The sequence below is a fragment of the Arachis ipaensis genome, chromosome B10 (genome assembly GCF_059453495.1).
Source record: "Arachis ipaensis isolate K30076 ecotype BB chromosome B10, ASM5945349v1, whole genome shotgun sequence".
In the NCBI taxonomy this organism is placed as follows: Eukaryota; Viridiplantae; Streptophyta; class Magnoliopsida; order Fabales; family Fabaceae; genus Arachis; species Arachis ipaensis.
The window spans coordinates 36,354,320-36,426,408 of record NC_142435.1 but is presented as its reverse complement, the minus strand read 5'-3'; the positions used below and the strand labels follow the sequence as shown (position 1 = coordinate 36,426,408).

The 72,089-nt window shown below is 36.1% G+C and overlaps 1 long non-coding RNA gene and 2 other non-coding genes across 4 annotated transcripts; all 3 read right to left on the bottom strand.

Annotated features, from left to right (window-relative positions):
* Window positions 1-16,630: 16,630 nt before the first annotated feature.
* LOC148579694 (small nucleolar RNA R71) lies at window positions 16,631-16,738 on the bottom strand. The gene has a single exon (XR_015896379.1). It is a non-coding gene; the product is annotated as a small nucleolar RNA R71 (small nucleolar RNA).
* Window positions 16,739-28,400: 11,662 nt separating this feature from the next.
* On the bottom strand, window positions 28,401-64,060 carry LOC148579692 (uncharacterized). Of its 2 annotated transcripts, none has more exons than XR_015880995.1 (4): window positions 63,882-64,060; window positions 36,037-36,157; window positions 28,743-28,987; window positions 28,401-28,659 (listed from the first exon to the last, which is right to left on the bottom strand). It is a non-coding gene; the product is annotated as an uncharacterized LOC148579692 (long non-coding RNA). The 2 variants fall into 2 exon arrangements; XR_015880997.1 differs by having other exon boundaries at window positions 36,037-36,120.
* LOC148579693 (small nucleolar RNA R71) lies at window positions 47,429-47,532 on the bottom strand. Its single transcript, XR_015899046.1, has one exon. It is a non-coding gene; the product is annotated as a small nucleolar RNA R71 (small nucleolar RNA).
* Window positions 64,061-72,089: the final 8,029 nt, after the last annotated feature.

Sequence of the window (72,089 nt, the reverse complement as noted above, 5' to 3'; positions counted from 1 at the left end):
ACTGGCCAAGATGCCCTGGCATCAACGGCATGAGTCTCTAAACTCCATTGTTGGGGGTGAGGAGCTCTGTTGTGTCTCGATGAATTAATGCAATTACTTCTGTTTTCTATTCAAACACGCTTGTTTCTATCTAAGATGTTCATTCGCACTTCAATATGATGGATGTGATGATCTGTGACATTCATCACCATTCCCAACCTATGAACGCGTGCCTGACAACCACCTCCGTTCTACCTTCGATTGAATGAGTATCTCATGGATTCCTTAATCAGAATCTTCGTGGTATAAGCTAGAATCCATTGGTAGCATTCTTAAGAGTCCAGAAAGTTTAAACCTTGTCTGTGGTATTCCGAGTAGGATTCAGGGATTGAATGACTGTGACGAGCTTCCAACTCACAAGGGTTGGGCGTAGTGACAGACGCAAAAGGATCAATGGATCCTATTCCAGCATGAGTGAGAACCGACAGATGATTAGCCGTGCAGTGACAGCGCACCTGGACCATTTTCACTGAGAGGACGGATGGTAGCCATTGACAACGGTGATCCACCAACACACAGCTTGCCATAGGAGGAACCTTGCGTGCGTGAAGAAGAAGACAGGGGGAAAGCAGAGATTCAGAAGACAAAGCATCTCCAAAACTCCAACATATTCTCCATTACTGCATAATAAGTATTATTTAATCCATGCTCTCTTGTTCATTTGCAAGTCAACTGATAATTATAATTGATATCCTGACTAAGCGTTACAAGATAACCATAGCTTGCTTCAAGCCAACAATCTCTGTGGGATCGACCCTTACTCACGTAAGGTATTACTTGGACGACCCAGTGCACTTGCTAGTTAGTGGTACGAATTGTGAAAAGTATGATTTACAATTTCGTGCACCAAGTTTTTGGCGTCGTTTTTGGGAATTGTTCGAGTTTGGACAACTGACGGTTCATCTTGTTGCTTAGATTAGGAAAATTTTGTCTTTTGGGTCAGAGTCTTTTATTTTCTTTTCAAAAAAATTTTTCAAAAATATTATTTTTCTTTATCAATTTTTAGTTTTTCTGTGAGTTTAGTGTCATGTTTTAAGTTTGGTGTCAATTGCATGCTATTCTTTGTCTTTCAATTTTTGAATTGCATGTTCTTTGTTCTTCCTTGATCTTCAAGTTGTTCTTGTCAATTTTTCTTGTTTGATCTTTAGTTTTCTTGTTCTGTGTCTTTTCTTGTTTTTCTTGTGCTTTTTCAAAATACCAGTTTTCAGAAAAAAAATTATTATTTATTAAATACCTTATTAAAACACGTTAAATTTATAGCTCAATTGGCTAGAGCGTTGTGCTTATGTTCTTGGTAATTGGCTATCTTCTTTTTAAAACTTTTTCAAAAATAATTTTTCTTTGAATAAATCTTGTGCCAAACTTTAAGTTTGGTGTTCTCCTGTTAACTTTTCTTTAGTTTTCAAAAATTTTATTTTGGTTTTCTAAAAATTTTAAGTTTGGTGTTCTTTCTTCATGTTCTTATTGTTCTTGTGAGTCTTCAAAGTGTTTCTTGAGTCTTCCTTGTGTTTTGATCTTAAAATTTTTAAGTTTGGTGTTCCTTGGTGTTTTCCGTCCAAGATTTTCGAAAACAAGGAGTATTAGATCTAAAAATTTTAAGTTGTGTGTCTTTTGTGTGTTTTTCTTTTTCATCATAAAATTCAAAAATAAAAAAATATATTCTCTAACTATTTTTGAGCAAATATTTCGAAATTTTTTCAAAAAAAAAATTCAGATTTTTATTTTAAAATTTCTATCTTATCTTATCTTAGTTTTAAAAATTTCAAAATTCAAATTTTTTTTTTAAAAAAATCATATCTTTTTCAAAATTTTATCTTATCTTATTTCAAATTTCAAATTTCAACTTCCAAAATTTCAAAATTCAAATTTCAAAATTTAAAATTCAAAATCTAATTTGCAAATTTAAAAATCAAATCTTTTCAAAATTTAAATCTTTTTCAAATCCTTATCCTATATTGTTGACTTTTTTTCGAAAATTCAAAATTCAATTTTCAAATTTCAACTTTCAAAATTTCAAATTTCAAATTTTAAATTTCAAAACTTTTTAATTTAAATTCCTTATCTTCTCTTACCTAGCTTATCTTATCTTTTCTAATCTCAAATCTTAAAATCAAATCTTTTTCATATATTTTATTTTATTTTATTTTATTTTATTTTATTTTCTTACAAGTATCTTTAATTTTAAGACATATCTTTTTCAAAATTTCCTAACCAATTTCTCTCTCCTCATTTTTTTCGAAAATCCTTACCCACATATTTTTCAAATCTTTTTAATTAATTAATTTAGTTTTCAATTTTCTTTTATTTCTTTTTCTTTTAATTTTCAAAATTATAGTCAATTTTTCATTTATTTTATTTTATTTTATTTTAATTTCGGTTTTCAAAAAAAAATATTTTATTTGCAATTCACAACATCTCCCTTTCTCCATCATGGACCTAAGTGGAAATGAACAGTCCAGAAGGACTCTGGGGTCATATGCTAACCCCACTACTGCTTCATATGGGAGTAGTATCTGTATACCCTCCTTCAGAGTCAGTAATTTTGATTTGAATCCTCAGCTCATTATCATGGTGCAGCAAAATTGCCAGTATTCTGGTCTTCCACAGGAAGAACCTACAGAGTTTCTGGTATAGTTTTTACAAATTGCTGACATAGTACATGATAAGGAAGTAGATCAGGATGTCTACAGATTATTAATGTTTCTATTTGCTGTAAAAGACCAAGCTAAGAGGTGGTTAAATAACCAACCTAAGGCTAGCATAAGAACATGGAAACAGCTGTCAGAAAAATTTCTGAACCAATATTTCCCTCCAAAATGGATGACACAGCTAAGGCTGAACATCCAAGGCTTTAAACAAGGAGATAATGAATCTCTTTATGATGCCTGGGAGAGATACAGAGAGATGCTAAGAAAATGCCCCTCTGAAATATTTTCAGAGTGGGTGCAGTTAGACATCTTCTATTATGGGCTTACAGAGAAAGCTCAGATGTCTTTGGACCACTCAGCTGGTGGATCTATACACATGAGAAAGACAATTGAAGAAGCTCAAGAGCTCATTGATACAGTTGCCAGAAATCAGCATCTGTACCTAAGTAGTGAGTCTTCCATGAAAGAAGAGGCTAAAACAGTAACGACTGAACTCAGTCCTGCAGAACAAGTTACTGAATTCAATCAGCAATTAGATTTTCTAACAAAACAGCTAGCCAAATTCAAGGAGATACTACAAGACACAAGAATGGCTAATATGAATATGGAAGTACAGTTGAAGCAAACAAAACAGCAGTTATAAAAACAAATAATAGAAGAGTGCCAAGCAGTTCAATTAAGAAGTGGGAAAATATTAAATACCTCACTTCAAAGCAGCAGGAAACCAAGAAATGAACAAACTGCTACCCAAAATCCCTCTGAGGACAGTAAGAGCCCAGAGAGGAATAATTCTAGCACTCAAATGCCAGAAAAGGGTGAAGAGCTGGCGTTAAACGCCCAACCCATGCTCAGTTCTGGCGTTCAAACGTCACAAACAGGCAAGGAGTTGGCGTTAAACGCCCAATGAAAGCTCAGTTTTGGCGTTCAAACGCCAGAAACAGGTAAGGAGTTAGCGTCCAACGCCAATCCAGCTTCCAACCCTGGCATTCAAACGCCAGTGAGGGATCAGACACACACACATGCTGATAACAATCCCTCTAAAAAGGCTTCTTCAACCACCTCTGTAGGAAATAAACTTGCAGCAACCAAGGTTGAGGAATACAAAGCCAAGATACCTTATCCTCAAAAACTCCGCCAAGAGGAGCAGGATAAGCAATTTGCTTGCTTTGCAGACTATCTGAGGACTCTTGAAATAAAGATTCTGTTTGCAGAGGCACTTGAGCAAATACCATCTTATGCCAAGTTCATGAAAGAGATCTTGAGTTATAAGAAAGATTGGAGAAAAACTGAAAGAGTTCTCCTCACTGAAGAATGTAGTGCAGTCATTCTGAAAAGCTTCCCAGAAAAGCTTAAAGATCCCGAGAGCTTTATGATACCATGCATATTAGAGGGTAATTGCACCAAGACAGCTTTATGTGATCTTGGGGCAAGCATCAACCTAATACCTGCATCCACTATCAGAAAGCTTGGTTTAACTGAAGAAGTTAAACCAACCCGGATATGTCTCTAACTTGCTGATGGCTCCATTAAATACCCATCAGGCGTGATTGAAGACATGATTGTCAGGGTTGGGCCATTCGCCTTCCCCACTGACTTTGTAGTGCTGGAAATGGAGGAGCACAAGAGTGCTACTCTCATTCTAGGAAGACCTTTCCTAGCAACTGGACGAACTCTCATTGATGTCCAAAAGGGGGAAGTAACCCTGAGAGTCAATGAGGATGAGTTTAAGTTGAATGCTGTCAAGACCATGCAGCATCCAGACACACCAAAGGACTACATGAAAGGTGATCTTATTGACTCTTTGGTAGAGGAGATCAACATGGCTGAGAGTCTCGAATCAGAGCTGGAAGACATCTTTAAAGATGTTCAGCCTGATCTGGAGGATTCAGAGGAATTGAAAGAGCCTCTGAAACTTCCTCAGGAAAAGGAAAAACCTCCTAAACCCGAGCTCAAACCATTACCACCATCCCTGAAATATGCATTTCTGGGAGAAGGTGACACTTTTTTGGTGATCATAAGCTCTGCTTTAAATCCCCTGGAAGAGGAAGCGCTAATTCAAGTGCTAAGGACACATAAGACAGCTCTTGGGTGGTCTGATGGGAAGCAGAAGCTGGTGAATTAAAAATTTATTAAAATGGTTACGTTGCAAGTATAGTTCTTAACTCACCGAAAATCTGCCTATCAATTTAGAAATATGTCACAGAGAGTTTAAATTAAAATTACTGGGAGTTTTAAGTCCCAGGTCGTCTCCCAACGAGTTGCAGAAAAGTGTGCTGTTTTATTAATCAGATGTTCCAAGAAGTTGAGCTAAGTAAATTAGAATTTAAATTGAGGAATTTTAAATAATATAAATAAAAGCCTTGACTGGGAATTGATTAGTTAGAATCTCTATCATTGATGGAGTGATTTTTAAGATTGATTTATAATTAATGGTTAGTCTGTTTGGTTATCCTTTACTAGGTAAGGGAAAGTCAAACAAGTTGGAATGCCAGATCTGTTCACGAGTTACAACCCACTTAGTTCAAAGGGATTGGCGTTGGTGACAGGATAGCAATCCAACATTTAACCCAACTACAAATTTCTCCTTCAATCCTTCCAACTCAAGAGTTCCTTTTAATCAACTCCCCATCAAGTAATGAAACTACTCACGCATTGTAAATAAAGAATCCATAGCACATGAAGGAGAATTAAAAGAAGACATGATTATTGGAATTGAAATTGAATTAAAAAGAAATAATCCTTGCATTAATTAATCATAAAAGTATCTGAATGACAAAATTGAACAAAGCAAAGGACATAGAAGAATGAATCCAAGTTAAGAAAATAAACTAGAATGATGAAGTCTTGATGAGGAAATAACTCTTCCCAATGTTCCAATGCTAAGACCAATTGAAAATTAAAATTCTAAAAACTATAGAAAAAAACCTAAGAGAGTGAAAAACTAGATCTAAAACTACTGAATGAATGTGTCTGTTGTTTCTGCATATTCTCTGACTCTAGTCTGCTGTTCTGGGCCAAAAACTGGGCCGAAATAGGGTCCAAAATCACCCCTATCGAATTCTGCTGATTATGCAGATCGCGCACGTCACGCGATCGCGTCATCCATGCGGACGCGTCGCTTGCGCTTTTTCCTTTCCACGCGTTCGCGTCATCCACGCTACCGCGTCGCTTGCACTTTCCAATCCGTGCGGCCGCGCAAGCCATGCGGCCGCGTCACTGCGATTTGCGCTCCTTCGCGCGGTCGCGTGAGCCATGCGACCGCGCCACTTCTCGCTGGTTATCTCCTCAAATTCTTGTGTTCCTTCTATTTTTGCTAGCTTCATCTCCAATCTCCATCTCATTCATGCCCTATACAGCCTGAAACACTTGACATACAGATCACAACATCGAATGGAATAAAGAAGAATTAAAATTGAATAATTAAAGTCTCTAGGAAGCAATTTTCAAACATGTACTGAATTTGGGAAGGAAATCTAAATGCATGCTAAATTGATGAATAAGTGGGTAAGGATCATGATAAAACCACACAATTAAATACAATATAAACTATAAAATAGTGGTTTATCAACCTCCCCACACTTAAACATTAGCATGTCCTCATGCTAAATTGAAGGAGACAAGGAAATAAGTATGAACATGCAGAAACTCATGTAATGCAATGCAATCCTACATATATAAATAAATGCAACTATATGATTATTGTCCACTTGATCAAAAGTAAATAAGCCCTTCAAGACAATTACAACTCAAATTCAACCAATTTTATCATTATACAATAAAACCGATAAAAGTGCAAGAAGATAGCTTATGAATGCAGGGAACATGAAAATTCAAGTATTGAACCCTCACTGATAATGTATGTACGCTCTAATCTCTAGTGTATAGGGTGATCACTCTATCCTTCTCTAATCATGCTTTCTAACTTTTGTTCTTCTCCTAACCAATCAACAACAGTTAATATATCAATGCAAACATCATGAGGTCTTTTCAAGGTTGTAATGGGACTAAGGTATAGGTAGGGATGTATATTTGGTCAAGTGAGCTAATAAATTGAATCTTTAATTAACCCAAGCTCTAACATAACTTGTGTACACTTAATGCAATCTTTAAAGTTCATACCTAGCTACCCAGAGTTCTCTTTTTCAATCCATACTCATGTATCAACTTATATTTTGGTTCTATCATATGTGCATTGATCTTTGAATTCTGAATTTAACATTGGGGTAATTTTGTGTCCCCTTATTTATTTGTTTATCATCTTTTTTTTTGAATTGAAATAAATAAAGCTTATCAATGCACATAGATTTTTTTTATTCTTATAGTTTCACATGAATAGGTATCCAAATTCCCTTTAAATTTTCATGACACATCCCCTTAACAACTTTTGTTCCCACAATTTCCCATACTTAACTAGCACACACAATTCCATCTTAAGCTAACCAAAGATTCAAATTGGGATATACAATTATTTTTCGGTTTAAGGTTAGTAATGTGGTAAAATATCGAATAAATGGGAATTAAAGGCTCAAAGTGGTTAACAAATGTGATTGAAAAGGGTAGACTTAATTTGGATGAGTGAGTTTAAACAAATAATGGCCTCAATCATGTGCAAGCATGCAAATATAGTAACTATTGGACATATAAGATAAAACAAAATATAGATTACAATCATAGAGAAGTAAACACACAAGAATAAAGTACTTATGGTTAAATAATGTAACCATACATAAAGGCTCAAATCTTTCACAGGTTGTATGTTCTTTAGCTCAAACATCATGTTCCAAATACAACTCAAGCAGATTTATCATAAAAATTTTGAAAAATTAGTGAAATTTTATTCCAAAGATAGATTTCTAAAAGAAACTTATTGTCTTTTCAATCAAGTAGAACATGCATGCAACTATTCTAACCTATGCAATTTATTCTATTCTATAAAAGAAAGAAAATATAACTAAATTATTCTAATTATTGGTGTATAGAGAAGAGCATTTTCCTCCGGAAGTCAGGTACTGACCGACCTCCCCACACTTAAGGCTTTGCACTGTCCTCGGTGCCATCTGTCAGAAACAGGGGTGGACTGGTGGCAGTATCTCCACAGTTGGGACCGTCATGGCTCCCTGTGCTAGTAAAGGAAGTGGAGTCCGGGGTGTCTGAGTCTCTGAAGCGTCCCTTGAGTAGCTCCTTGAGGTGTTTGAATCGGCGCTCGTTACGGCGCTCTCTCATCTTAGCTTTCAGTTCATGCCGATCCAATTTTTCAAGTATCTGCTGGAGCAATTTCGCAATTGTAGATGCTTGTGGTGTTGAAGAAGGAATATCTTCAACTGGCTCAGTAGGCTGGCTTGTAGTGGCTGCTGAAAGTCTAAGGTATTTCTCGTTAGGGACATATTGATCATCCCGTGGAAGCATGGCTTTAGTGTCCCCAGCTCTGTAGGAGACTCCGGCTGCTGAGACAAGATCTGAGACCAGGGCGGGAAAAGGTAGGTTGCCCGCGATTTGTACATGCTCCATAGCATTCCGGATGTGTCTTGAGAGATTCAGAGGTTGGTCTGTAAGGATGCACCATAGTAGAACGGCCATGTCTGCAGTGAAGGAGGACTCATGAGTGCTCGGAAAGACGTAATGGGACATGATCTGTGCCCATACGCGAGCCTCCAAGGTAAGTGCTGAAGACAAGATTCCCTTAGGGCGGGTACGGTGGTATCCGTAGATCCAACGGCTGCCAGGTAATGCGATGACTCCGAGAACAGAGTCCCATTCGAATTGGTATCTCTGGCGCTGAAAGGCGGCTTCTTGAAAAGCATCCATTCCTGCTGGAATAGGGGGAAGACTCAGAGCTTGTTGAATGGCCTCTTCTGTGATGGGGACTTGCTTCTGCCAGACATAAACAGACTGCAGGGTCGGCATGTAGAATTTGGAGTAGAACTCAACTACCCAAGAAAGATTGACCTGCCTTGGCTGTTTCCGTAGGAAACCCCATTGTCTTCGCTCAATTTGCGGCTCAACAAAGGTGGCAATATTGGACGGGAGGATAAGAAGGTATTCATTGTTATAGTTCCTTTCTGCCAGGATGGGAACATCTGGTCACAGTAGCGATTGGAAAATCGCGCAGCGTCCTTTACTAGAAAGGCTTTCTCCTTTTCGTCAACCTTTATTATCCTCTTAACTCGTTTTGTTAAGGGCTTGACTACGGTTGAAGAAGGCTCTGCCACTAATGCTCTCTTACTAGGGTTTACAGAAGTAAGTAATTGATGCATAAATCCACTTCCGGGGCCCACTTGGTGTGTGCTTGGGCTGAGCTTGAATGTTACACGTGTAGAGGTCAATCTTGGAGTTGAACGCCAGTTTGTAACGTATTTCTGGCATTCAACTCTGGCTTGTGACGTGTTTCTGGCGTTTAACTCCAGACAACAGCGTAGAACTGGCGTTCAACGCCCTTTTACATCGTCTAAACTCGGCCAAAGTATGGACTATTATATATTTCTGGAAAGCCCTGGATGTCTAATTTCCAACGCAATTGGAAACGCGCCATTTTGAGTTCTATAGCTCTAGAAAATTCACTTTGAGTTCAGGGAGGTCAGAATCCAACAGTTCAACCTCTGAATCTGATTTTTGCTCAAGTCCCTCAATTTCAGCCAGAAAATACCTGAAATCACAGAAAAACACACAAACTCATAGTAAAGTCCAGAAATATGAATTTAACATAAAAACTAATGAAAACATCCCTAAAAGTAACTAGATTCTACTAAAAACATACTAAAAACAATGCCAAAAAGCGTATAAATTATCCGCTCATCACAACACCAAACTTAAATTGTTGCTTGTCCCCAAGCAAATGAAAATCAAATAGGATAAAAAGAAGAGAATATACTATAAATTCCAAACTTTCAATGAAACATAGCTCCAATCAGATGAGCGGGACTTGTAGCTTTTTGCCTCTTGAATAGTTTTGGTATCTCACTTTATCCATTGAAGTTCAGAATGATTGGCATCTATAGGAACTCAGAGTTCAGATAGTGTTATTGATTCTCCTAGTTCAGTATGATGATTCTTGAACACAGCTATTTTATGAGTCTTGGCCGTGGCCCTAAGCACTTTGTTTTCCGGTATTACCACCGGATACATAAATGCCACAGACACATAATTGGGTGAACCTTTTCAGATTGTGACTCAGCTTTGCTAAAGTCCCCAATTAGAGGCGTCCAGGGTTCTTAAGCACACTTTGTTTTTGCTTTGGACCTTGACTTTAACCGCTCAGTCTCAAGTTTTCACTTGACACCTTCACGCCACAAGCACATGGTTAGGGACAGCTTGGTTTAGCCGCTTAGGCCAGGATTTTATTCCTTTAGGCCCTCCTATCCACTGATGCTCAAAGCCTTGGGATCCTTTTTGTTACCCTTGCCTTTTGGTTTTAAGGGTTATTGGCTTTTTGCTCTTGCCTCTTGGTTTTAAGAGCTTTTGGCTTTTTCTGCTTGCTTTTTCTTTTTCTTTCTATTTTTTTTCGCTATTTTTTTTCTTTTTTTTTTCTGCAAGCTTTGTTCTTTGCTACTTTTTCTTGCTTCAAGAATAATTTTTATGATTTTTCAGATTATCAAATAACAAGTCTCCTTATCATCATTCTTTCAAGAGCCAACATATTTAACATTCTTAAACAACAACTTCAAAAGACATATGCACTGTTCAAGCATTCATTCAGAAAACAAGAAGCATTGTCAACACATCAATATAATTAAACTAAGTTCAAGGATAAATTCGAAACTCATGTACTTCTTGTTCTTTTGAATTAAAACAGTTTTCATTTAAGAGAGGTGATGGATTCATAGGACATTCATAACTTTAAGACAAAGTTACTAACTACTAATGATCATGTAATAAGACACAAACATGGATAAGCACTTAACATAGAGAAAACGAAAAACATAGAATGTAAGAACAAGGAATGAGTCCACCTTAGTGATGGTGGCATTTCCTTCTTGAGGAACCAATGATGTCCTTGAGCTCTTCTATGTGTCTTCCTTGTCTTTGTTTCTCCTCCCTCATTGCTTTTTGATCTTCTCTTATTTCATGAAGGATGATGGAGTGCTCTTGATGTTCCACCCTTAATTGTCCCATGTTGGAACTTAATTCTCCTAGGGAGGTGTTGATTTGCTCCCAATAGTTTTGTGGAGAAAAATGCATTTGAGGCATCTCCGGGATCTCATGGTGATGAGCTTCATGCGTCTCTTGAGATCCATGAATGGGCTCTCTTGCTTGCTCCATCCTTTTCTTAGTGATGGGCTTCTCTTCCTCAATGGGAATGTCTCCTTCTATGAAAGCTCCAGCTGAGTAACATAGATGGCAAATAAGATGAGGAAAAGCTAGCCTTGCCCCAGGAGAGAGATTTTCGGCTATTTTGTAGAGTTCAAGGGAGATGACTTCATGAAATTCTACTTCTTCTCCAATCATGATGCTATGGATCATGATGGCCCGATCCACAGTAACTTCAGATCGGTTGCTAGTGGGGATGATGGAGCGTTGAATGAACTCCAACCATCCTCTAGCCACAGGCTTGAGATCCAGTCTTCTTAATTGAACCGGCTTGCCTTTGGAGTCAATCTTCCATTGAGCTCCTTCCACACATATGTCCATGAGGACTTGGTCCAACCTTTGATTAAAGTTGACCCTTCTAGTGTAGGGGCGTGCATCTCCTTGCATCATAGGCAAGTTAAACGCTAACCTCACATTTTTCGGACTAAAATCTAAGTATTTCCCCCGAACCATTGTAATATAATTCTTTGGGTTTGGGTTCTTACTTTGATCATGGTTCCTAGTGATCCATGCATTGGCATAGAACTCTTGAACCATTAGGATACCGACTTGTTGGATGGGGTTTGTTAGAACTTCCCAACCTCTTCTTTGGATTTCATGTCGGATCTCCGGATACTCATTCTTCTTGAACTTGAAAGGGACCTCGGGGATCACCTTCTTCTTGACCACAACATCATAGAAGTGGTCTTGATGAGCTTTGGAGATGAATCTTTCCATCTCCCATGACTCGGAGGTGGAAGCTTTTGTCTTCCCTTTCCCTTTTCTAGAGGATTCTCCGGTTTTAGGTGCCATCAATGGTAATGGAAAAACGAAAAGCTTATGTTTTTACCACACCAAACTTAGAATATTGCTCGCCCTCGAGCAAGAGAAGGAAGAATAGATGAAGAAGAAGAAGAAAATATGGAGGAGAGGTGGGAGGGGTGTATTCGGCCAAGAAGGGGAAGAGAGGGTTGTGTTGTGTGAAAATGAAGAAGAATGGAGGGCTTTATATAGGGAAGGGAGGGGGGGTAAGGTTCGACCATAAGGGTGGGTTTTGGATGGGAAATTGATTTTGAATTTTGAAGGTAGGTGGGGTTTATGAGGTAGGTTTATGGGGAAGAGTGGATGGATGTGAGTGGTGAAGTGGTTATAGGGAAGAGAGATTGAGGTGATTGGTGAAGAGTTTTGGGGAAGAGTGTTTATGGGATTGTGTGAAAGAGAGGTGAGAAGAAGTGAGTGGAGGTAGGTGGGGATCCTGTGGGGTCCACAGATCCTGAGGTGATCCTGTGGGGTCTACAGATCCTGAGGTGTTCAAGGATTTACAACCTTGCACCAAATTAGGCATGCAAAATGCCCTTGCACACAACTCTGGGCATTCGGCGCAAGATTGGTGCTTGTTCTGGGCGTTGAACGCCCATTTGTTGCCCATTTCTGGCGTTGAACGCCAGAACCATGCTTGTTCTGGGCGTTCAGCGCCAGCTCTTCTCCAGGGTGCAATTCTGGCGTTCAAACGCCCAGATGTTGCCCATTTTGGGCGTTTAGCGCCAGAACCATGCTCTGTTTTGGCGTTGAACGCCAGCCAGATGCTTCTTACTGGCGTTTAAACGCCAGTAAGGTCTTCCTCCAGGGTGTGATTTTTCTTCTGCTTTTTTTGATTCTGTTTTCAATTTTTATATTTATTTTGTGACTCCATGATGAGCGGATAATTTATACGCTTTTTGGCATTGTTTTTAGTATGTTTTTAGTAGGATCTAGTTACTTTTAGGGATGTTTTCATTAGTTTTTATGTTAAATTCACATTTCTGGAATTTACTATGAGTTTGTGTGTTTTTCTGTGATTTCAGATATTTTCTGGCTGAAATTGAGGGACTTGAGCAAAAATCAGATTCAGAGGTTGAAGAAGGACTGCTGATGCTGTTGGATTCTGACCTCCCTGCACTCAAAGTGGATTTTCTGGAGCTACAGAACTCGAAATGGCGCGCTTTCAATTGCGTTGGAAAGTAGACATCCAGGGCTTTCCAGAAATGTATAATAGTTTATACTTTGGCCAAGAATAGACGACTCAAACTGGCGTTCAACGCCAGTTTTCTACCCAAATCTGGCGTCCAGCGCCAGAAAAGGATCCAAAACCAGAGTTGAACGCCCAAACTGGCACAAAAGCTGGCGTTCAACTCCAAGAAGGACCTCTACACGTGCAACACTCAAAGCTCAGCCAAAGCACACACCAAGTGGGCCTCAGAAGTGGATTTATGCATCAATTACTTACTTCTGTAAACCCTAGTAGCTAATCTATTATAAATAGGACCTTTTACTATTGTATTAGTCATCTTTAGACGCCTGGTTCTTAGATCAGAGGGGCTGGCCATTCGGCCATGCCTGGACCTATCACTTATGTAATTTTAACGGTAGAGTTTCTACACTCCATAGATTAAGGTGTGGAGCTCTGCTGTTCCTCAAAGATTAATGCAAAGTACTACTGTTTTCTATTCAATTCATCTTATTTCGCTTCTAAGATATTCATTCGCACTTCAACCTGAATGTGATGAACGTGACAATCATCATCATTCCCTATGAACGCGTGCCTGACAACCACTTCCGTTCTACATTAGATTGAATGAGCATCTCTTAGATCTCTTAATCGGAATCTTCGTGGTGTAAGCTAGAATGATGGCGGCATTCAAGAGAATCCGGAAGGTCTAAACCTTGTCTGTGGTATTCCGAGTAGGATTCGATGAATGAATGACTGTGACGAGCTCCAAACTCGCGATTGCTGGGCGTTAGTGACAGGCGCAAAAGGATAGTAAATTCTATTCCAGCATGATCGAGAACCGACAGATGAATAGCCGTGCCGTGACAGGGTGCGTTGACCGTTTTCACTAAGAGGATAAGATGAAACCATTGACAAGGGTGATGCCTCCAGACGATTAGCCGTGCCGTGACAGGGCATTTGGATCATTTTCCCGAGAGAAGACCGAAAGTAGCCATTGACAATGGTGATGTATCACATAAAGCCAGCCATGGAAAGGAGTAAGACTGATTGGATGAAGACAGCAGGAAAGCAGAGGTTCAGAGGAACGAAAAGCATCTCCATTCGCTTATCTGAAATTCCTACCAATGATTTACATAAGTATCTCTATCCCTATTCTATTATTTATTTTCGAAAACCCATTACTGTTTTATATCCGCCTGACTGAGATTTACAAGGTGACCATAGCTTGCTTCATACCAGCAATCTCCGTGGGATTCGACCCTTACTCACGTAAGGTATTACTTGGACGACCCAGTGCACTTGCTGGTTAGTTGTGCGAAGTTGTGAACCATGGTATTGGCATCATGTTTTTGGCGCCATTACCAGGGAAAGAAAGAGTGATGAATTTTACATACTCAAAGTGTAATCACAATTTCTGCGCACCAAGTTTTTGGCGCCGTTGCCGGGGATTGTTCGAGTTTGGACAACTGACGGTTCATCTTGTTGCTCAGATTAGGTAATTTTCTTTTTGTTTTGTTTTCAAAAATCTTTCAAAAATTTCTCCTTTGTTTTCGAAAATAATTTAAAAAAAAATGTTTTCAAAACTCTATTTTTCTTCAGAATTTTTAATAATGAATTCTAGTGTTTCATGAAGCATGGCTGGCTGTAAAGCCATGTCTAAGACGATTGTAGGGCATGTTAGACGTGTCATGTCTGAGTTACATACTAAAGATTGGCTGGCTATTAAGCCATGCCTGACCCTTTGATTGGAGCTTTAGAGCATAAGATTCCTGGAATTCATATTAAAAATTTTGAATCCTTATTTTTCTCTTTTCTAAATAATTTTCGAAAAATATAAAATAAAAATCCAAAAAAAATTAGAAAATCATAAAAATCAAAAATATTTTTGTGTTCTTGTTTGAGTCTTGAGTCATGTTATAAGTTTGGTGTCAATTGCATGTGCATCTTGTATTTTTCGAAAATTCATGCATTCATAGTGTTCTTCATGATCTTCAAGTTGTTCTTGGTAAGTCTTCTTGTTTGATCTTTGCATTTGCATGTTTTGTGTCTCTTCTTGTTTTTCATATGCATTCTTGAATTCTTAGTGTCTAAGCATTAAAGAATTCTAAGTTTGGTGTCTTGCATGTTTTCTTTGCATTAAAAAATTTTCAAAAATGTGTTCTTGATGTTCATCATGATCTTCATAGTGTTCTTGGTGTTCATCTTGACATTCATAGCATTCTTGCATGCATTCATTGTTTTGATCTAAAAATTTCATGCATTGCATAATTTTCATGTTTTTTCTCTCATTATAAAAATTCAAAAATCAAAAAAATATCATTACCTTTTTCTCTCTTAAAAATTCGAAAATTTAGATTTGACTTTCTCAAAAATTTTTAAAATCTAGTTGTTTTCATGAGTCAAATCAAATTTTCAACTTAAAAATCTTATCTTTTTCAAAATCTTTTTCAATTTTCTTAGTTATTTTCGAAAATTCTAAAAACATTTTTCAAAAATATTTTTCTTATTTTTATATCAAATTTTCGAAAATAACATCACCAATTAATGCTTTGATTCAAAAATTTCAAGTTTGTTACTTACTTGTTAAGAAAGATTCAAACTTTAAGTTCTAGAATCATATCTTGTGATTTCTTGTGAATCAAGTCCTTAATTGTGATTTTAAAAAAAAAATCAAATCTTTTTCAAAACTAATTTCAATCATATCTTTTCAAAAATATCTTCTTATCTTATCTTTTTCAAAAAAATTTGATTTCAAAATATCTTTTCTAACTTCCTAACTTCTTATCTTTTCAAAATTTGTTTCAACCAACTAACTAACTTTTTGTTTGTTTCTTATCTTTTTCAAAACCACCTAACTAATTCTCTCTCTCTCATTTTCGAAAATATCTTCCCTCTTTTTCAAAATTTCTTTTTAATTTACTAATTATTTCAATTTTTAAATTTTAATTTTCGAAAATTACTAACCTTTTTCAAAAACTATTTTCGAAAATCACTAACTCCTTTTTCAAAAATAATTTTCGAAAATTCACCTTCTCTCTCATCTCCTTCTATTAATTTATTCATCTACTAACATCTCTCCCTTACTCAAAAAAAAAGGATCTCTATTATTATTATTTTTCTGTGCCCTCTTCTTTGTCATATGAGCAGGAGCAAGGACAAGAATATTCTTGTTGAAGCAGATCCAGAACCTGAAAGGACTCTGAAGAGGAAACTAAGAGAAGCTGAATTACAACAAACCAGCAAGCACCTGTCAGAAATTATCAAACAGGAAAAGAAGATGGCAGCTGAAAATAATAATGCAAGGAGAATGCTTGGTGACTTTACTGCACCTAATTCTAATTTACATGGAAGAAGCATCTCCATTCCTGCCATTGGAGCAAACAATTTTGAGCTGAAACCTCAATTAGTTTCTCTGATGCAGCAGAACTGCAAGTTTCATGGACTTCCATCTGAAGATCCTTTTCAGTTCTTAACTGAATTCTTGCAGATCTGTGATACTGTTAAGACTAATGGAGTAGATCCTGAAGTCTACAGGCTCATGCTTTTCCCTTTTGCTGTAAGAGACAGAGCTAGAGTGTGGTTGGACTCTCAACCCAAAGATAGCCTGAACTCTTGGGATAAGCTGGTCACGGCTTTCTTAGCCAAGTTCTTTCCTCCTCAAAAGCTGAGCAAGCTTAGAGTGGATGTTCAAACCTTCAAACAAAAAGATGGTGAATCCCTCTATGAAGCTTGGGAAAGATACAAACAGTTGACCAAAAAGTGTCCCTCTGACATGCTTTCAGAATGGACCATCCTGGATATATTCTATGATGGTTTGTCTGAGTTATCAAAGATGTCATTGGATACTTCTGCAGGTGGATCCATTCACCTAAAGAAAACACCTGCAGAAGCTCAAGAACTCATTGACATGGTTGCTAATAACCAGTATATGTACACTTCTGAGAGGAATCCTATGAGTAATGGGACGCCTATGAAGAAGGGAGTTCTTGAAGTTGATACTCTGAATGCCATATTGGCTCAGAACAAAATATTGACTCAGCAAGTCAATATGATTTCTCAAAGTCTGAATGGAATGCAAGCTGCATCCAACAGTACTCAAGAGGCTTCTTATGAAGAAGAAGCTTATGATCCTGAAAACCCTGCAATAGCAGAGGTGAATTACTTAGGTGAACCTTATGGAAACACCTATAATCCATCAAGGAGAAATCATCCAAATCTCCCATGGAAGGATCAAAGGCCTCAACAAGGCTTTAATAATGGTGGAAGAAACAGGTTCAACAATAATAAACCTTTTCCATCATCCACTCAGCAACAGACAGAGAATTCTGAGCAGAATCCATCTAGCTTAGCAATTTTAGTCTCTGATCTATCTAAGGCCACTGTGAGTTTCATGAATGAAACAAGGTCTTCCATTAGAAATTTGGAAGCACAAGTGGGCCAGCTGAGTAAAAGAATCACTGAAATCCCTCCTAGTACTCTCCCAAGCAATACAGAAGAGAATCCAAAAGGAGAGTGCAAGGCCATTGACATAAGCATCATGGCCGAACCTGTAAGGGAAGGAGAGGACGTGAATCCCAAGGAGGAAGACCTCCTGGGACGTCCAGTGATCAATAAGGAGCTTCCCTCTGAGGAACCAAAGGACTCTGAGGCTCATCTAGAGACCATAGAGATTCCATTGAACCTCCTTATGCCCTTCATGAGCTCTGATGAGTATTCCTCTTCTGAAGAGAATAAGGATGTTACTGAAGAGCAAACTGCCAAGTTTCTTGGTGCAATCATGAAGCTGAATGCCAAATTGTTTGGTATTGAGACTTGGGAAGATGAATCTCCCTTGTTCACTAATGAACTAAGTGATCTGGATCAACTAACATTGCCTCAGAAGAGACAGGATCCTGGAAAGTTCATAATACATTGTACCATAGGCACCATGATCTTTAAGGCTCTGGGTGACCTTGGTTCAGGGATAAACCTCATGCCCCTCTCTGTAATAGAGAAACTGGGAATCTATGGGGTGCAAGCTGCTAAAATCTCACTAGAGATGGCAAACAATTCAAGAAAATAGGCTTATGGACAAGTAGAGGACGTGTTAGTAAAGGTTAAAGGCCTTTACATCCCTGCTGATTTCATAGTCCTGGACACTGGAAAGGAAGAGGATGAATCCATCATCCTAGGAAGACCTTTCCTAGCCACAGCAAGAGTTGTGATTGATGTGGACAGAGGAGAATTAATCCTTCAATTGAATGAGGACAAACTTGTGTTTACAACTCAAGGATCTCTCTCTGCACCCATGAAGAGGAAGCATAAAAAGCTTCTCTCAAAGCAGAGTCAAACAAAGCCCCCACAGTCAAACTCTAAGTTTGGTGTTGGGAGGCCACAACCAAACTCTAAGTTTGGTATTGAACTCCCATATCCAAACTCTAAGTTTGGTGTTGGAGAGTCTCAACAAAGCTCTGCACATCTGTGAGGCTCCATGAGAGCCCACTGTCAAGCTATTGACATTAAAGAAGCGCTTGTTGGGAGGCAACCCAATTTTTATTTATCTAACTATATTTTTCTTAGTTATATGTCTTTATAGGTTCATGATCATGTGGAGTCACAAAATAAACAAAAAAAAAAAATCAAAAACGGAATCAAAAACAGCAGAAGAAAAATCACACCCTGGAGGAGCATCTGTCTGGCGTTCAAACGCCAGAACAGAGCATGGTTCTGGCGCTGAACGCCCAAAATGGGCAGCATCCTGGCGCTGAACGCCCAGAACAAGCATGGTTCTGGCGTTCAACGCCAGAAATGGCAGCAAATGGGCGTTGAACGCCCAAAATGGGCACCAACCTGGCGCTAAACGCCCAAAGTTGTGTGCAAGGGCATTTTACATGCCTAATGGGTGCAGGGATGTAAATCCTTGACACCTCCGGATCTGTGGACACCACATGATCATCTCAGGATCTGTGAATCCCACAGGATCCCCACCCACCTCACCCTCTCTCTCTCCATTCAGGACCATCCCTTCTGTTTTCCATTCACCACTCACATCCATACACACATCCCTCCATCTCCTCCATATCTTCTTCTTCATCTATTCCTTCTTCTTTTGCTCGAGGGCGAGCAACATACTAAGTTTGGTGTGGTAAAACAATTTTGTAAAGGATCTATAGCTCAGTGGTAGAACATGTGGCTACAAATCAAGAGATCCCTGAAATACCTCAGGGAATGCACTTGCCTCCACAGAATTTTTGGGAGCAAATCAACACCTCCCTAGGAGAATTAAGTTCCAACATGGGACAATTAAGGGTGGAACATCAAGAGCACTCCATCATCCTTCATGAAATTAGAGAAAATCAAAAAGCAATGAGGGAGGAGCAACAAAGACAAGGAAGAGACATAGAAGAGCTCAAGGACATCATTGGTTCCTCAAGAAGGAAACGCCACCATCACTAAGGTGGATTCATTCCTTGCTCTTATTTCTTCTGTTTTTCATTTTCTATGCTATGTGCTTATCTATGTTTGTGTCTTCATTACATGATCATTAGTAGTTAGTAACTTTGTCTTAAAGTTATAAATGTCCTATGAATCCATCACCTCTCTTAAATGAAAAATGTTTTAATTCAAAAGAACAAGAAGTACATGAGTTTCGAATTTATCCTTGAACTTAGCTTAATTATATTGATGTGGTGACAATGCTTCTTGTTTTCTGAATGTATGCTTGAACAGTGCATATGTCTTTTGAAGTTGTTGTTTAAGAATGTTAAATATGTTGGCTCTTGAAAGAATGATGACTAGGAGACATGTTATTTGATAATCTGAAAAATCATAAAAATGATTCTTGAAGCAAGAAAAAGCAGCAAAGAACAAAGCTTGCAGAAAAAAAATTAGGCGAAAAAAAATAGAAAGAAAAAGAAAAAGCAAGCAGAAAAAGCCAAAAGCTCTTAAAACCAAGAGGCAAGAGCAAAAAGCCAATAACCCTTAAAACCAAAAGGCAAGGACAAATAAAAAGGATCCCAAGGCTTTGAGCATCAATGGATAGGAGGGCCTAAAGGAATAAAATCCTGGCCTAAGCGGCTAAACCAAGCTGTCCCTAACCATGTGCTTGTGGCATGAAGGTGTCAAGTGGAAACTTGAGACTGAGCGGTTAAAGTCAAGGTCCAAAGCAAAAGAAGAGTGTGCTTAAGAACCCTGGACACCTCTAATTGGGGACTTTAGCAAAGCTGAGTCACAATCTGAAAAGGTTCACCCAATTCTGTGTCTGTGGCATTTATGTATCCGGTGGTAATACTGGAAAACAAAGTGCTTAGGGCCACGGCCAAGACTCATAAAGAAGCTGTGTTCAAGAATCATCATACTGAACTAGGAGAATCAATAACACTATCTGAACTCTGAGTTCCTATAGATGCCAATCATTCTGAACCTCAATGGATAAAGTGAGATGCCAAAACTATTCAAGAGGCAAAAAGCTACAAGTCCCGCTCATATGATTGAAGCCATGTTTCATTGATAGTTTGGAATTTATAGTATATTCTCTTCTTTTTATCCTATTTGATTTTCAGTTGCTTGGGGACAAGCAACAATTTAAGTTTGGTGTTGTGATGAGCGGATAATTTATACGCTTTTTGGCATTGTTTTTAGTTTGTTTTTAGTAGGATCTAGTTACTTTTAGGGATGTTTTCATTAGTTTTTATGTTAAATTCACATTTTTGGACTTTACTATGAGTTTGTGTGTTTTTCTGTGATTTCAGATATTTTCTGACTGAAATTGAGGGACTTGAGCAAAAATCAGATTCAGAGGTTAAAGAAGGACTGCTGATGTTGTTGGATTCTGACCTCCCTGCACTCAAAGTGGATTTTCTGGAGCTACATAACTCGAATTGGCGCGCTTTTAATTGCGTTGGAAAGTAGACATCCAGGGCTTTCCAGCAATGTATAATAGTTTATACTTTGGCCAAGAATAGATGACGCAAACTGGCATTCAACGCCAGTTTTCTGCCCAAATCTGGCGTCCAGCGCCAGAAAAGGATCCAAAACCAGAGTTGAACGCCCAAACTGGCACAAAAGCTGGCATTCAACTCCAAGAAGGACCTCTACACGTGCAACACTCAAAGCTCAGCCCAAGCACACACCAAGTGGGCCTCGGAAGTGGATTTATGCATCAATTACTTACTTCTGTAAACCCTAGTAGCTAATCTATTATAAATAGGACCTTTTACTATTGTATTAGTCATCTTTGGACGCCTGGTTCTTAGATCAGAGGGGCTGGCCATTCGGCCATGCCTGGACCTATCACTTATGTAATTTTAACGGTAGAGTTTCTACACTCCATAGATTAAGGTGTGGAGCTCTGCTGTTCCTCAAAGATTAATGCAAAGTACTACTGTTTTCTATTCAATTCATCTTATTTCGCTTCTAAGATATTCATTCGCACTTCAACCTGAATGTGATGAACGTGACAATCATCATCATTCCCTATGAACGCGTGCCTGACAACCACTTCCGTTCTACATTAGATTGAATGAGCATCTCTTAGATCTCTTAATCGGAATCTTCGTGGTGTAAGCTAGAATGATGGCGGCATTCAAGAGAATCCGGAAGGTCTAAACCTTGTCTGTGGTATTCCGAGTAGGATTCGATGAATGAATGACTGTGACGAGCTCCAAACTCGCGATTGCTGGGCGTTAGTGACAGACGCAAAAGGATAGTAAATCCTATTCCAGCATGATCGAGAACCGACAGATGAATAGCCGTGCCGTGACAGGGTGCGTTGACCATTTTCACTGAGAGGATAAGATGAAACCATTGACAAGGGTGATGCCTCCAGACGATTAGTCGTGCCGTGACAGGGCATTTGGATCATTTTCCCGAGAGAAGACCGAAAGTAGCCATTGACAATGGTGATGTATCACATAAAGCCAGCCATGGAAAGGAGTAAGACTGATTGGATGAAGACAGCAGGAAAGCAGAGGTTCAGAGGAACGAAAAGCATCTCCATTCGCTTATCTGAAATTCCTACCAATGATTTACATAAGTATCTCTATCCCTATTCTACTATTTATTTTCGAAAACCCATTACTGTTTTATATCCGCCTGACTGAGATTTACAAGGTGACCATAGCTTGCTTCATACCAACAATCTCCGTGGGATTCGACCCTTACTCACGTAAGGTATTACTTGGACGACCCAGTGCACTTGCTGGTTAGTTGTGCGAAGTTGTGAACCATGGTATTGGCATAATATTTTTGGCGCCATTACCAGGGAAAGAAAGAGTGATGAATTTTACATACTCAAAGTGTAATCACAATTTCTGCGCACCACTCCACATGATCATGAACCTAATAAAACATGAAAGAACAAGAAAAATAAAATTAGATAAATAAAAATTGGGTTGCCTCCCAACAAGTGCTTCTTTAATGTCAATAGCTTGACAGTGGGCTCTCATGGAGCCTCACAGATGTTCAGAGCATTGTTGAGACTTCCCAACACCAAACTTAGAGTTTGGATATGGGAGTTCAACATCAAACTTAGAGTTTGGTTGTGGCCTCCTAACACAAACTTAGAGTTTGACTGTGGGGGCTCTGGTTGACTCTGTCTTGAGAGAAGCTTACTGTGCCTCTTTTTCATGTTTACAGAAGGGTAACCTTGAGTTGTAAACACAAGGGAGTCCTCATTCAATTGAAGGACTAATTCACCTCTGTCAACATCAATCACAACTCTTGCTGTGGCTAGGAAAGTTCTTCCAAGGATAATGGATTCATCCTCATCCTTCCCAGTATCAAGGATTATGAAATCAGCAGGGATGTAAAGGCCTTCAACCTTTACTAACACGTCCTCTACTTGTCCATAAGCCTGTTTTCTTGAATTGTCTACCATCTCTAATGAGATTTTAGTAGCTTGCACCCCAAAGATTTCCAGTTTCTCTATTACAGAGAGGGGCATGAGGTTTATCCCTGAACCAAGGTCACATAGAGCCTTTTCAAAGATCATGTTGCCTATGGTACAAGGTATTACGAACTTTCCAGGATCCTGTTTCTTCTGAGGCAATGTCAGTTGATCTAGATCACTTAGTTCATTGGTGAACAAGGGAGGTTCATCCTCCCAAGTCTCAATACCAAATAATTTGGCATTCAGCTTCATGATTGCACCAAGGTACTTGGCAACTTGCTCTTCAGTAACATCCTCATTTTCTTCAGAAGATGAATACTCGTCAGAGCTCATGAAGGGCATAAGGAGGTTCAATGGAATCTCTATGGTCTCTAGATGAGTCTCAGATTCCTTTGGTTCCTCAAAGGGAAACTCCTTATTGATCACTGGACGTCCCAGGAGGTCTTCCTCACTGGGATTTACGTCCTCCCCTTCCTCTCCAGGTTCGGCCGTGTTGACAATGTCAATGGCCTTGCACTCTCCTTTTGGATTTTCTTCTGTATTGCTTGGGAGAGTACTAGGAGGGATTTCAGTGATCCTTTTACTCAGCTGGCCCACTTGTGCCTCCAAATTTCTAATGGAGGACCTTGTTTCATTCATGAAACTTACAGTGGCCTTAGATAGATCAGAGACTAAGTTTGATAAATTAGAGGTATTTTATTCAGAGTTCTCTGTCTGTTGCTGAGTGGATGATGGAAAAGGTTTACTATTGTTAAACCTATTTCTTCCACCATTATTAAAGCCTTGTTGAGGCTTTTGTTGATGCTTCCATGAGAGATTTGGGTGATTTCTCCATGAGGGATTATAGGTGTTTCCATAAGGTTCACCCATGTAATTCACCTCTGCTATTGCAGGGTTTTCAGGATCATAAGCTTCTTCTTCAGAAGATGCCTCTTGAGTACTGTTGGATGCAGCTTGCATTCCATTCAGACTCTGAGAAATCATATTGACTTGCTGAGTCAATATTTTATTCTGAGCCAATATGGCATTCAGAGTATCAATTTCAAGAACTCCCTTCTTTATAGGCGTCCCATTACTCACAGGATTCCTCTCAGAAGTGTACATGAACTGGTTATTAGCAACCATGTCAATGAGTTTTGAAAAGATATGATTAAAATTAGTTTTGAAAAAGATTTGATTTTTAAAATCACAATTAATGACTTGATTCACAAGAAATCACAAGATATGATTCTAGAACTCAAAGTTTGGATCTTTCTTAACAAGCAAGTAACAAACTTGAAATTTTTGAATCAAAACATTAATTGATGATGTTATTTTCGAGAATTAGGAGATAAAGATAAGAAAAAGATTTTTGAAAAATATTTTTAAAATTTTCGAAAATAAATAAGAAAAATGAAAAAGATTTGATTTTTGAAAAAGATTTTGAAAAAGATAAGATTTTTAAATTGAAAATTTGATTTGACTCATAAAAACAACTAGATTTTAAAAAGTTTTGAAAAAGTTAACTCAAATTTTCGAAATTTATGAGTGAAAAAGGGAAAGATATTTTTTTTTTATTTTTGAATTTTTAATGATGAGAGGGAAAAACATGAAAAAGACTCAATGCATGAAAATTTTGGATCAAAACAATGAATACATGCAAGAATGCTATGAATGCCAAGATGAACACCAAGAACACTTTGAATGTCAAGATGAACATCAAGAACTTATTTTTGAAAAATTTTTAATGCAAAGAAAACATGCAAGACACCAAACTTAAAAATTTTTCATGTATAGACACTATAAATGCAAGAATGCATATGAAAAACAAGAAAAGACACAAAACATGAAAACATCAAGATCAAACAAGAAGACTTACCAAGAACAACTTGAAGATCATGAAGAACACTATGAATGCATGAATTTTTCGTAAAATGCAAGATGAATATGCAATTGACACCAAACTTTCAACTTGACTCAAGACTCAAACAAGAAACATGAAGTATTTTTGATTTTTATGATTTTTTTTATTTTTATGATTTTCTAATTATTTTTTTTGTATTTTTCGAAAATTAGTGTGAAAAAGAAAAATAAGGATTCCAAAATTTTTAATATGAATTCCAGGAATCTTGTGCTCTTTAGTCTAAAGCTCCAATCTGAGGGTTAGGCATGGCTTAATAGCCAGCCAAGCTTTAGTATGCTATTACATGCATTGAAGTGATTAGTTGAATCCTCAGTCCAAAGGAATTTGGACATGGCTTCACAGCCAGCCAAGATTCAACAAATCATCATGAAACACTAGAATTCATTCTTAAAAATTCTGAAGAAAAATATATTTTTTTGAAAACATTTTTTTTTAATTTTTTTTTTAAAACAAAGGAGAAAATTTTTGAAAGATTTTTGAAAAATTTTTTTGAAAACTTTTTGAAAATAAGAAGAAAATTACCCAATCTAAGCAACAAGATGAACCGTCAGTTGTCCAAACTCGAACAATCCCCAGCAACGGCACCAAAAACTTGGTGCACGAAATTGTGATCTCAGGCAACGGCGCCAGAAACTCTGTACGCACGTCTTAATAAATCGTTTTTCATTCACAACTTCGATACAACTAACCAGCAAGTGCACTGGGTCGTCCAAGTAATAAACCTTACGTGAGTAAGGGTCGATCCCACGGAGATTGTTGGTATGAAGCAAGCTATGGTCACCTTGTAAATCTCAGTTAGGCAGATATAAAATAGTTATGGAGTTTTCGAACATAAATAATAAATAGATAGAAAATAAGGATAGAAATACTTATGTAATTCATTGGTTAGAATTTCAGATAAGCGTATAGAGATGCTTTCGTTCCTCTGAACCTCTGCTTTCCTGCTGTCTTCATCCAATTAGTCTTACTCCTTTCCATGGCTGGCTTTATGTAAGGGCATCACCGTTGTCAATGGCTACTTTTAATCCTCTCTGGAAAATGGTCTGATGCGCTGTCACTGCATGGCTAATCGTCTGGAGGCATCACCCTTGTCAATGGCTGCATCCCATCCTCTTGTGAAAATGGTCCACATGCTCTGTCACAGCACGGCTAATCATCTGAGGTTCTCGATCATACTGGAATAGGATTCACCCTCCTTTTGCGTCTGTCACTACGCCCAGCACTCGCGAGTTTAAAGTTCGTCACAGTCATTCAATCCCAGAGTCCTACTCGGAATACCACAGACAAGGTTTAGACTTTCCGGACTCTCATGAATGCCGCCATCAATCTAGCTTATACCACGAAGATTCTGATTAAGAGATCCAAGAGATACTCATTCAATCTAAGGTGGAACGGAAGTGGTTGTCAGGCACGCGTTCATGGGGGAATGATGATGATTGTCACGTTCATCACATTCAGGTTGAAGTGCGAATGAATATCTTAGAAGCGGAATAAGTTGAATTAAATAGAAAAACAGTAGTACTTTGCATTAATCTTTGAGGAACAGCAGAGCTCCACACCTTAATCTATGGAGTGCAGAAACTCTACCGTATGAAAATACATAAGTGATAATGGTTCAGGCATGGCCGAATGGCCAGCCCCCATGAAAGTCTAAGATAGCATAAAACTGATCAAAGATGTCTAATACAATAGTAAAAAGTCCTATTTATACTAAACTAGTTACTAGGGTTTACAGAAGTAAGTAATTGATGCATAAATCCACTTCCGGGGCCCACTTAGTGTGTGCTTGGGCTGAGCTTGAATGTTACACGTGTAGAGGTCAATCTTGGAGTTGAACGCCAGTTTGTAACGTATTTCTGGCGTTCAACTCTGGCTTGTGACGTGTTTCTGGCGTTTAACTCCAGACAGCAGCGTAGAACTGGCATTCAACGCCCTTTTACGTCGTCTAAACTCGGCCAAAGTATGGACTATTATATATTGCTGGAAAGCCCTGGATGTCTACTTTCCAACGCAATTAGAAGTGCGCCATTTTGAGTTCTGTAGCTCATGCAAATCCACTTTGAGTGCAGGGAGGTCAGAATCCAACAGCATCAGCAGTCCTTCTTCAACCTCTGAATCTGATTTTTGCTCAAGTCCCTCAATTTCAGCCAGAAAATACCTGAAATCACAAAAAAACACACAAACTCATAGTAAAGTCCAGAAATGTGAATTTAACATAAAAACTAATGAAAACATCCCTAAAAGTAACTAGATTCTACTAAAAACATACTAAAAACAATGCCAAAAAGCGTATAAATTATCCGCTCATCAACAACCACCTCCGTTCTACCTTCGATTGAATGAGTATCTCATGGATTCCTTAATCAGAATCTTCGTGGTATAAACTAGAATCCATTGGCAGCATTCTTGAGAATCCGGAAAGTCTAAACCTTGTCTGTGGTATTCCGAGTAGGATTCAGGGATTAAATGACTGTGACGAGCTTCAAATTCACAAGGGTTGGGCGTAATGACAGACGCAAAAGAATTAATGGATCCTATTCCAGCATGAGTGAGAACCGACAGATGATTAGTCGTACGGTGACAGCGCACCTGGACCATTTTCACTGAGAGGACGGATGGTAGCCATTGACAACGATGATCCACCAACACACAGCTTGCCATAGGAGGAACCTTGCGTGCGTGAAGAAGAAGACAGGGGGAAAGCAGAGATTCAGAAGACAAAGCATCTCCAACTCCAACATATTCTCCATTACTGCATAATAAGTATTATTTAATCCATGCTCTCTTGTTCATTTGCAAGTCAACTGATAATTATAATTGATATCCTGACTAAGAGTTACAAGATAACCATAACTTGCTTCAAGCCAACAATCTCTGTGGGATCGACCCTTACTCACGTAAGGTATTACTTGGACGACCCAGTGTACTTGCTGGTTAGTGGTACGAATTGTGAAAAGTATGATTTACAATTTCGTGTACCACCCACTCAAAACCATTTAGAGCCACTTGGACCAGCTACCTCAGGGGCATCCGGTAGCTTGTTTACCTTCATGCCAACACTTGGTTTTAGGCCTCCAACTAACACTTGAGAAGATTCATTAATGGATTAAAAGCACCAAGTGAAGACTATGAATTTTGTTGGTCTATAAGTGAAGAGTCATATGTATCTTATGAACTCAATTAATTATCTTTTGGTTCCTTAATAGTTGTAAATGAATTCGCTGGTATATAAGTTAGACAACCGGCAATTTAGAGATATATTATTTTGCTATTGCACAGCAAAAACAATCATACTTTGGTGCTAAGTTTATTATAATAGATTATGGAACTATTTTGGATTGTGTTTATAGCTCCATCTTTATTATCATATAGCACATATGAAAATCATATTGTACAGACTTTTTTTAGTTTGATGAAACATATATTTAGCTTACAAGCATTGCATGCCCAAATTTTTAAATCTTCATCCATCAAAATATGTGATTACACATTTGTAATATAATTTAATTTCTTTCAATACAATATCATCTCAGATTAAAGTGATTACGAATTCATTAACATAAAACATAATATTACACAGATTCAGTTACATCTTGAAAGCATTACAATGCAACATAATTATCACAAAATGTCATAGCTAAGATTATGAGAATTACTTAGGACATGTCCTAAAGACTACAGCAATTATGATACTAATTATACCCAAAATTATAAGCCTAAAACATCTGAAGTAATATCTACCACCTTGAGATCCAATTTCGTTTTGATTTTTCAAATTCAATTCCATCTCTAACTCCTTCATTCTATGTTCTACCTCCTTCAATCTCCTTTCCATTAAAATAGCATTGTTAGAAGTAATGTCCTCGTCCATATTTTCGTGAACTAATACATCTAGTCACTTGAAATACTTGCAATGTGGGATGGGTGCCTGGAAATAAAAAATTTTTATTGTTAAAAAAAATTACATATATTTTTCAAATTTAAGAAATATACAAAAAAATCAATACTTACATTGTAATTAGGACATCCCAAGAAGAACCTATTCGGATTAAGTTCTGTGCAAGATTGAAAGAGAATTGCATAGGACCCACAGTGATATTTTAGAGATATGAATTTCTTCTTTCTTGGCTGCCCAACTCTTCCAGAAGAAAAGGTGCAGCACTTACTCTCTTCGCCAACACTATAACCACGCAGGTTGCGACTCCTAGTTTCCGACGAATGATCTTTATGGCTCATGATGGTAGACAGTTAGGGTTCTACACAAGAAGGAAGGAGGAAGAGGCGTTTAGGGCTCATCATGTTCTGTGAAGTGCAGATAAAACACGAAATTATATTTTCAAAAAATTGTCAGGGACCGGGTTGGGTGATTCATTAATATGCCAATCCAAGCTGGCACATAATGGACACATCACCATCTTAACTTGCCACGTATTCACGTTCCGTTAACCCCAAAAATAAATTATTGATGTAGGGGCTAATTTGTCTCGCAAAAAAAAATTCAGGGGCTGGAATGTAGTTTTTTTCCCTAGGGGCCTCGTTGTCTTTCGCAAAAATTGTCAGGGACCGGACCGGGTATTCACTCTATATTTTATTGCGTCATTTGTTTGAGTGGTATCAGAGCCAAAAGTTACTGATTACTAATTTTTTCTTTCATTATGAGTTACTGTCTAAAAAAGTATGAAATTATGAAATGCAGCAGAAATAATTTTTTCTTATGAAAATTAAAAATAAAAATAATTATGAGAAAAGACAATTGCGTGAAAGAAAGAAGGAGACAATATCGTTGCAAACTTACACTTGATACTAGATGATTCAGTATTGTCAAGTGTAGCAGAAAAAAAGGACAACAAAAAAATTGGGATGTTCTCACCAAATTATATGAAGTCAAGTCACTTCACAATAAGATATTCTTAAAGGGAAGACTTTATACTTTTCAAATAAATAAATCTACATTGTCAATAAATCACATTAACAATCTAAATACGCTATTGTTCAACTTTCATAGTTGGATTACAACATAGCATAAAACGAACGTGCAAGTTAACAACTCATCAACCCTAACCTTATTATCCGTAAGTTGAGAATCTCTCAACCCTTTCTATATGTAAGTTAAAAATCTCTCAACACTAATATTATTATGTTCATGTACTTGATCAAAATTTATCAATTTGACAGAAAATGGTCCATTTATTATCAATCTAGTTCAGTTTCTATTAGGACCGAACTTGCAAGAGATTCGATCAACTTTGATCAAATTCACATAAGATGGTCATGTTGGGTGTTGGTAGAACTCATTGTGTTGCTTATCTTGTGAAATTATTCCAAAAATGCAAACTAACAATGTGTTTGAAATAAATATTGATTTTATTTTATTTGAAATGAGTTGAATTAAAAACAAATTATTGTGTTTGGAATTAATGACATAAAATATGAATTAATTTTATTTAAAAATTAATATAATGGTCTAACTTTATATTTTTAGTCTTTATTTACAACACAAAATTTTAATAACATTAAAAGCTACAGTTAGCCGGCACAACTGTCCAAGTGGTTAGGGTGGTGTGACATAAAGTCATTTCAATTTTTAACTTATTCCTTTAAAAATGGAGAAATTTGAGTATAGTTGACCAGACCAATTGACCAGAATGCTTAACATCAAATTATTTCAATTTTAACAAAATCTTTCTTAAGAATAGAGAAATTTAAGTTTAGTTATGATGTAAATCCATGAGATTTTATAAATAAATTCAATCCCCTCGTTGTTATCTATTTCTAAACGGAGACTAAGAAAGAATGATATGAAGTGAAAATATTAGAATATAGAAAAAGTTTGGTAACAAAAACTTTTCAATCATAATTAGTCAAAATTTTTTATAATTTATTTTATTTATATAACTTAAAAACAGTTTTAATTTTTTATCTTACTCTCCTATCAATTTACTTATCATATTCTTATCAGTCCTACTTATTAATGATATTAATTATAATATCGTATTCCTTACTATTATGTATTCTTATAATCAATACTTAATATTTTCTTTTATAATTTGATTTTTATATTTAAAAATACAATAAAGACTAATAATAACTATAAAAAAATGGTAATGATAATTTGTATTAAATGAATTAATTGTAATTGATTTTCTGTTTTTGTTAAGTCATTTATCATCATTCAATGGAGAGATACAAAATCTGAAAGCTACCCTAATATATTTTGTTTCCGTTAATTCAATTATTTTCATTCAAAATTCACAACTCTAATACCATTGCAAGCACAATTAGAATAGGTCAAGGAATTTTATAAGAAGTCATCTTTATCATTGCAAATAATATGGCACTTGAATTCGACCTTAATACGGTACTTATGGTAGAAGATGCTGAAGAATTTGAACAACAGATGGACTCACCCGACGAGATTGTTGTCAGTCAATCAATTTTCGAGAATATAAAAAACCACACTAGCTTTGATGAGGTATGGTAATAAACCGATTTAAATTTTTTTTTTTTGTGTTTTTATGTGCATTTATAATTATATTGTACTAAGTAAGTTCATACACATATAACATTCATACGTTTATATACATAACATCCACAATTACATCTATACACATATCATTTTTTAGTTATTGCATAAATAACTATAAAGTTAACACAGATATTTTTAAATTTTATCATAATTGAATTTAAAAAAATATCAAATTCTTAAATTAATTTATTCAATTAATAAATTTACTCATAACATTCATAAATTTATACACATAACATCCATAATTTTATATTAATAATATGCACAATTTTGTACTCATAATTTCATATATACGATGTCTATAATTAATAAATTTTTATAAGGATAATTTACATAAATAAAATGATTCAAGGAAACATTTACGCAAATACGACATTGGCATACTCCAGACGCAAATGCAACAAACGCAACTGTATGTAATCCGCGACACCCTCTAACAGAATCTAAATGCATCCGCTACACCCTGTAGTGGTTTGCTGAAGCCTATTCCGTTAGAGGGTGTAGTGGATTATGAAGAGAATGGAAGCTTGGGAACATATTCATGAATACTAGTTACTCGTGATACAAAATGTACGAAGTTATACAAATATACTCTTCATAAGCAGTAAGCCGTAGAAATATAATAGCCACCAGGCATTAACACTAACACAGATTAAATTACTACATAAGTCATACAAATATAATAGTCATACAACGATTAAGAGTTAAAGGAAATAAAAATGTCATAAGTCATACAAATAGGTAGGAACTAACACTAACACTAACACACCAAAGGCACTAACACTAACACCCGAAAACGTAAATTGTTACATGAGAAAATAAAATTCAAAAAACTAGAAGTCCTACGAACTACCAGCAACGGTGGAGCCTCTCTGGGGGCAAGATCTATGCGTGTGCCCAGGCTATCTGCAAAGCCCGCATCGCTTTGGTCGGTAAGGGTCGACCTCATCCATGTTGTTTCGGATTCTGGTAGACCTCGGTCGCCCATCACGACAATGCCTCAAGCTAGGATCCGGAATAACTGTCGGACCGTCATAAGGTGGCCAAAGTTCCTTTGGTATTAGCGGCACAAAACCCATCTGATACACCCTGAACACCTTCTGCATGGTGTAGACTTCATCAAAATAGATAGACCAGTTAAGCCGTGATTGGGCACAACTTGTAATCGCATGGCAACATGGATAATAGAGAGCCTGAAAGTATCAACAGTCGCATGTACGATCCTGAAGGAAAACTCGGTACGTCCCAAGTGAAAACTCCCGGTCGGTGTTGTCTCGGCAACAGTGTACTCAGACTGGTGTCTGCCGAACAGGGTGACAGTGAAGCACCTGGAGTCTCTCAAGTTGCGCTCCATCGCCTTCATAAAAGACTGGCAAAACTTGGCACCGCTGGCCAACTGAGCCTCTGTCGTCTGACCATGAATCACAAACAACTCCGCTAGCCGACCATATGTGGACTTCACAAGGGCGGTAACCGGAAGATTCCGTGTACCCTTCAGAACAGAATTAACACACTCAGATATATTGGTCGTCATATGACCGAATCGTCTGCTACCATCCTGGTGCTGAGTCCACTTATTGTATTCTATTATGTTTGCCCATTCACACATTGACGGATTCTTAGTCCGCATTATATCAAACCAATAGTGAAACTCTACCACAGTCTTCGCATAAGCAGCGTTCATAAGCAAGCGCTTTGCATCCGTGCCCTTGAAACTGAGTGTGAAGTTAGCTGCAACATGCTGAATACAAAATGCTCGGTACGCATGAGGGGGTAACCACCCATTGTTAGGGTTCCCTAGTGCAGCCTTGATGCTATTGTGCCTATCTGAGATGACCAGTATCCGTTATTGCGGAGTCACATGTTGGCATAGGTTGGTCAAGAAGAAAGACCACGACTCGGCATTTTCCTCTCCACGAGACTGAAACCAATAGGCAAGATGTTAGAATTCCCATCTTGAGCGATGGCCAAGAGCAAAGTCCCTCCATACTTGCCATACAGATGAGTACCGTCTATGCTGACCAATGGCTTGCAATGTCGGAAAGATTCAACACAAGGAGGAAACGTCCAGAAAAGACGATGAAAGTACATGGTTGAGTCATCCACGTCATCACCGACCCGAACCGGAGACGTCTTCAACAAGGCTACTGTCCCCTCCATGGTAGACTACACACCAAGTATCCAACGAGGTAGCTCGGCATATGACTCTTCCCAGTCCTCGTATATCTGTGCTACCACCTTCTGTTTTGCTGGGTTTGTCATAATTTCATCATCGCTGTCCCCTCCAAAGTCAGCAGGCTCTTCGTCGGAATCATCTTCTAGCATCGCATTTTCAACCCGATCCGGTTCCCCCTCACATCCTACATCTGGAGATGGATGAGTTGAGGTGAATACCCCAATTGGACCAGCTGGCCGATACTCCAACAAACACTCAGGTGCAACGACGGGCATAGAGGTGGAGGCACCCTCCATCGTGGTGGACTGAGGGTTTGGTGCGGATGCCCCAGAACTATCGATCCCATGTTCCAACTTTGCAAACAACTCGTGTATCTTCACTTCCAGGAAACTCCGACGATAATGAAACAACACCTGCATATCTTCATCTGATCGTAACACGAATGTTTCATATTGCACGCTCGTTGACACAACCGCAATAGGAATCTTATAGAACAGCTTCTTCACCCACTTTGTGCCACCCGCGCCCAACTTCTACAATATACTGCTCTTCAGATCCAACAGTGTATCAGACGACCTGATGAAAACACTCAGCGGTTCTCTATCTGTAAACTTCACACCGTACTTCTTACTCTTTTTTATTTTTCCCGAAGAGTGCACTAACACCAAAAAGCTCACATCACTCTCCATTCCTCAAGTTATGAATGAATAAAAATGACACTCTACACAACTCGCTGGGTGTATATAGGCATCTTCCAAGCTTCCACTCTCTTCATAATCTGCTACACCCTCTAGCGGAATAGGCTTCAGAACCATTTGATCATAAACCGCTACACATGAGTACTTAGTTCTCAACGTAATCCGTGACAGGGTGTAGCAGATTACGTGCATTTGGATTCCACTAGAGGGTGTCACGGATTACATACAATTACGTTTGTTGCATTTGCGTCTGGAGTTTGTCAATGTTGTATTTGCGTAAAGGTTTCATTCAATCATTTTATTTATGTAAATTGCCCTTTTATTTTTTTTTTCAACGAAACAAATTAATAACACTTACCTTATTAGTATAGTATCATTTTTCATTATCCAATGATACAGCTTTAATATATATCTACCTAAACTAGCTTGAAGTCAACTTAGACAAAAAAGATATTTTCAAGTCAAATAAATTGCCCAAAGCATTAAGAAAATAGGTTTCTTTCCTTCTTTTTTTTTTTCAAGACATAAAAGTTATTGAGGCTCTATTGCTACTGTGAAACATGGGTTTTTAATTTTTTTCCTATCCCGTTAACAAAATGCAAAATATTTGAGGTCCAATTCATCTGTTCGGACTTGGGATATCTAATTTATTGCTGCCAAAGCTCACTCCAGATGTCCAACAGCTAACATTTACATGGACAGCCTTGGCTCAACCATAGCTACCATCCACGCCCGACAAGCCCTGCCAATACATGTACCAACTTCCATCTGCCAGAGCCACGTGTCGATCTGGTAGTGAAGCAAAAAAATCTCTGTATATCTATATCAATTTATCTGTATCGGAGAGTGACCCTTGTTTATTTTGTGATAAATTTTTTAGTTTCTATTTTCTTTTTACAATTTTCTTTCTATTATAGTAATTAACTATGAACATAACTTACATGATGTGTTTCATGGTTGCATATATTTATTTATAAATATATTATTCTTTTTATTACTGTATTATATATGATATATCATCTCCTTAATAAACCATTGTTAGTCTAACAAATAATGTGAATACTATTTATTATTACATTTGCTCTGTTTCGAATTAAATCCAAAAGAAGATTGTCTAGGGAGTAATATTATACTTTATTATCTTCAGAGAGGTTTTTAATAATGTTTTATGATTTTATGTTCTTTATATTTTAATGGTGAAGGTAATTCTTGCACTATATAATTCAGTGATTGTTACGCCATGGAATGTAATTTTTTTATTTAAAGCTAGATCATTTATATTCATCAATTAACTTTGCATAGAGGATAATTGCATGTAGTTATTTTATTCATGCCTGTACGTAACACGGATCCCTGCTCCTGCTATAGTTTAAAATATAAAATTTGGATAGTTTAAGTAAGTATTCCCTCTAAAAAGTTACTGTAGCAATCTCCAATAGAACAATATCTGGCATCCAAGTTATGAACTTATGATAATCTAACGATAATAGAAGATAAATAAACTACATCATCCTAAAATCAAATGAAACAAAAAATATAATAGTTTTAGTTTTTATTCTTATTTTTGGTACTTTCAAATAAATATGACCAAACTAATTAACTTAAAATACAGAAAAGCAATAAAAAATTAAAACTAAAATTGAAAAAAGAAATTAAAAGTGTTATTCTATGGTATTTAGAGAGGAAAGGACTATTACTATTCTCTTTCGTATTTACGAAACAAATTAATATTTACCACTAAAAATATTTAATATCTTTTAGAGAGTGCTTATGGCGTGGATATAAAAAATTATCTACATTTGTGATGACATGCCTTAGAATATAGTTGTTAAAATTAGCTCAAACCGACTGATAAACCAAATCTTAAACTGATTCGTTCTAACATTCTAAAAAATTTTAACATACCAGTAGTTGGTTTGACGTAGCCATCTGATAAAAGTGATGTGACGATTCGAGAGATGAACGAACTACTTCATTTTCAGATTGATCCTGGAATCAAATGAAAAAAATAGTTTTAGTTCTTATTCTTATACCAATTAATATAAGAATAAGAACTAAAAAATATTAATTGAAGTAAAAAATATAATATAATGTTAATAATTTTACTCTAAAATATATTTTCAAAAATATCATCGACAAAACAGTCTTTAAATGATTTAAAAATACAACAAAAATAATTCATAAATATTATATTTTTTTAAGTAACAAAAAAATTTCATATTTAGTAAATCAGTTATCTATTAAATATAATTTTTTTTGACAATATTCAAATAAATAATTTAGAAAATGTAAAAAAAATTTAAAGCTCTAAATTTTTTTACTTTTTAAAAAAATATAGTCATTCATAAAATTATCAAATTTTAATAATAATAAAAAAATATTTTTTTAATTTATGCATTGTACTATAAAGAACGTCAGTTTCATAGTCACTCACTTTATTCATCTTTAGGAATAAAAAATGCAGCTTACAAAATGTGTGTGTGTGTGTGTGAGAGGGGGAGACGCTGAGAGACCACCGTGTAAAAAATTGTTGGAAACAAAAAATACAGCTTATACTGTGTGTGTGAGAGAGAGAGGGGGAGATTATGAGAGACCATTGTGCAAAAAATGGTTGAAAATAAATAATGCAGCTTACACAGTGTGTGTAAAAGAGAGGGAGGCGACGAGAGACTACTGTGCGAAAAATGGTTGGAAATGAAAAATGCAGCTTACACAGTGTGTGAGAGAGAGAGGTAGACAATGAGAGACCACTGTGCAAAAAATAGTTAGAAATAAAAAATGCAGCTTATACAGTGTGTGTGTGTGAGAGAGAGAGAGAAAGGGAGACGATGAGAGACCACTGTGCGAAAAATGGTTGGAAATGAAAAATGCAGCTTACACGGTGTGTGAGAGAGAGGGGGGAGACGACGAGAGACCACTGTGCGAAAAATGGTTGGAAATGAAGAATGCAGCTTACACAGTGTGTGTGAGAGAGAGGGAGACGATGAGACATCGCTGTGCGAAAAATGTTTGGAAATGAAGAATGGAAGCTTACACAGTGTGTGTGATAGAGAGGGAGACGATGAGGGACCACTGTGCAAAAAATAGTTGGAAATGTAGAATGCAACTTACACAGTGTGTGTGTGTGTGAGAGGGAGACGATGAGAGACCACTGTGCAAAAAATGGTTAAAAATGAAGAATGCAGCTTACACAGTGAGTGCGTGAGAGAGAGGGAGACGATGAGAGACCACTGTGCGAAAAATGGTTGGAAATAAAAAATGCAGCTTACACAGTGTGTGTGTGTGTGTGTGTGTGAGAGAGAGAGAGAGGGAGACGATGAGAGACCACTATGCGAAAAATGGTTGGAAATGAAGAATGCAGCTTACACAGTGTGTGTGTGTGAGAGAGAGGGAGACGATGAGAGACCACTGTGCGAAAAATGGTTAGAAATAAAAAATGCAGCTTACACAGTGTGTGTGTGTGTGTGTGAAAGGGACACAATGAGAGACCACTGTGCGAAAAATAGTTGGAAATGAAGAATGCAGGTTATTACACAGTATGTGTATGAGAGAGAGGGAGACGATGAGAGACCACAATGCGAAAAATAGTTGGAAATGAAAAATGTAGCTTACACAGTGTATGTGAGAGAGAGAGAGAGAGAGAGAGGGAGACGATGAGAGACCACTGTGCGAAAAATGGTTGAAAATGAAGAATACAGCTTACACAATATGTGTGAGAGAGAGGGAGACGATGAGAGACCACTGTGCAAAAAATGGTTGGAAATGAAAAATGCAGCTTACACAGTGTGTGCATGTGAGAGAGAGGGAGACGATGAGAGACCACTGTGCGAAAAATGGTTGGAAATGAAGAATTCAGGTTATTACACAGTATGTGTGTGAGAGAGAGGGAGACGATGAGAGACCACAGTGCAAAAAATGGTTGGAAATGAAAAATGCAGCTTACACAGTGTGTGTGAGAGAGAGAGAGAGGGGGAGACGATGAGAGACCACTGTGCGAAAAATAGTTGAAAATGAAGAATGCAGCTTACACAGTATGTGTGTGAGAGAGAGGGAGACGATGAGAGACCACTGTGCGAAAAATGGTTGGAAATGAAAAATGCAGCTTACACAGTGTGTGCATGTGAGGGAGAGGGAGACGATGAGAGACCACTGTGCGAAAAATGGTTGGAAATGAAAAATGCAGCTTACACTGTGAGAGAGAGGGATACGATGAGAGATCACTGTGCGAAAAATGGTTGGAAATGAAGAATGCAACTTACACAGTGTATTTGAGAGAGAGGGAGACAATGAGAGACCACTGTGAGAAAAATGGTTGAAATTAAAAAATGCAGCTTTCAGTGTGTGTGAGAGAGAGGAAGGCGATGAGAGATAACTGTGCGAAAAATGGTTAGATATGAATATGTTAGTGGTGGCATGGTGAGAAATGAAATATGGTTATACGTGAGAACCGTACGTTTCTGATGATCCCTTATGTACGTTCGTCACAATGTAAACGCTCATGTCTGCGTATGTTAGAAAAAAAATTTTGTCGTATACCACTCATGTTGTAATAACGCTCATGGTTAGTTTAGTCATTTACTTATTTATTTTATATTTATCCACTTCATGTGGTAAAAAAAATAACATGTAGTTTAAATAAATGACTAAAATTCGGATAATACAAATGTAAGCTATTTTTTAACCTATGAAAAAAGTGTTATATGTACACTAAAATTAATCACAAAAGTTAGCTATAAAGTATATATTGGAATATAAATACATAATAAAAATAAATTAAATTCCACATATATTTATATACAAGTATATTTGTGATTAATTTTAGTGTACAACTATTATTTTTAATAGAAAAACATTGGTGTTACACAATAAATTATATATTTATACAGTTATTATGCAAATCCCAAGTTGAAAAACGCAAGTCGTAAAATATATTTATAAGAGTGATCTGACGATTTGAGAGATGAACGAACTACTTGATTTTGAGATTGATCCTTGAATCAAATGAAAAAAATAAATATAATAGTTTTAGTTCTTATTCTTAATCAAAATAAATTATTTAATAAAAATAATATCGTATAATATAAAAAATATTAATTGAAATAAAAAAATACAATATGGTGTTAATAATTTCACTCTAAAATATATTTTTATTATAAAATGTCACTTAAAAATATTATCAATAAAACAGTCTTTAAATGAATTAAAAATACAACAAAAATAATTCATAAATATTATATTTTTTTAAGTAATAAAAAAGTTTTATATTTAGCAAATAGGTCATCTATTAAATATAAAATTTTTTGATAATATTTAAATAAATATTTTAGAAAATGTAAAAAAAAAATTAAAGCTCTAAATTTTTTTTACTTTTTTAAAAAAATATAGTCATACATAAAATTATCAAATTTTAATAATAAAAAAAATATTTTCTAAATTTATGCATTGTACTATAAAGAACGTCAGTTACATAGTCACTCACTTGATACAGCATACTGAGATCAAAATTATCAGAGATCCACGACTAGAGAAAAATGAAAAATGCAGCTTACATACTGGGTTTGTTTATCTTGTTCTACCGACTTCAGTGTCTCTGAAAATAGTGTTCTATCTTTTTGGACGCAATGTGAGTACGGTACGTCCCCTTGTCTAGTATATGGTTCGCTAGAGTTCATAATTTCTTGAGTAACACAGTGCGTGTGAGAGGGGGAGATGATGAAATACCATTGTACAAAAAATGGTTGGAAATGAAAAATGCTGCTTACACAGTATGTGTGTGAGAGAAAGAGGGAGACGATGAGAGAATGAAAAATACAGCACAGTGTATGAGAGAGGGAGATGATGAGAGAATAAAAAATGCAGCACAGTGTGTGTGTGAGGGAGACGATGAGAGACTATATATGCGAAAAATGGTTAGATATGAATATGTTAGTGGTGGCAGGGTGAGAAATGAAATATGGTTATACGTGAGAATCGTTCGTTTTTGATGATCCCTTGTGTACGTTCGTCACAATGCAAATGCTCATGTCTGCGTATGATAGAAATTTTTTTTGTCGTATATGCTCATGTTGTAATAACACTCATGGTTAGTTTAGTCATTTACTTATTTATTTTATATTTATTCACTTCATGTGGTAAAAAAAATAACATGTAGTTCAAATAAATGACTAAAATTCGGATAATACAAATGTAGGCTATTTTTAACTTACGAAAAAAGTGCTATATATACACTAAAATTAATCACAAAAATTAGCTATAAAATATATATTGGAATATAAATACATATTAAAAATAAATTAAATTTCATATATATTTATATACAAATATATTTGCGATTAATTTTTAGTGTACAAATATTATTTTTAATAGAAAAATATTGGTATTACACAATAAAATATATATTTATACCGTTATTATGCAAATCCCAAGTTGAAAAATGCAAGTTGTATTTTGTATTTTCAAAATTTGTTTAAGAATAACCAAAATAGAGGTTGTGTTTTAATAATAATAATAATAAAAACAAAAGTAATGCTAATAATAATATAATAATGTTAATAGTACTAGTATTTCTAATATTAACTAATAGTAACAATAATATAACCAAAATTGGTGAACATCCATTACAATAATAAATATATAGTTCTTTGTAGGGTTAGAAATGAGCCGAATTAAGTCTAATTAGACCAAGTTCAAGTTTAACTCACGAAAATTGAGTTTGGTTCACGACTCGACTCATTAAAAATCGAACATATTTCTTAAGCTCAAATTCGGTTCACTGAAAACTCACGAGCTGGCTCGAACTCACGAACTGTTTCAAATAATATGCACATAATCTATAATTTTATATCAATAAATTATAACTTATATATTTTAAAAAATATTTAAAAATATTATTTTTATATATTGTTTATCGATCAATAAATTATAAATTTTTTATTTTTATTCTACATTAAAATTATATATAAAAAATAAATATAAAATTTTAAATAATTAAAATTATTAATATATGTATAATTATATATTACTATTTCATATGTATATATAATATTAAAAGTATAAATTAAATGTATATAAAATATGTATATTAATAATATAGGGGCAATTTACATAAATAAAATGATTGAAGGAAACCTTTACGCAAATACAACATTGGCAAACTCCAGACGCAAATACAACAAACACAATTGTTTGTAATCTGCGACACTCTCTAGCGAAATCCAAATGTACGTAACCCGCTACACCCTGTCACGGATTATGTTGAGAACTAAGTACTCATAAATCGCTACACCCTGTAGTGGTTTGCTGAAGCCTATTCTGCTAGAGGGTGTAGTGGATTATGAAGAGAGTGGAAGCTTGGAAACATATTCATGAATACTAGTTACTCGTGATGCAAAATGTACGAAGTTATACAATACACTCTTCATAAGCAGAAAGCCGTAGAAATATAATAGCCACCAGGTATTAACACTAACACAGATTAAATTACTACATAAGTCATACAAATGTAATAGTCATACAACGATTAAGAGTTAAAGGAAATAAAAATGTCATAAGTCATACAAATAGGTAGGAACTAACACTAACACTAACACACCAAATGCACTAACACTAACACCCGAAAACGTAAATTGGTACATGAGAAAATAAAATTCAAAAAACTAGAAGTCCTACGAACTACCAGCAATGGTAGAGCCTCTCTAGGGGCAAGATCTACGCGTGTGCTCAGGCTGTCTGCGGAGCCCGCATCGCTTCGGTCGGTTAGGGTCGACCTCATCCATGTTGTTCCGGATTCTGGTAGAACTCGGTCGCCCATCACAACAACGCCTCAAGCTAGGATCTGGAATAACGATCAGACCGTCATAAGGTGGCCAAAGTCCCTCTGGTATTGGCGACACAAAACCCATCTGATACTCCCTGAACACCTTCTGCATGGTGTAGACTTCGTCGACATAGATAGACCAGTCAAGCCGTGACTGGGCACAACATGCAATCACATGGCAATATGGATAATAGAGAGCCTGAAAGTATCCACAGTCGCATGTACGATCCTGAAGGAAAACTCGGTACGTCCCAAGTGAAAAGCTCCCGGTCGGTGTTGTCTCGGCAATGGTGTACTCAGACTGGTGTCTATCGAACAGGGTTACAGTGAAGCACCTGGAGTCTCTCAAGTTGCGCTCCATCACCTTCATAAAAGACTAGCAAAACTTGGCACCACTGGCCAACTGAGCCTCTGCCGTCTAACCACAAATCACAAACAACTCCGCTAGACGACCATATGTGGACTTCACAAGGGCGGTAACTAGAAGATTCCGTGTACCCTTCATAACAGAATTAACAAACTCAGATATATTGGTCGTCATATGACCGAATCATCTGCCACAATCCTGGTGCTGAGTTCACTTATCATATTCTATTCTGTTTGCCCAATCACACATTGCCGGATTCTCAGTCTGCATTATATCAAACCAATAGTGAAACTCTACCTCAGACCTCGCATAAGCAGCGTTCACAAGCAAGCGCTTTGCATCCATGCCCTTGAAACTGAGTGCGAAGTTAGCTGCAACATGCCGAATATAAAATGCTCGGTACGCATGAGGGGGTTACCACCCACTGTTAGGATTCTCTAGTACAGCCTTGATGCCATTGTGCCTATCTAAGATGACCAGTATCCCCTGTTGCAGAGTCACATGTTGGCGCAGGTTGGTCAGGAAGAAAGACCACGACTTGGCATTTTTCCCCTCCACAAGACTGAAAGCAATAGTCAATATGTTGGAGTTCCCATCTTGAGCGATGGCCAGGAACAAAGTCCCTCCATACTTGCCATACAAATGACTACCGTCTATGCTGACCAATGGCTTGCAATGTCGGAAAGCTTCAACACAAGGAGGAAACGCCCAGAAAAGACGATGAAAGTACATGGTTGAGTCATCCACGTCATCACTGACTCAAACTGGAGACATCTTCAACAAGGCTATCGCCCCCTCCATGGTAGACTGCACACTAAGTATCCAACGAGGTAGCTCGGCATATGACTCTTCCCAGTCCCCATATATCTGTGCTACCGCCTTCTGTTTTACTGGGTTTGTCAGAATTTCACCATCGCTGTCCCCTCCAATGTCAGCAAGCTCTTCGTCGGAATCATCCTCTAGCATCTCATTTTCAACCTGATCTGGTTCCCTCTCACGTCCTACATCTAGTGTGGATGAGTTGAGGTGAATATCCCAACTGGACCAGCTGGCCGATACTTCAACAAACACTCAGGTGCAACAACGGGCATAGAGGTGGAGGCATCCCCGTCGTGGTGGACTGAGGGTTTGGCGCGGATGCCCCAGAACTATCAATCCCATGTTCCAACTTCGCAAACAACTCGTGTATCCTCACTTCCGCGAAACTCAGACGACAATGAAACAACACCTGCATATCTTCATCTGATCGTAACATGAATGTTTCATATTGTACACCAGTTGACACAACCGCAATAGGAATCTTGTAGAATAGCTTCTTCACTGATGAGCGGATAATTTATACCCTTTTTGGCATTGTTTTTACATAGTTTTTAGTATGTTTTAATTAGTTTTTACTATATTTTTATTAATTTTATTCAAAAATAACATTTCTAGACTTTACTATGAGTTTGTATATTTTTCTATGATTTCAGGTATTTTCTGGCTGAAATTGAGGGACCTGAGCAAAAATCTGATTCAGAGGCTGAAAAAGGACTGCAGATGCTGTTGGATTCTGACCTCCCTGCACTCGAAGTAAATTTTTTGGAGCTACAGAAGCCCAATTGGCGCGTTCTTAATTTCTTTGAAAAGTAGACATCCTGAGCTTTCCAGCAATATATAATAGTCTATACTTTGCCTGAGATTTGATGGCCCAAACTGGCGTTCAAAGCCAGCCTAAAATATCTTGGCGTAAAACGCCCAAACTGGCACCAGAATTGGAGTTAAACGCCCAAACTGGCACCAAAGCTGGCGTTTAACTCCAAGAACAGCCTAAGCATGAAAAAGCTTCAATGATCAGCCCAAGCACACACCAAGTGGGGCCCGGAAGTGGATTTCTGCATTATCTGCACTTAGTTACTCATTTTCTGTAAACCCTAGTTACTAGTTTAGTATAAAAATTACTTTTAGTGATTTATTTTCAATCTTTGATCATTTTCACGCTATCATAGACTATTGTTGACATTTGGAGGCTGGCCTCACGGCCATGCCTCGACCTTTTTCACTTATGTATTTTCTACGGTGGAGTTTCTGCACCCCATAGATTAAGGTGTGGAGCTCTGCTGTTCTTCATGAATTAATGCAAGTACTATTGTTTTTCCTTCAATTCATGCCTACTTCTTCTCCAAGATATACTCTTGTTCTTAATTCAGTTAAGTCAGAATGAAGGGGTGACCCGTGACAATCACCCAATCTTCGTTACTCGCTTGACCAAGATCGCGTGCCTGACAACCACAAAGCAGTCTACATGATGTTCAACGTAGTCATTGGATGACAGCTGGAGTATACTCTCTTGGATATCTAATACACGGACCTAGTCCGTGAGATTAGTATCTTCGTGGTATAGGCTAGAACCATTGGCAGCATTCCTGAGATCCGGAAAGTCTAAACCTTGTCTGTGATATTCCAAGTAGGATCTGGGAAGGGATGACTGTGACGAGCTTCAAACTTGCGAATGTTGGCGCAGTGACAGTGTGCAAAAGGACAATGGTCCTATTTCAACGCTAGCGGGAACCGACAGATGATTAGCCGTGCGGTGACAACGCATATGGATTTGTTCTCATCCGAGAGGATCATACAGCTTGCCATGGAAGGAGGTAACGCATGGTTCGAAGAAGGCAGTAAGAAAGCAGAGGTTTATAAGCAACAAAGTATCTCCATACACTTATCTGAAATTCCAACCAATGAATTACATAAGTAACTTTATTTTATTTTCTGTTTTATTTATATTTTAATTATCAAACCTCATAACCATTTGAATCCCCCTGACTGAGATTTACAAGGATGATCATAACTTGCTTCAAGCCGACAATCTCTGTGGGATCGACCCTTACTCACGTAAGGTTTATTACTTGGACGACCCAGTGCACTTGCTGGTCAGCTGCACGGAGTTGCGAGAAAAGTGTGAAATCACAATTCTGTGTACCAAGTTTTTGGCGCTGTTGCCGGAGATTGTTCGAGTTTGGACAACTGACGGTTCATCTTGTTGCTCAGATTAGGTAATTTTATTTTATTTTAATTTTTGAAAAAAAATAAAAAAAATACAATATTTTATTTTGTTCTTCAGAATTTTTAAGAATGAATTCTAGAGTTTCATCATGATCTGTTGAAGCCTGGCTGGCTGTCAAGCCATGTCTAATTTTTTTTTGGACCGAGGCTTCCATTTATCATTGCAGGAGCCTTTTGATTCCCATCAATTTGGCTGTTATATGTAATGCTCTGCTGAAGCTTGGCTGGCCATTGGCCATGTCTAATCTTTTGGACCGAAGCTTTCACATAAAGCTTGGCTGGCTATTAAGCCATGTCTAAATTTTTGGACCGAAGCTTTAGACTAACATTGCATGATTCTTGGAATTCTTATTAAAAATTTTGTATCCCTTTATTTTCTATTTTCCAAAATAATTTTCGAAGAATTACAAAAAAATTTAATAAAATCATAAAACCAAAAAGAATTTTGTGTTTCTTGTTTGAGTCTTGTGTCAATTTTTAAGTTTGGTGTCAATTGCATATTTTTAATTTTCACTAAAATTTTCGAAAATTCATGCATGTGGTCTTTCTTGATCTTCAAGTTGTTCTTGATGATTTTTCTTATTTGATCTTTAAATTTTTCTTGTTTGTATCTTTTCTTGTTTTTCATATGCATTTTTGAATTGTTAGTGTCTAAAATTTAAAATTTTTTAAGTTTGGTGTCTTGAATGTTTTTTTTTTAAAAAAAAATTTCAAAAATATGTTCTTGGTGTTCATCATGATCTTCAAAGTGTTCTTGGTATTCATCTTGACATTCAAAGTGTTCTTGCATGTATTATTCATTTTGATCTTAAATTTTTATGTCATGTTTCATTTTATGACATGTTTTTCTCACTTGCCTATTAAGAAAGGTTCAATCTTTAAATTCTAAAATCACATCTTTTAGTTTCTTGTTAGTCAAGTAATCAACTTTAATTTCAAAAATCAAATCTTTTTAATTTTCTTTTTAAATCTTTTTCAAAATAAATTTCAATAATATCTTTTTCAAAATCAATTTCAAAATCTTTTCTAACTTCTTATCTTTTCAAAATTGATTTTCAAATATTTTTCAATTAACTACTTGACTTTTTGTTTGATTTAAAAAAAATTTTCTATCATATCTTTTTCAAAACCACCTAACTACTTTTCTCCCTCTAATTTTCGAAAACTACTAACCCCTTTTTCAAAATTCTTTTTAATTAATTAATTGTTTTAAATTTTAATTTTAATTTTATTCCTTTTTATAATTTTCAAATTTTAACAAATAATTAAAATAAAAACAAAAATATTCTTCTTTTCTTTTTAATTAAATTCGAATTCTTCTCTCTCTCATCTCTTTCTATTTATATATTTATTTAATCACTAACACTTCTCTTCTTCTTAAAATTTGAACCCTCTCTCCCTCTCTGTGTTCGAATTCTTCTTCTTCATTCTATTCTTCTATTCTTCTACTCACATAAAGGAATCTCTATATTGTGATATAGAAGATTCCTATTCTTTTCTGTTCTCTTCTTTTTCATATGAGTAGGAACAAGGATAAGAACATTCTTGTTGAAGCTGATCCTGAACCTGAAAGGACTCTAAAAAGGACTCTAAAGAGGAAGCTAAGAGAAGCTAAAGCACAACACTCTGGAGAGGACCTTACTGAAATTTTTGAAAAAGAAGTAGAGATGGCCGAACCTAACAACAATGGTGGAGATGTAAGAAAGATGCTTGGTGACTTTATTATACCCTCTTCTGACTTCTGTGGAAGGAGCATCTCAATTCCTGCAATTGGAGCAAACAACTTTGAGCTTAAACCTTAATTAGTTTCTTTGATGCAGCAGAATTGCAAGTTTCATGGACTTCTATTGGAAGATTCTCATCAGTTTTTAGCTGAATTCTTGTAAATTTGTGACACTGTTAAGACCAATGGGGTTAATCCTGAGGTCTACAGACTTATGCTTTTCCCCTTTGCTGTAAGAGACAGAGCTAAGATATGGTTGGACACACAACCTAAAGATAGCCTGAACTCTTGGGAAAAGTTAGTCAAAGCCTTCTTGGCCAAATTCTTTCCACCTCAAAAGTTGAGCAAGCTTAGAGTGGAAGTCCAAACCTTTAGACAGAAGGAAGGTGGATCCCTCTATGAAGCTTGGGAACGATACAAGCAATTGATCAGAAGGTGTCCTTCTGACATGTTTTCAGAATGGAGCGTCATATGTATATTCTATGATGGTCTGTCTGAATTGTCCAAGATGTCATTGGACCATTCTACTGGAGGATCTCTTCATCTGAAGAAGACGCCTGCAGAAGCCCAGGAACTCATTGAAATGGTTGCAAATAACCAGTTCATGTACACTTCTGAAAGAAATCCTGTGAATAATGGGACAACTCAGAAGAAAGGAGTTCTTGAGATTGATACTCTGAATGCCATATTGGCTCAGAACAAAATATTGACTCAGCAAGTCAATATAATTTCTCAAAGTCTGTCTGGAATGCAAGCTGCAACAGGCAGTACTAAGGAAGCTTCCTCTAAAGAAGAAGCCTATGACCCTGAGAATCCTACAATGGAAGAGGTGAATTACATGGGAGAATCTTATGAAAATACCTATAATCCTTCATGGATGAATCATCCAAATTTCTTATGGAAGGATCAACAGAAGCCTAATCAAGGCTTCAGTAACAATAATGGTGGGAGAAATAGGTTTGGCAATAGCAAACCTTTTCCATCATCTTCTCAGCAACAGACAAAGAATTCTACGCAGAGCCACTCTGACTTAGCAACTGTAGTCTCTAATCTATCTAAGACTACTCTCAGTTTCATGACTGAAGCAAGGTCCTCTATTAGAAATTTGGAGGCACAAGTGGGTCATCTAAGTAAAAGAGTTACTGAAATCCCTCCTAGTACTTTCCCAAGCAATATAGAAGAGAATCAAAAAAGAGAGTGCAAGGCCATAAATATAACCAACATGGCCAAACCTGTAGAGGAGGGAAAGGCAGTGATTTCCAGTGAGGAAGACCTCAATGGACGTCCACTGGCCTCCAAGAAGTTCCCTAATGAGGAACCAAAAGAATCTGAGGCTCATATAGAGACCATAGAGATTCCACTGAACTTACTGTTGTCATTCATGAGCTCTGATGAGTATTTTTCCTCTGAAGAGGATGAAGATATTATTGAATATCAAGTTGCTTAATATCTAGGAGCAATCATGAAGTTGAATGCCAAGTTATTTGGTAATGAGACTTGGGAGGATGAACCCCCATTGCTCATCAATGAACTAAATGATCTGGTTCAACTGAAATTACCTCAGAAGAAATAGGATCCTGGAAAGTTCTTAATACCTTGTACCATAGGCACCATGACCTTTGAAAAGGTTCTGTGTGACCTGGGGTTAGGGATAAACCTCATGCCCCTCTCTGTAATGGAGAAACTAGGGATCTTTGAGGTGCAAGCTGCAAGAATCTCACTAGAGATGGCAGATAATTCAAGAAAACAGGCTTATGGACTTATAGAAGATGTCTTGGTGAAGGTTGAAGGCATGTACATCCCTACTGATTTTATAATCCTAGATACTGGGAAGGATGAGGATGAATCCATCATCCTAGGAAAACCCTTCCTAGCCACAGCAAGAGCTGTGATTGATGTGGACAGAGGAGAGCTAGTCTTTCAATTGAATAAGGACTACCTTGTGTTTAAGGCTCAAGGATCTTCTTCTGCAACCATGGAGAGGAAGCATGAAAAGCTTCTCTCAATACAGAGTCAAACAAAGCTCCCACACTCAACTTCTAAGTTTGGTGTTGGGAGGCCAATATCAAGCTCTGAGTCTCTGTGAAGCTCTCTAAGAGCTCACTGTCAAGCTATTGACATTAAAGAAGCGCTTATTGGGAGGCAACCCAATGTTATTTAATTATATTATTTATTTTCTATTGCTATTTTATGTTTTCTTTAGGTTGATGATCATGTGAAGTCACAAAAACAACTGAAAAATAAAAAACAGAATGAAAAATAGCATCAAAAACAGCACACCCTGGAGGATAGGCTTATTGGCGTTTAAACGCCAGTAAGGATAGCAGAATGGGCGTTTAACGCCCAGCCTGGCAGCATTCTGGGCGTTAAACGCCAGAAATGAGCATCTGGCTGGCGTTTAACGCCAGAAATGGGTAGCAGAGCTGGCGTTAAACGCCAGATTTGGCACACAATGGGCGTTTAAACACCAGAATGGTGCAGGGACTTGAATTCCTTGACACCTCAGGATCTGTGGACCCAACAGGATCCCCACCTACCCCACCTCTTCTTTTCTCCTCTTCACACCTTTCCATAACACTCTTCCCAAACACCCCTAACCTATTAAATCTTACCCTCTTCTCCATAATCTTTTCACCACTCACATCTATCCATCATAAAACTCCACCTACTTCACCATTCAAATTCAAACCATTTCCCTCCCAAACCCTCCCCTTCATGACCGAATACCCCCTCTCTCCTACCCTATAAATACCCCTCCTCACTACCTCAACTTTCACACATCAAAAACACTTCTTTCCCCCTTAGCCGAACCACTCACCTCCCTCCATCTTCTCCATTTCTTCTTCTTCTACTCTTTTCTTTCTTCTTTTGCTCGAGGACGAGCAAACCTTTTAAGTTTGGTGTGGAAAAAAGCCTTACTTTTTATTTTTCCATAACCATCAATGGCACCTAAGGCCGGAGAAACCTCTAGAAAGAGGAAAGGGAAGACAATTGCTTCCACCTCTGAGTCATGGGAGATGGAGAGATTTATCTCAAAGGTCCATCAAGACCACTTCTATGAAGTTGTGGCCAAAAAAAAGGTGATCCCCGAGGTCCCCTTCAAGCTCAAAAAGAGTGAATATCCAGAGATCCGACATGAGATTCATAGAAGAGGTTGGAAAACTCTCACCAACCCCATTCAACAAGTCAGAATCTTAATGGTTCAAGAGTTCTATGCTAATGCATGGATCACTAAGAACCATGACCAAAGTGTGAACCCAAACCCAAAGAATTGGCTCACAATGGTTCCGGGAAATTACTTGGATTTCAGTCCGAAAAATGTGAGGTTAGCATTTAACTTGACAATGATGCAAGGAGATCCTCACCCTTTCACTAAAAGGGTCAACTTTGATCAAAGGTTGGACCAAGTCCTTAGATACATTTGTGTGGAAGGCGCTCAATGGAAGAGAGACTCAAGAGGCAAGCCGGTTCAATTAAGAAGGCTTGACCTCAAACCTGTGGCTAGGGGATGGTTGGAATTCATCCAACGCTCTATCATTCCTACTAGCAACCGGTCTGAAGTTACAATAGATCGGGCTATCATGATCCATAGTATCATGAATGGAGAGGAAGTAGAAGTTCATGAGATCATATCCCTAGAACTCTACAAGGTGGCGGACAAGCCCTCCACTTTGGCAAGGTTAGCCTTCCCTCATCTCATTTGTCACCTATGCAATTCAGCTGGAATTGCCATAGAGGAAGACATCCTCATTGAAGAGGACAAGCCCATCACTAAGAAGAGGATGAAGCAAACAAGAGATCCCACTCATGGACCTCAACAAGAGCATGAGGAAATTCCTCATCATGAAATCCCTAAGATACCTCAGGGGATGCACTTTCCTCCACAAAACTATTGGGAGCAAATCAACACCTCCCTAGGAGAATTGAGTTTCAACATGGGACAACTAAGGATGGAGCACCAAGAGCATTTCATCCTCCTCCATGAAATTAGAGAAGACCAAAGAGCCATGAGGGAGGAGCAACAAAGGCAAGGAAGAGACATAGAGGAGCTCAAGCACTCCATAAGATCTTCAAGAGGAAGAACTAGCCGCCATCACTAAGGTGGACCCATTCTTTAATTTCCTTGTTCTTATTTTTTTTGTTTTTCGAAAATTATGCTTTATGTTTTATCTATGTTTGTGTCTTTATTACATGATCATTAGTGTCTAGTATCTATGTCTTAAAGCTATAAATGTCCTATGAACCCTGCACCTTTCTTAAATGAAAAATGTTTTTAATTGCAAAAGAAAAAGAAGTACATGAATTTCGAATTACATCTTGAAAAATAATCTAATTATTTTGATGTGGTGGCAATACTTTTTATTTTCTGAATGAATGCTTGAACAGTGCATATTTTTGATATTGTTGTTTATGAATGTTAAAATTATTGGCTCTTGAAAGAATAATGAAAAAAGAAAAATGTTATTGATAATCTAAAAAATCATAAAATTGATTCTTGAAGCAAGAAAAAGCAGTGAAAAGCTTGCAAAAAAAAAATTGGCAAAAAAAATATAAAGAAAAAAAGAGAAAGAAAAAGAAAAAGCAAGCAGACAAAGCCAATAGCCCTTTAAACCAAAAGGCAAGGGTAAAAAGGATCCAAGGCTTTGAGCATTAATGGATAGGAGGGCCCAAAGGAATAAAATCTTTGCCTAAGCGGCTAAACCAAGCTGTCCCTAACCATGTGCTTGTGGCGTGAAGGTGTCAAGTGAAAAGCTTGAGATTGAGCAGTTAAAGTCGTGGTCCAAAGCAAAAAGAGTGTGCTTAAGAGCTCTGGGCACCTCTAACTGGGGACTCTAGCAAAGCTGAGTCACAATCTGAAAAAGTTCACCCAGTTATGTGTCTGTGGCATTTATGTATCCGGTGGTAATACTGGAAAACAAAATGCTTAGGGTCACAGCCAAGACTCATAAAATAGCTGTGTTCAAGAATCAACATACTAAACTAGGAGAATCAATAACACTATTTGAATTCTGAGTTCCTATAGATGCCAATCATTCTGAACTTCAAAGGATAAAGTGAGATGCCAAAACTGTTCAGAAGCAAAAAGGCTACTTCCCCCGCTCATCTAATTGGAAATGAGCTTCATTGATATTTGGAATTCACTGGATCTTCTCTTCTTTTTATCCTATTTTATTTTTAGTTGCTTGGGGACAAGCAACAATTTAAGTTTGGTGTTGTGATGAGCGGATAATTTATACCCTTTTTGGTATTGTTTTTACATAGTTTTTAGTATGTTTTAGTTAGTTTTTACTATATTTTTATTAGTTTTTATTCAAAAAACACATTTCTGGATTTTACTATGAGTTTGTGTATTTTTCTGTGATTTTAGGTATTTTCTGGCTGAAATTGAGGGACCTGGGCAAAAATCTGATTCAGAGGCTGAAAAAGGACTGCAGATGCTGTTGGATTCTGACCTCCCTACACTTAAAGTGAATTTTCTGGAGCTACAAATGCCCAATTGGTGCGCTCTTAATTTTTTTGGAAAGTAGACATCCTGGGCTTTCCAGCAATATATAATAGTTCATACTTTGCTCGAGATTTGATGGCCCAAATTGGCGTTCAAAGCCAGTCTAAAAATCTTGGCGTAAAACGCCCAAACTGGCACCAAAATTGGAGTTAAACGCCCAAACTGGCACCAAAGCTGGCTGATAAACCCTTATTTCATGGTTTATCTTGTGCTCAATTGAGTGGTTTTTATCAGCTTTTCACCCACTTATTCATATGATTTGCATGTTTTACATTTTCCTTCCTGAGTTTGTGCTATGATTGAAAACATGCTTCTTTGGCTTTAAATTACCAAATATTAATCCTCTCTTATTACCATTAGATGCCTTGATATGTGTGTTAAGATGCCTTGATATGTGTGTTAAGTATTTTCAGAGATTACTGGCGTTTAACTCCAGGAACAGCCTAAGCACGAAAAAGCTTCAATGATCAGCCCAAGCACACACCAAGTGAGCCCTGGAAGTGGATTTCTGCATTATCTGCACTTAGTTACTCATTTTCTGTAAACTCTAGTTACTAGTTTAGTATAAAAACTACTTTTAGTGATTTATTTTCAATATTTGATCAGTTTCACGCTATCATAGACTATTGTTCACGTTTAGAGGCTGGCCTCACGGCCATGTCTAGATCTTTTTCACTTATGTATTTTCTACGGTGGAGTTTCTGCACCCCATAGATTAAGGTGTGGAGCTCTGCTGTTCTTCATGAATTAATGCAAGTACTATTATTTTTCCTTCAATTCACGCCTACTTCTTCTCCAAGATATACTCTTGTTCTTAATTCAGTTAAGTCAGAATGAAAGGGTGACCCGTGACAATCACCCAATCTTCGTTACTCGGTTGACCAAGATCGTGTGCCTGACAACCACAAAACGGTCTACATGATGTTCAATGTAGTCATTTGGACGACAGCTGGAGTATACTCTCTTAGATATCTAATACACGGACCTAGTCCGTGATATTAGTATCTTCGTGGTATAGGCTAGAACCATTGGCAGCATTTCTGAGATCCAAAAAGTCTAAACCTTGTCTGTGGTATTCCGAGTAGGACCTGGGAAGGGATGAATGTGACGGGCTTCAAACTTGTAAATGTTGGGTGCAGTGACAGTGTGCAAAAGGACAATGGTCCTATTCCGACGCTAGCGGGAACCGACAGATGATTAGCCGTATGGTGACAGCGCATAAGGATTTGTTTTCATCCGAGAGGATCATACAGCTTGCCATGGAAGGAGGTAACGCATGGTTGGAAGAAGGCAGTACGAAAGCAGAGGTTTAGAAGCAACAAAGCATCTCCATATGCTTATCTGAAATTCTCACCAATGAATTACATAAGTAACTTTATTTTATTTTCTGTTTTATTTATATTTTAATTATCAAAACCTCATAACCATTTGAATCCGCTTGACTGAGATTTACAAGGATGACCATAGCTTGCTTCAAGCCGACAATCTCCGTGGGATCGACCCTTACTCACGTAAGGTTTATTACTTGGACGACCCAGTGCACTTGCTGGTCAGCTGCACGGAGTTGCGAGAAAAGTGTGAAATCACAATTCTGTGTACCATTCACCCACTTTGTGCCACTCGCGCCCAACTTCTGCAATATACTGCTCTTCAGATCCAACAGTGTATCAGACGACCTGATGAAAACACTCAGCGGTTCTCTATCTGTAAACTTCACACCGTGCCTTTTACTCTTTTTTATTTTTCCAGAAGAGTGCACTAACACCAAAAAGCTCTCATCACTCTCCATTCCTCAAGTTATGAATGAATGAAAATGACACTCTACACAACTTGATGGGTATATATAGGCATCTTCCAAGCTTCCACTCTCTTCATAATCCGCTACACCCTCTAGCGGAATAGGCTTCATCACCATTTGATCATAAACCACTACATGGTGTAGCGGTTTATGAGTACTTAGTTCTCAACGTAATCCGCGACAGGGTGTAGCGGATTACGTGCATTTGGATTCCGCTAGAGGGTGTCGCGGATTACATACAATTACGTTTGTTGCATTTGCGTCTGGAGTTTTCCAACGTTGTATTTGCGTAAAGGTTTCCTTCAATCATTTTATTTAAGTAAATTGCCCTTTTATAATTAATATTATCAAATTTTAAACTATACGTCTTATTGTATTCTTCAAATTATCTCATATGTGTACTAATAAGTCATGATTTTAATTATTTTAATATTTTTATTTAATATTCATATGTATGCTTATTTATTGATTTTAATATTACGAGTTAATAATTATGTTTAAAATTTATTTTTTATTTTTTTATATTTTATTTTATTTTTTATTTTTTAATATTCTATATGTAAAATATAAATTATATAGTAGATGTTGTTAAAAATTTTTAATTTAACTTCTATAATTTTTGCCAAAAATTATTGTATTTTAATAGATAATAATGTGATTGAGAGAAGTTAGGGATTTGATTTGGAAGAAACTGAAATTGATTTTAAAAAAAATATTAATGACTCTAAATATACAGCAAAATAGTAGAGAATAAAAAGACTAAATGATAAAAAAAATGTATGTCACTTACTTATTTAAGAGAATAAAAATTTTTATATAATATTTTTATATTATAATTATTCTTTGACGACCTAACGTTACTCTTAGAATATATTGAATGAAGCTTAGTCTCAATGAGAGTTACAATATGCTATTTATACATGACAGGGAATGCACAGTGCATGCTACTGATGCATGTTACAGACCCAATATCTTGTAAATTAAAAATCCGAACTAACTCTTGATTTTACTAACTAACAATCAGTTTTTATCAACTAATATTGTTTACCAGTGTCTTTAATATTAATTTCAAACAAGGAGTTTGATTACAAATCAAATTAATTTCAATTTCAAAGAAATTTCAAAAATAACCCGTTTTACACTACACTCACACAAACTAAAAAGAATTTTATATTCTACTTATGGAATTTGAATCTTAGTATAATTTTATATCTGTATATTATTTATATGTAAAGTCTGCTCATTTTTATATACTATATCTAATTGTGAACAATTTAAGATTATATTTTGTGTTTTATATTTGAAATTTGATTAATTAGTTCAGTTTAATTTATTTATTTTCATGTTATAATTTTTTTAAAATAAATTATAAATTAATTAGATTTTGAAGTAAGACAAGACGAGTACATGACAAATATATACCCATGAGTTTGAATATATATAGGATAAAAATTAAGATACTTACAAATAAAGGAATGAAAAATAAAACAATGTGTGAATATTTAAGATGAGTATGAATATTTAAATATTTATCTTACTTAGAGGTAGTAATATACTCTCTACTTACCGGTATTCAATTTGACCCTATCCGATCGGATAGGATTGTTAATCCGATCCACAGCGGATAGGGTCGGGTGCGGATTGAGTCTCAATCTTATCCGACCAATTAACCCGCATCCTATATATGTATATGTTATATACTTATATAAAAATATATTTTTAGTGGATGTTAAACTAAATACCTCTCATTAAATACAAAAAATCCTTAGCCACTAAAAAAAATATTAATTAATAATTTAATACTTTTTTTATATATAAAAGTCAGTTTTATTTTAAATTATTATTAACTTATATAATAATACTACACCTTTTTTGTAACCCGCAGATAAAATCTAATACTCGTAGATTAAAAACGAATAAGATTAAGAATTAAAATATTCTTAACTCGCAGACAAAATTAAAATTGACTCAAAATCCTATTCTACTCTATCTATTGCATTGCCAGTGCCACCCCTAATCCCACACTACTCATTACCATCCTATTAATGAGAAGCCTACAAATTCTTCATTGCCACCCCTAATCCCACTCTACTCATTACCATCCTATTAATGAGAAGCTTACAAATTCTTCGTATGGGACAAACCTCGACTGCACCCTTAAGAGAATTTTAACCTAATAAAACAATGTAGTCTCTTAGATGAGGAGCCAAATACTTCAGAAGGCCAATCAAAACTGGGTCCACCTTGAAAATGAAGGATAAACAAAGCCCAAAATGAATATAGGTAAAAAAGTAGTCAAGAGCTTGCCAAAGACATGACCTAAAAAGAAAAACAAGAAGAGCTTTTCAAAAAGACTCATCTGTGGTTGGAGGCTAGGTTCAGTGGCATAACATTAACATATGCCTTCTTAATAATCACACCCGGTTCAAGTTCCATGAAAAGAAAAATGAACCCTTAAATGAATTCAAGAAAAATGAATTCTTAAATAAACTCATATAGTGTATGTGAGTATATTGTGTGGGTCAGTGAGTATATAATATATGAATAATGCCTAAAATTAAAAATTGTCTAATCCATCTGAAAAAAAAAAAACAAAAAACTTATCTGACTCTTAAGTGATAAACAAAAATACATATATACATGTCCACCTTAATATTTATCTAAGTTTATTTTAATATTTGAAATTTGACTCTAAATTAGTTTTAAATACATTGGATTAAACAAGTTGATTCGACATATTAGTGTATATAGTTTTACAAATTAAATTTAACAAATATTATATAATATTTATACTAAAATAAATTATTTAAAATAAAAAATATTATATAATATAAAAATATAATTGAAGTGCTAAATTATAATATTTTATTACTAATTTTATTATAAATATACATTTTAGTCGGAATATAATTTGGAACAAATTTACAAAATCCAAATTTAACTCGAGATAATACTGATAAAAAGTTAAAAACTGCAAAGCTAATAATTTGTCTAAAATGTACGTCCAGCCAAGTCTTGATCACTCAACAGCTAAGTTTAGCACAGATAGAAGATTTATAAGCCTCTCATCAAACTGTACTTAGTTCAAATTCAAGGAATGAGAAATAGAAAATTTTTTTAGTGTGTGTGTGAATATGAAAGTGTTAGTGTAAGAAAGAAAAATAAAATAAAATAAAAGTGTTGATCACAACCACAAGCAGTGGAAAGTAAGAAGACCAATGAGTGACCAATCTGCATATTGGAAGGCTACAACTGGTGCATATCGGAGGCCAAAAAAGACCATAATAAGAGGAATGGTAGGAGTCAGCAATTTTGGTGTTTTGTAATCATTAATTGGTCATCAGTAATTTTAGTGTTTGTAACCATTAATTGACCATTAATAATGTTTTTAATAGTGTGAGATTACATCTAATGGTGGGAGATCACTCACTTTTATTTTAATGGTTAGGTGCTGGCCAAAAAAAACAAAAGTTGCTGGTCCCCTAAACTTTTCCCCATAATAATGCTCCCATAGCCACCTGTATTATAATAGAATTGTGGCATTATCTTGAAGAAAAATTTTATTTTTCTAAAAGTTTAATTATTCTATTGTTTTTTATAGTTTTATTAAATTTTTAATTAAATTTTTATATTTTTTGTTTTTTTAATTAGATTTTTATATCATATTTAATTTTATAATTAAATTTTTATCATTACTACTAGTACAACATATACATAGTAAATTGAATCAATTTGATTTGATTTTTTACATAGAATTATAAATGAGACATGTACAAAACCAAATTCAATTTAGGTTATTGTTGTAATTTTGAGCTAATTTTATTTTATACGTATGAATTACCTGTTAATTTAATTTATATATGTATTAAAATAAAATATAAAATAAATAATCTACTAATAATTCAATTATTGAAATCAATCACCTAGGCTAATAATCTAATGTGTTGAACGAATTGATTTTTTTTTTTTTTACTGAAAATAGATGAATTGTATTTCTTTAGAAAGTAAAGAGATACATTGTCTAGAGAGGGATAAAAGAAAGAAGTTCAGATAGCACTAAAAGACAAAAAGATTAAACTTAAAGAAAAGATCGAGAAAGTAAAGTTGTCAAGCATTCTAAGAAGGTAAAGTTAAAACAAGCATTTTTTGAGGTTAACGCTTCATCTTTTTTGAAAAAATTTTCGTTGTAATCTAGAGACCATTTCCATTATGCTTGACGTTGATGTTCTCTTGGCTTCAAAATTTTCTAGATTCCGAGCTTTTTATAAGAATCAGCAGATACATGAAAAGAGTGCGAGGAAGGATTCACTTTCTTACTTGCATCTCACTGCCGTGAGCCATCAAGTTGTGAAATCGGCAGAATCCTATTGGGTAATCGTCGTTACAATGGAAAAGGAGCTCTAGACTTTCTTTGATGGACCACAGTGTCGCAAGTAGTGCACAATTGATTCTTACTCTGTAAAATCTGGTTAATTATGATTAAAGATAATTGTATGGGGTGTTGATGGTGATGGTGGAAGTGCTTTATATGCCATGAATCGAAGGGCTGTAATTGTGAATAAATTGTGACTGGGTATGGATTGTATTATAAGCTGAATGGCTGAGTTATTGCTGAATTATGACTGAGCTAATATTGAATTATGGCTGAGTATGATGCATATATGCTTATTAAATGAAATGTGAATGTTGCACTTCCACTTGTGTGGGTGTTGTGAATATGTAATGAATTGAGAATAACTCAAGTTGGAGATGCACGACAGAGTGACAGTCCAATGGTTAGCTACCAGGACTTGTCGGGTTGGCTTTATAACCGACAGATGAGACTCATCAGCCACTAGGACAGGCATACATCATATGCATTATATGTTAATTGTTTGGAATGCCTAATTGACTGCATATTACTTGCTAATTGTCTAAATGCCGTATCTGGTTTCTATTTGTGATTTTTCTTGTTTGATATAATTGTGTTTGCGGTATCAAATTATTGATGGTGGTTGGGAGGTCTGAAGAATTTGGAAAGAGAAGTGTTAGTTAGACTGAAGATCTTTAGTCAGTTGCCATAGGTTTAGTCTGTTTATAAACTTTGATTATCTGTCGAAAGTTCTAGGATTGCTTTCGGCTTTTCCAGGACATTACATATTAGATATGTGGGTACTGTTGCCATACTGAGAACCTCCGGTTCTCACCAATGCGGATTTTGTGATTTTCATATGCAGGACGTGAGGCTCCTCGCTGAGGCATGCTGGAGACTTCTGGAATAGCGAAGATCCTTAGCTCTTGGGACTTTATTTTGGTTTTATGTACTTACTTAGATACTTATTATCTCCACTATTTACATATATACTGTTTTAACTCTTCTTAGAGGTTATTTTGGAGAAGGATCCTGCTAGGGAGACAATGGACTATTTGTATAATGTGTACAATGGGCTATTGATTTACAAAATGAACATCCTCCGTACTATCTAGAATAACCATTCGAGTACTAGTGATAATAAACATCTTCCCAAAAGCTTAAACTAATTTTGGGGTTCACCAAGGATCGAACTCTTAACCTTTCGGATCTAGCGCTCTAATACTATGTCATGATACCACTCATCCCAAAAGCTTCAGGTGATGGAAAAAGGTAACACTAATGGTTATACCTCTAATACTCCATACACCTCCATTGTACACATTGTACAAATATTCCATTGGCTCCTCATACTTTCCCTTTGGAGAAATAGGTTTTGTAAATTATCTTTTGGATTTTCTTTGGGTGCCTTACTTTATATATATGTGTATACTTCTATGCTCGGATCGGTTATCTTCGCAAACCGGATCTTGAGTTTTGATATCTGTGTTTTTGGAACTCATTTATATATATATATATATATATATATATATATATATATATATATATATATATATATATATATATATACTTGCGTTAGCTTATCCTTTATCTGTTTAGTTACGTTATCGATCGTAGTGTTGCGCTTTTCAAATTACGATTTGTTTTACACTTTTATCTCTGTCTTATGACTTAAGCATAAGGCTCTATGTAGTAGGGTGTTACATGCTCCGTTCCACATCTTGAGCACAGTGGAGAAGTTGTTTGAAATTGCTGGTGAATAAGTTCTAACACATGTATTTTTTTGTGGCAAGCTTTTCATAAAAATACTTGTATTTTCAATGGGATTTTTAACCTCCAAATGGCTTTCAATATTACAGGGTTCCTCATTACAGATGGGGTTTAATTTGCTCCATTGGGTCATGAAAAAAATTGTAAGTAACAAGATAGCCAGATGCTGAATCGTACTGCTTCCGCTTATTCCTGATCCATTGAATTTTGTCTCTGCCATCCGCATTAATGCTGAGGGAGAGAATACGGTTCCTGAACTCTGAAGGGAACAACTCAACGATCAAATCCTGGTTCCATCTTCGATTCTCGATAAGTAAATCCTTTACCATATTAATTCCTGTGATTGGACTGTTGTTAATGTTTAATTGAAAGGGATAAGAAGGTAGTCAAGGGTCGTGCCATATGTGAATATTGTCTCCTAAGACAATGTTCCAACACAAACATTTTTTCACCACCTTTCTCCCCCTCTAATAAGTTCTGCCATCCCCAAGACGGTTGGTAACCTTTTATAGCTTGTAATGTGTTTAAATATCTATAGTATCTCCCTTTCAGTATGCGAGCTAGCAATGAAGTAGGCTTAGTAGTAATACGCCAGAATTGTTTGCCTAACAGTGCCATATGCTGAGCCTTTAAGTCCTTAAATCCCAAACCTCTTTGTTTTTTTGGTCTCGTCATATGGTCCCAACTGATCCAGGCCATCTTTCTCTCAGAACTACGTTAACCCCACCAAAATTGTGATAATATCCTGTAGATATCTTCTATGAGTGAGTCTGGTAATCGAAAATTGAAAAGGATGTACACAGGAATAACTTCTCCAATTACTTTGATTAAGACATGTCTTCTCCCAATTGATAATAGTTGTCTCTTCCATATTTGAGTTCTTTGGCGGACCTTATCTATAATTGTATCAAAGATAATTTTTTTGAATCTCTGTACTACTGATAATAGACCAAAATACTTATCCTGAACTCTTATGTATTCAATATTAATCACCTCTATTAGATATTGTTTAAGAGTATTGGAAGTGTTTTGATTGAAAAAAAATTACAAATTTATTTAAATTAATCTTCTATTTGCTGATTGTTTTTTAGTCAATAAAGTAGAACTAAGATATTAGTGCATGCTTCCTTTATTGTTTTATAAAATAGTATTGAGTCATCTATAAAAAAAAAGTGGTTGATTGTTGAATTTCTTTTATGAATTTAAATACCTTGTATGAGGCTATTTTATTCTGTCCTGTGTAACAAATAAAAAAGTTCTTCTACACAAAAAAAAAAAAAAGATATGGTGACAAAATCAGTTTTAATATTTATGGAGGCACGCGTTTTATTTAGTCCTTAATTACCTCTTCTCTATGACAATTATTAACAAACATCTGTTTGTTTCGTACTCTCTCTCTATCTCTACTATCTTATTTCTCTTCATTTTAATCCTTATTAAATAATTTTTTTTAATCATATTAAAAGTTCTTCAAATATAACTATTATTCAAAGAATACTTTTATAAATTATTTATTATTTTTTTAACTTCAATATATTTTAATAAATTTCTTAAAATATATGTACATTTCTTTTGGTTTTAAAACGAGACTAAAAACATCTAAAAAGAAGAAACAAACTATATACAAATAATACTGAAGCTATATAATAGATGCCTTTAACTTTTGATATCATGACTTCTATTCTATTCTAATTATTAATTAACATTAAGACTTAAAAAGATAAAGTTGACCTTTGCTAAATTAAACACGTGATTTCTTTTTTTTTTTTGAGGAAAAAAAAAATTTAAACACGTGATTTCTATGTAATGTAAGTTGCAACAAAAAAATTTGGTAAAAAAAAAACTATATCTTGTAAAACTATACCTTAAGATAATTATTAATGAATTTTTAAAATATTTTAAATTTTAAAATAAATATATTAAAAATTTAAATTTTATCTATTTTATTAAAAAATTTTATTATAATTTTACGATCTTATTAATATAGATTCTAAAAATATATTTAAAAATATCATAAAAAATATTTTATTAAAAATTATTAAAAGAATAATTTTTTTATATATTAAATATAAAAAAAATTTAAAAAATTATTATTAGACACTTCAAATATGTTAACATGTTCTTAAGTTCTTCTCAACGAAATCCACAATTTTAACATGCATATGACTAAAAGAAATTTAGACACGTGCTTTGAGTGACCCTTTATGAAGATTCTTCCGTAACATAATTGATTTGCTTTATAAGATTTGTCAGCATATTTCATTGTCACATACTTGTTCTAACAAAAATACATATATATACTAAAAATTAATTATTACATATTTGTATAAATGTATATTATTTTAATATATATGTAAAATAAATAATTACTTTTAGTGACTATTTTTTATTTATACATAATATAGTTATTCATTTAGGTTGAATTTAAAAAAGAATTAAAACTAAAAGACTGAAATTTAATTAAATTTTTGTATTATATTTGATATAAGATATACATAATTTAATTATGTCTCAATATTTTGATTGATTTAAAATAAAAATAAAGACTAAAATAAGTGAAATAACTAAATTATCCTGTTTATTAAAATGAAAAAATATAAAATCAGCCCTAATCCTATATTGCTACCATCTCTTTCTCCTTTCTCATTTGAAGGTTCCAGAGTTTTACCATTGGTCAATCCCATTTCGCCAGGGAACTCCCCTTTATGGCCTGGTGTCGAATTTGACTCCAATGAAAAAGACTTGCCACCATTTCTCTATTTCTACGAATATGGTACTCTCACCTTGTCTCTCGCATTCTTTGTCGCTCTCTGTGGTTGTTGGTCTCTCTCCATCTCTCTCTCGCTCTCTATGATTACTGATATCATCTTTGATTTCTTTTCCATCCATTCTCCATTTCGTTCTTATTTATCATGTTTTTGTATGGATTTTTTTAATCTATTTCTTTTGTTGGTTGCAGGTGATAAAAGAAAATTTGTTGAATCAACTGTTGAATATTTAGATTATGTAGAAGTAGAATCTTGCAAGTGAATTCTTTTGTTTCAAAGATCAGAATTATGTATTGTGGCATACTGTTTAAAATTAAGGATAACAAAAATGTGAACAAAGAAAACTAATTCTACAAATACAAATTCATTAAACTACATACAACTTCAGGTAAAACTGCAATAAAAATTAAAACACCTAAAGAAGACAAGCTATGAAAGGGCACCTATATACCTAGAGAGAAGAGAATCCATTAACGATAATACAAACGCAAACAGAAAAAAGAAGAGAAGACAAGTTAAGAAAGGATTGAAGAGGAAAATACGAACTGAAAAATGATGCGAACACAATGGCTACAAGGATGAAATTAAAGTGCGACAATAACTAACCTTGGGCATGATGGGTACGACGAGGAGGAGGAAGTGGTAGTCCTAGCAGCGGCGACAGGGAGAGGCCTCAACTAGGACTTTTCGATGGTGGTCCTAGTTTGAGAAGAGAAAGAGATGAGAAAAACTAAAGAAGCCCTATTAGATTAGTACAAAGAAAAATTTGAAATTATTAATTTGGAATGAGGATATTTTTGGAAGAAATTATTAGTTAAATTTTAGTTTTTGATCCCAAAAATTTTAATTTTTTTGTATTTTCATTGTTTAGAGATACTAAAAATATTAAAATTTTGTATTTTAAGACTAAAATTTTAGCTACAATTTTAAGTTAATAAATATGATACTGACTCAATGTTAATTTCTCAAAACAAACATTATCTTAAATTTGTATGTGTATAAAAATTTTAATTATGACTTTGTTATCCTATAATATATATTAGATTTTTCTCAAAAATTTCTATTATGCTACTATAGTTAAAAATTGGGAGTTAAGGAGTTTGGCGGGAGAAGCTTTTTTGCTTTCTTTCCTTTCGTAATTTGTGAAAACAAAAAATTCTTCGTGTAGTTTGCTATGGATCTTTTTGCTTTTTTCCTTGTTTTAAAATCTATAATATAATATAAAAAATTAATACCAAATGCAATAAAGATGGAGTATGTCTAAATCAGTCTAATCATTTTGTGTGCATTAAATGTGCCACCTTTTATGAATCATTAGATTTTATTAAATAAAAATAAAAGAATATTATGAAAGAGGAATATTAATAGGCTTTATAAATATAGAATATATTAATATATATATATATATATATATATATATATATATACATAAATATATTTTAATATAAAATATTTTAAAAATAATAAGTATAATTTTTTATTTTAAAATAAATAAATATAAAATAATTTATTTTATATTATTTAAAAAATAATTAGTTTATTCATAAAAAATTAAACAATATGGTAATAGTTAATTTTGTTGAAAACGCATTATTGCATTGTATAATACAATTTGTTTATCCAAATATTTTTAAACATGTATTTTATTTAAAATATTATATATAATATATGAAAATGTTATTTTTTTTATTTTTTCACATTTTTAGGCAAATATTTTTGAATTTTTTTATTTACACTCTTAAAAGTTAAAAATAGAAAATAAACATAATTTTTATTTTTTTAAATAAAGATAAAATTTATTTCTACACAACAAACAAAATATATAGAATGACATAAAAAATATATAATGATAATTAATATTTTTATATAATTAAAAATGTGTTCACCTATTATTTTGTTTGTTATAAATATTATTTATTGTGACTCATTTGAGATTTAACATATACATAAAATTATTGTACACGAACCTATGAAAATTATAAATTAATATTTATATATACATATAAAAGTTCCTAACCGTAAGTGCATTATATACGGAATCTTTAAAAATAAATTTTACTTATATTTAAAAAAAATAATGTTCATTTTTTATTCTATTTTTTAAGAATATAAATAAAAAATTAAAAAATATTTGTTTCAAAATTTGAAAATTAAAAAAATCAACATTTTTATATATTATATATAATATTTTAAAACATATATTAATATCAAAGATATAGATTTTTTTTTTCTAACAACATCGTGGTAGTTGTAGACTTGTGGTATCAATTATTACAAGAACATAGAGCAAAGAGAGTAGAGAGTAGAGCAGATTATAGACTTTGAAGGTGCTAATTGTTGAGGGAGTCATATGTTATGATTTAGAGGTATATAAAATTGTGGTATGATGAAGCAATTTGGCATAGATAGTACAGAAAATAGTCTCTCTACCTCTTTTCTTTTTTGCTTTAAAACTATTCAGTAATATTAGAAAATATATAGTTATATAATAATTAATTTTGTTAAAATAATATTATATATACTATTTTTAATAAAATGTATGTTTACAAATATTTGAATAAAAAATTATTATATAATAATATATTTTTAATAAAATTAACTACTAATAAATATTTTTGATGAATAATCTAATTATTTTTAAATATATAAAATAATTTAATTTTTTATATTATTTAATACTGTATAATAATTAATCTTAATAAATAAAAACTATTTTTGTATGTATTTATATGTTTTATATTTATTTAATTTTAAAATAAAAGATTGTACTTACCATTTTTAAAATATTCTGTATTAAAATGTATTTATGAATGTTTATACTAATGTTCCGGCCCAGCCCAGCTGGCCTACTATTCGGACCCGAATGGCCGGCTGACCCGACGGTCTCATACGACCTGAGCTAGGGGTGACCCGAATATCACCTCCCCTCGCACGATGCACATTACAGCTGGGAAGGAAGCTTCTTGGAAAGTCAGTCTGTCCCTGTGGGACCCGTCTTAGTACAGACTATATATGGGGAGGGCCCTACCCCTCTCCAGAGGTACGTCGCCTACCCTTTACCTTAATTGCCGCTTTTGTATGGACACTGACTTGAGCGTCGGAGTCCTTTTGCAGGTGGCTCCCTCCACACTAACTCGTAAATCGGCGGGACCTCATACCTCGACCTCATCCCATTCACGTTGGCCCAGGAGATCCAAACGCACGGAGGTGAACCGATCCAGCTCCCCACCTCTTCCAAGCATCTAGTACATCCGACCCGTCAGGAGCTGAGCGATCGAACATTGGCGCTATCTGTGGTGACCGCTGGCATCAATGGATTTCCTGTTGGGGCCAGTTGAAGGGCGAGGAGCGCAAGGAAGAGGACGCTCACCGGACGAGCAGGGTGGCCTCCCTAGCTTCCTCTCGTGAACGCCCGAGATCCCCCTCTCGCAGGAACGAACTCCCCTCCCGCTCTCGTGAAAGGCGTCCTTTCGAGGGGACGGGGGGCGACAGCGCGAGAATCATGCAGGAATTGCGCCACAGAGTGCGAAATCTTGAGAGGGAGCTCACGGCCATGGACCGTTACCGACCTAGCCCGAGTCTCTCTCACACCCAATCTCCTCAGCTGAGGGTGGAACCTCGGGGGAGAAGTCCCCGGAGGAACGAACACGCAAGGCGTAGAACGGTTGCTCGGTCTCCCCGGCTGGCCCACGTTGAGTCAGGGGGCCAGGGCGAAAGAAAGGAGATACCGAAAAGACGATAAGACCCTGTAATCTACGCTCGGCCCTTCGCGACTCATGCTGATTCGAAAAACCAGGGAGAGAGCAGAGAGAGGCCGAGAAGGCGACGAGACCCCATAATCATATGAACAACCCCTTTTCATCACTCCATTCTCAAAGTCCGGCTGCTGAAACACTTCGACAAGCCAATAGGCATGAGATATGACGGAACCCAAAACCCTCAGGAGTACCTAACGGCCTTTGAGGCCAGGATGAACCTCGAGGGTGTGGGCGATGAGGTGAGGTGTCGCGCTTTTCCGGTGATCCTGGCAGGACCGGCAATTCGATGGTTCAATGCGCTACCACAAGGGTCCGTGACGACCTTCTCGGACATAACGCGCAGCTTTCTATCATAATTCATCATGCCTATCGCTAATGGCAAGCACCCGATCAATCTTCTAGGAGTGACCCAAAGAAACGGGAAGCCGACCAGGAAGTACCTTGACAGGTTCAACGACAAGTGCCTGAAAATTGACGGTTTGACTGACTCGATGGCCAGCCTATGTCTAGCGAACGGGCTGTCAAATGAAGACTTCAGGAAACACCTCACCACCAAGCCTGTATGGACCATGCAAGAGATCCATAGCATTGCGAAATAGTACATCAATGACGAGGAGGTGAGCCAGGTCGTGGCGGCCAACAAACGGCAACCAGCCCCACCACCTCCCTATCAACACGGGCACAACGAGAGGCCGAAGGAACCCTCCAAGGACAAAGAACCAGCTAAGCCTTTCAAGCCATTCCCCCGGATTGGAAAGTTCACGAACTATACCCCTCTAACAGCCCCGATCGATGAGGTCTACTAGTAGATTACCGACAAGGGCATCTTGTCGAAGCCCCAAAAACTCAAGGACAGAACGGGCGGGAACAAGAGCCTATACTACGACTACCATAAAGGCTTCAGCCACAAAACACAGGACTGTTTTGATTTAAAGGACGCTTTGGAATAAGCCATTCGTGAAGGCAAACTGGCAGAGTTATCACAATTCATACGGGAACCCAAGAGGAGAGAGCGCAAGCGTTCTAAAGAGGACAAGGGCCGGGCTGTGAAGCCGATGCAAGAGCCCAACGAGGACAATGACCGTGGCCTTATTGTCGTTAACGTTGTAGTTGGAAGGGACACACCCCCTAGGTAGAAGTCCACAATAAAGAAGGACGCTAAGATCTTGGCCGTGTCATCAAACAGCCATGGGACCTCGTCCAGGGAAGCTCCAAGGACATCGTTTGGGCCAGAGGACCAGTGGTTCCATGACATCCCGGAGAATCCCCCCATGGTGATTACGGCAAGAGTCGGAACAGGCCTGGTCAAACAAATCCTCGTTGACACCAGTGCCGACTCCAACATTATGTTCAGAAACGTCTTCGACGCCCTGGGGCTCTGAGAAAACTACCTAAAAATGCATCAGCACGGAGTGGTCGGCCTATGGAGAACTTCATAAAACCCGACGGGGTAGTCTCCCTCCCGGTTTGTATCGGAGGAGGACAAGGAAAGAGGTCGGTAATGGCGGAGCTCAACGGCCTACAACGTCATCATGTGGAGGAAAACAATCAATGAATTTTGTGTTGTGATATGCACCAATCTTTTGGTCATGAAATTTGTTGCTGGTGATGGATCGGTGGGTTCCCTTAGGGGGGACTTAGAAACGGCGGTTGCGTGTGACAACGCCAGCCTCTTCTTAAGGAAGAAATCCAAAGAAGCATCTGGGATCTTCCTAGCCGATTTGGATGCTAGGATCAACGACAAACCGAGGCTCGAGCCCGAGGGAGATCTGAAAAAGTTCAGGGTTGGAGACACGGAGAAAAAATTTACCTTCGTAAATAAGAACCTCCCCCAGAACCAAAAAGGGCCCCTCATGAACGTAATAAGGGCAAATGGTGATTTGTTTGCCTGGACGCTAGCCGACATGCTTGGAGTAGATCCCGACTTCATGTCCCATTATCTTGCCGTAAAGCCGGATGCCAGGCCCGTTGCTCAGAGGCAGAGGAAAATGTCCCAAGAGAGAGCTAACGAGGTGGCCAAACAAACGGTCAGCTTGTTAGAAGCAGGGTTCATGAGGAAACTTGAATACTCGATGTGGCTCTCGAATGTAGTCCTCGTCAAAAAGGCGAGCGGAAAGTGGAGGATGTGCATCGATTATACAGACCTCAACAAAGTATGTCCCAAGGACTCCTTCCCTCTTCGCAACATTGACGCCTTGGTAGATGTGGCGACAGGGTATCATTTTTTAAGCTTTATGGATGCGTACTCAGGGTACACCCAGATACCGATGCACTGACTTGACGAGGAAAAAACAGCGTTCATAACACCGGGAGGCACCTATTGCTACAAGGTAATGCCATTTGGACTGAAGAACGTAGGAGTGACTTACCAGAGACAGATGAACAAGGTCTTCAGCGATCTAATCAGGAAATCGGTAGAGGTGTATGTGGACGATATTGAAGAACTGAAGATTGATGGTTTAGAAGTTATAGTAAACTCTCGTTGTAAGTATAGTTACTAAACCAAGCAATCAACCTTTCTTACAAACGTTTTGGTTGTCACAAGTAACAAACCCCTTTTAAAATTGATAACCGAGTATTTAAACCTCGGGTCGTCTTCTCAAGAAATTGCAGGGAGGTGTTCTTATTATTGGTTAAGAGTTGTAAATTGGGGGTTTTGAAAGTAAGGAAGCAGTATGTTAAATGATAAGAAGAATAAAATAAATAAATAACTATAAAATAAACTGTTGGCAAGGTATGAAAATTGGAAGTCCTATCCTGGTTATCCTTATCAATTGTAATGAGAATTGGATTCTTCTCCCACTTTCTTAACCTCTAACAATGAAGGTAAGTTAAGTGGATGAATTAATTTTGATTCCTCAGGTTCTAGTCTTTCCTTGGAAAAGGCTAGAGTTATTGGAACTCGAATTAATTCTTGAAGAATTCTAATTTTCAATCAACAATGAGTGTGATAACTCAAGTGTCACCAATTATTTAACCAAAGCCAAAAGGGAAAAATCTAAATTATTTATATAATAAAAGAAAGCAATCATAAGTCTAGAATACCTCAAATTGCATTAAGTAAAGAAAATCAATCTAAACATAAAGAGTTCATAAATAAATTGATAAAATAAATAAAAGGAACATTGAACCTGAGAAGAAGTTGAAATTCTAAATCCTTTAAGAGGAATCCTAATCCTAAATCCTAAGAGAGAGGAGAGAACCTCTCTCTCTAAAACTACATCTAATCCTAAAATTGTGAATTGTGAAAGCATGATTATGAATGGATGCATTCCCCCACTTTATAGCCTCAAATTTGTGTGTTCTGGGTTAAAAATTGGGTCAAAAATAGCCCAGAAATTGCCTCTAGCGTATTCTGGTACGTTCAGGTTGCGGGAAAGTGACGCGGAGGCGTCGTCCACGCGTCCGCGCAGATTGAAGTTTACAGATGCGACGTGGGCATGTCATTCACGCATTTGCGTCACCTAACTTCGGGGCAGCTATGGAAAATTATATATCAAATCAAAGCCCCGGACGTTAGCTTTCCAACGCAACTGGAACCGCATCATTTGGACCTCTGTAGCTAAAGTTATAGCCGTTTGAGTGTGAAGAGGTTAGGCTGGACAGTTTAGCAATTTCTCCAACTTCTTGTATTCCTTCCAGTTTTGCATGCTTCCTTTCCATCCTCTGAGCCATTCCTGCCCTGTAATCTCTGAAATCACTTAACACACATATCAAGGCATCTAATGGTAATAAGAGAGGATTAATATTTGGTAATTTAAATCCAGAGAAGCATGTTTTCAATCATAGCACAAAATCAGGAAGAAAAATATAAAACATGCGATTAGTATGAATAAATGGGTAAAGAGTTGATAAAAACCACTCAATTAAGCACAAGATAAACCATGAAATAGTGGTTTATCAACCTCCCCACACTTAAACATTAGCATGTCCTCATGCTAAGCTCAAGAGAAGCTATAAGAGTGAATGGGGAAAGTAAGAAAGTTTAAAATGCAACCTATCTATATGAATGCACTACATGCAAAATGTCTCCACCTACTTGGTTAAAAGTAAATAAGTTCTCCAAGACAAATATGAATCAAATTCCACTAATTCAAATTACACAATAAAAGACAAGTAAACTTGTAAGAAGATAGCTCATGAAAGCAGGGAACATAGAATTAAGCACTGAACCCTTACTGGTAGTGTATATCACTCTACTCTCAAGTGTCTAGGGTCAATCACTCTACTCTTCTCTAGTCATGCTTTCTAAAACTTTGTTCTTCATCTAACCAATCAACAAATATTTAATGTACCAATGCAAACATCATGAGGTCTTTTTAGGGTTGTAATGGGCTGAGGTAAAGGTAAGGATATATGTATGGCCAAGTGAGCTTTATAAAGTGAATCCTTGATTAGTTTAAGTTCTCACCTAACATATATATACTTTATACAATTTTAAAATACTTTACCTAGCTACCCAAATTTTTTCCACTTTTGTATTACATGCTCATGTATCAAACTTATTTTTGAATTTTTGTCCCATGTGCATTGATTCTTTTTATTTTGCATTTGGGGTAATATTATTTTTCTTCTTTTCTTCTCTCTCTTTTTTTTGTATCCCCTTATTTAATTACTTAATATATATATATATATATATATATATTTTTTTTTCAATGCACATGGTAATTTAATTATTTTGATTTTACATGAGCATGCTTTCCAAATTTTCAAATAACTTATTCAATTTAATTCCCTACTTTTTCATATCATCCCATGTTCCCATAAAATTCCCCACACTTACACAATATCTATCTTAAACTAACCAAGGATTCAACTTGGGATTTTTAATTTGTTTTTCTGCTTAAGGCTAGTAATGTGGTTATAAAACAGAAGGGGGTTAAAAGGCTCAAAGTGGCTAACAAGGGTGACATAAAAGGTAGGCTTATTTGGGATAAGTGAGCTAATAACAAATAATGGCCTCAATCATATGCAAGCATGTAAATACACTAAATATTGGACATATAGACTGAAACAAAGCAAAGATTACAATTATAGAGAAGAAAACACACAAGAA